This window comes from Idiotropiscis lumnitzeri, chromosome 2, assembly GCF_059441095.1.
Source record: "Idiotropiscis lumnitzeri isolate Australia: NSW breed Sydney's pygmy pipehorse chromosome 2, RoL_Ilum_1.0, whole genome shotgun sequence".
Lineage (NCBI taxonomy): Eukaryota > Metazoa > Chordata > Actinopteri > Syngnathiformes > Syngnathidae > Idiotropiscis > Idiotropiscis lumnitzeri.
Window position 1 is genome coordinate 28,207,752 of NC_142392.1, and position 72,089 is coordinate 28,279,840.

The 72,089-nt window shown below is 41.2% G+C and overlaps 4 protein-coding genes across 4 annotated transcripts; all 4 read right to left on the bottom strand.

The window, feature by feature from the left end:
• Positions 1-14,611: 14,611 nt before the first annotated feature.
• LOC148342196 (uncharacterized) lies at positions 14,612-24,467 on the bottom strand. Its single transcript, XM_088288090.1, has 3 exons — positions 24,418-24,467; positions 24,292-24,374; positions 14,612-16,098 (listed from the first exon to the last, which is right to left on the bottom strand). Exons 1-3 carry the CDS (start codon positions 24,465-24,467, stop codon positions 14,612-14,614), a joined length of 1,620 nt encoding a protein of 539 aa, XP_088144216.1.
• Positions 23,374-29,435, bottom strand: LOC148342197 (uncharacterized). Its single transcript, XM_088287590.1, has 2 exons — positions 29,299-29,435; positions 23,374-27,556 (listed from the first exon to the last, which is right to left on the bottom strand). Exons 1-2 carry the CDS (start codon positions 29,420-29,422, stop codon positions 26,745-26,747), a joined length of 936 nt encoding a protein of 311 aa, XP_088143716.1. The 5' UTR covers positions 29,423-29,435; the 3' UTR covers positions 23,374-26,744.
• Positions 29,436-33,753: 4,318 nt separating this feature from the next.
• Positions 33,754-38,514, bottom strand: LOC148342198 (uncharacterized). Its single transcript, XM_088288091.1, has 2 exons — positions 38,505-38,514; positions 33,754-35,219 (listed from the first exon to the last, which is right to left on the bottom strand). Exons 1-2 carry the CDS (start codon positions 38,512-38,514, stop codon positions 33,844-33,846), a joined length of 1,386 nt encoding a protein of 461 aa, XP_088144217.1. The 3' UTR covers positions 33,754-33,843.
• A 1,420-nt stretch (positions 38,515-39,934) lies between these two features.
• On the bottom strand, positions 39,935-46,121 carry LOC148342199 (uncharacterized). Its single transcript, XM_088288093.1, has 3 exons — positions 45,773-46,121; positions 40,585-41,706; positions 39,935-40,500 (listed from the first exon to the last, which is right to left on the bottom strand). The coding sequence occupies exons 1-3, from the start codon at positions 46,119-46,121 to the stop codon at positions 40,157-40,159; spliced, it is 1,815 nt and encodes a 604-aa protein (XP_088144219.1). The 3' UTR covers positions 39,935-40,156.
• Positions 46,122-72,089: the final 25,968 nt, after the last annotated feature.

Here is a 72,089-nt window from a genome sequence, read left to right on the forward strand (position 1 = left end):
CCTCCCACACAGTTGTGTTGAAACAGTCCTTCAAGGCCTCCTCGGCTTCTCCGGACCATCTCTGAACTGTGCCTGTCACAGCTGGCTGCCTGCGGACGAGAGGTTTGTACACAGGCAGGAGAGCCACCAAGTTGTGATCATCTGTGCCCAGCGAGGGGAGGGGCAGTGACGTGTACGCCTCCTTGGTGTTGGCATAGAAAAGGTCCAATATTTTATTGTCTCTGGTGTGGCAGGTTACATATTGTGTGAATGAAGGCAGAGAAGAGGAAGGAGAAGCATGATTGAAGTCACCAGAGATAAGGAGCAAGGCATTTGGGTGCTGTGTTTGTAGCCTGCTCACAGCTGCAGTCAGTACGTTACAGGCTGTCTCACCGTTAGCGGAGGGTGGCACGAACGCCGCCACCGCGATCACATGACTGAACTCTCGCGGTAAGTAGACCGGACGCATGCTAACAGCTATCAGCTCAATGTCCCGACTGCAAAGTTGATCCTTAACAGTTATGTGCCCAGGGTTACACCATCTATATCATTAACAAACACAGCCAGCCCTCCCCCTTTCCTCTTACCGCTCTCCAGTGTCCTGTCCGCGCGTAGTATTTGGAAGCCGTCCAATTCCATGACGGCGTCCGGCGTTAGCTCTGTTAGCCACGACTCCGTGAACACCAGCAAGCTAGCCTCCCGGAAAATCCTCTCGTGCCGGGTTCGCGCTGTTAGCTCGTCCATTTTGTTGGGGAGGGATCGAACATTCCCCATGATAACGGACGGGAGGACGGGGTGGTATCGTCTCCTCCTTGCCTGGCGTTTAGCCCCCGCACGACATCTCTTCCTCCTCAGCTCGCGGGGGATATCGGGTCTCGCTCCGGGAGCCGACGTGGGGTTAGCACGGAGTGCTAACAGCTGATCTCTTGTGTACACGATCGATCCGTAGCTCCGAGTTTTGTCTCCGGACACGATCGCGCAAGAAATAGCCCCCAACAGCAGCAAAACCACCACAAGTTGTAGGTCCATTGCTGAGATGAGGTAAAAATAAAATAAAACAGGGTAAAGGGAAAAAACACACAAAAAAGGCTCAATAGTGAGCGACGCTGCTGTAAACAGGCAGCCACTCGCGCGGCGCCGGAACCGGAAAATGATAGAAGATCATGTGACAATTAGTTACACTTAGTAACACTTGATACTTATACTGCTCACTCAGGTGGGTGTGGTTGTTGAGTAGACTGTCCAGTGCCATCTTCAGCAGAGCAAAGTCACTCTCACGACCGCTCTCAAACACTGGTAGCGTTGGCTTTGGAATGCCAAAGGCAGAAGCGATCAGCATATCTGCTCCGAGTTGTGGCTGTAGACCAGAATAGGGGGCAGGTGCTGATGTAGGAGCCTGGAAGGGAATGGAAGAAGCTCGAGGATGCTCCCATTCTTGTCCTGTCTGCTGGAATGACGGGCCGTGAGTCGTATTAAGTTGCTCACTTTGTAGTGGAGCAGCCGCTCCATCATGGATCGTTGTTGGCGCTGCCGTAGGCAACGGTTGTGCTGCAGCAGCTGTTTGGACTAAATTAGGGGATTGTTGTTTGCCCATTGTTGGATATGAGTTGGCGTGAGGAGGTGCAAGGTTGCCTGGTGCAGGACTAGCTGGTGGGATCGGCTGATAGGTGCTCGATGTGGGGCTGTTCGTGCTGAGCATTGACGTGACCAGTTTAGCTAGTTCCACATCCGCTCTTAATTGTTGTAGTCTGCGGCTTTGTTCGAAGCGTTTGCTAATGGCCTCCTTTGCTTGTATGGCTTCTTCTTGTGCCTGTTGCGCTGCCTTGGCTTGAGCTTGCAGTTGTTTGAGTTCGCGCTCAGCTTCCTCATCTTCGGCCAGCTGTCTTTGAAGATTAACCATCTGAAGTTGTTTAGCATTCTCATCTTGCGGATAGTGGCCAACGGAATAGGTTGTGTGCCTCCCTGAGTAAGAACTGGAGTTGGTTACAGAGCGATGGGATCTCCTCGAAGTACTTCTGAGTCTGCCGCTGGAGCGGGATGAAGTGATTGGAGGATGTGATCCGGGGACTGAATAGCCAACTTCATAGTCCATTAGATGAGGGGGCAGACGGGATTCTCTGCTGGGCCGACTTGATGTCTCTTCCGTAGTTGCTGCAGGGTCCATAGTGCTTTAGCTTTGCTCCAATCCGGCTCGAAGGACCACTTGTTGTAATGCAGTGTTGTCCACATTAGCTGAGAAATTACACTGGCTGAAGCGGGCAGTATGGGCCGTTGATTCCGGTTAGAGAATCAGGAAACTGGAATAATTTGAATGTTTTAATCAGTAGACGCACACCAACGGGTGCCGCGAGAGGAGCGGAAGTGTCACCTTGTTATGAAACCCGTCCTAGTATTGCGTCGATGCGGAACGAAACTTTGGTTCCCCCCCAAGTCTTTCTGACAGCCGGTTTTGTTATCTGCCACCATGTTGTCTTTTGGACTGCATTGCAAATCTATTTTCCTATTATTCACAGTTGACGTGATAAAGTGCTTCTTAATGTCAACATGTTTGCACCTTTGCCTTTTTACAGGCTTTTTCGCCAGTGCTGTGGTGCCTTTTATTGTCCTCAAAAACAATAGGTCGCTCTTTATTTTTTGCATGAGATATTATTTTTCTCCCAATGGGATATTTCACATGGAATGAACTGTTGAGTAACTAAAAAAGGAAAAGAGAAAAAAAACTAAGATTATTTAAGAATATGCAAAAAAGAACGTTGTGGTTTGACAAATGTTGATAAATTATATTTTCCATGTTGTATTTGTTGTTTATTCATTTAATTGTATACTCACTCCAATATTTAAGTATTTTTTCCTTAACAATTTTTTACCTCAGTATTCAGTATTTAATTCGATTTTCATGTAAATATTTAAACTTGCTTATGTATGACTACAATATGTATTCAAAATTTTTAATATGTAAGAATTCTATAAATATTTTTAAATACTTTCTATTGCAATCTTGAATATTTAGCAACATATTTGTTCATTTAAATATGAGTGCAATTATTTTAATTATTTATTTAATTAATTAATACTTAAAATTTGATTCATTATTTTTTATCTTTGAAAATTTGGACTATTCAATTTGTTGAATATTTAGTAAATGTTTCTATATTTATTATTAATTTAATTCCTCCTCGTGCCTGCGTGGGTTTCCTCCGGGTACTCCGGTTTCCTCCCACATTCCAAAAAACATGCATGGCAGGTCGATTGAACACACTAAATTGCCCCTAGGTATGAGTGTGAGCGCGGATGGTTGTTCGTCTCTGTGTGCCCTGCAATTGGCTGGCAACCAGTTCAGGGTGTCCCCGCCTACTGCCCAAAGATAGCTGGGATAGGCTCCAGCACCCCCCGCGACCCTCGTGAGGAGAAGCGGTATAGATAATGGATGGATGGACGTATATTGTTGCGAATTTTAAATTGAAAATTTTCACTATTATTTAAATGTTAAATTGTCAAAAATATTTCAATGTTTATTTTATTACTTAAATATTTCATTATTCATTTCAATATTCATTAAACTACAGTACTTTTCCAATTCAGACAGCAGCAGCAACAAACTACGTGATGCGGATCATCCCCTCCGTGGTGACAAATAAACGCTGACTCCAGTCGCCATCAGATTGCCAACTCCTAACATTCCAAAACCTAAGAGAGAAACTGAGACTACTTGCGTTTCTCTTTCTGGCTCTTTTTATAGTTCAACTTCTAGTTCAGTTTTTCACCTTTTCACACAGCGTAATGAAGGCCAGTTGAGCAAGTGGAACAAGTCATTTTATTGATGACCGTGTAAGGCACCGATTTCATAAGCACAGTTTCTTCTCACACCTTTTCCATTAAGTACGATTAAAAAGACAACTGAAAAGTATAATATTAACAAATGTTGTTCCAGGCAAAGGCAATTAATTTCCTTTCCAAATTTGATGTAAACACACAAAAAAATTAATTATCACTCAGACATAATGGTTATTCTGAAACTGATCACATTGGCTAAATGTCAATAAAAAAGCTTTGCAAAATTCAATATATCATATTTTATTCTAAATCACATTTACATCTTACTACAAAGAGTCAGTTCCTTCAGTTTTTGTTTTGGTCGTTTTTTTAAGCTTCAAGGATCGTTGCTTTTCTCACCAGCACAATTGTGTCTCTCAGCACCCGTTTTAGAAAAGAATTTTTTAGCACAAACGCTGCAACTGAATGGCTTGTCTCCTCTGTGTGTTCTTGTGTGGCTCGTTAAAAGCGACTTACGAGAGAAACTCTTTCCACAAACTGAGCAGGAAAAGGGTTTTTCGCCACCGTGTGTTCTTTTATGATTGGTTAAAGTTGATTTTTGAGTGAAACTTTTCCTACAAACTGAGCAGGAAAAAGGTTTTTCTCCACTATGTGTTCTTGCGTGGCTTGTTAAATTAGACTTTAGAGAGAAACATTTGCTACAAACTGAGCAAGAAAAAGGTTTTTCTCTACTATGTATTGTTGTGTGTTTTATTAAATGCGACTTACGATAGAAACTCTTTCCACAAACTGAGCAGGAAAAAGGTTTTTCTCCACTGTGTGTTCTTGCGTGACTTGTTAAATGTGCCTTTTGAGTGAAACTTTTCCTACAAACTGAGCAGGAAAAATGTTTTTTCTCCACTATGTGTTCTTGTGTGCGGTTTTAAAGTCAACTTTGAAGTTAATGAGTCAGCATCACATGCCCTTTCATCTTTAGTTTGCCCATTATCATCATCATCATTAGTATCATCATCGTCATGAGCGTCTGATAATGTGTCCTCATTATGTGCTTGTGATGGCCCCCAGTGGTCTTCATCACCTTCTGTTGTCACGTGATGACTTGAGCTGTTGTTTGGAGGCTCCGCCCCTCCCTTGTCCTCACTCTCATCCTTGTTTTCATCTTCAGTCTTTATAGGGACAAAGTTCAGTGGTGACTTGTTAATATCCTCCTCCTCCTCCTCCTCCTTTTTGATGTGAGTCAAGTCTGGCTCCTCTTTCACAGAACGGAGATCGTTTTCATTGACGTCTGCAGGACACAAAAAGACAAACACACATTTGGTTTGGTCAAGTCAAACCTCATGCGGCGACTTTGACTTATATTGTTTCTACCGTGCTACCTTGACTTGTGCCTGCCTCACACGGAGCAATGCGTGCGACCCCAACTTGGACCGGACCATGGGGGCATTTCACAAAATTACGTCCGACGATGTAAACCTCCCTTTAGCAGCACAACTCTGATAAACGAGCATTTAAAAAGGAAGCACGTTGCGGCTGATGCCCGATTTCATTCCTGACATAGTCACAGACGTTTCTGGAAGCGAGCTGAAGTTAGCACACACAGGCTATTGTGTGCGTCTGATGGAACACCTGTTGCTGGACCCTAACTTATTGATGGGGGCCATCGCAGCATAATGTCATTGATAAAATAGGAATCGTTCAAGTGAAATATGTTTACAAGTATTTCTTTTTGCATTAAGAGATAGAACTAAATGTTCCGGGGCTTGTTGGTGGAAAAGGGCATTGTGACGGTCTCCCTTTTTAAGCCCATAGTAAGCCAAAGATGCAGATGCATTCCTTGCAGCATGCGCTTCGTCACTGATGAGATCCGTGCAACCTTGGATGGATGCATTAAATGTATTTTAAATGTTTGGATGAAGTGAAACTATGCGCACGTGCACAAAACAGTGCAGGGCCACCTGAGGTTCATTGACCGAGCTGTTTCGTTCTGTTCTGTCATATGACTATACAGAATGGACGGTTAGAGCTCTTTCATTTGCTCACTGAATCTTTATTGTAACATAAACTGGACGGCTCTCATACACTCCACTTCCGCCTTGCTGGCGCAGTGTGCGTCTACTAAAACAGTCCCCCTGGGAACACCCAACCACCAACTAACAATCCCATTGTTACATCTTTTCTTTTTTTTCTTTTAAGACACCTTCTTTAATTGACAGCAACATATTACAGCATTGAAGACTATGAATTTAAATGTAATCACAACTAAAGAATACACGTTACTCTCATTATGAATTTAAATGTAATCACAACTAAAGAATACACGTTACTCTCATTAACTCTCACATTTTTTTCCCTTCTTTTTTATTCTCTGTCCTTAACTGACAAGCAACCCTAGACTCATGCAAAGTTCCAAAACAAACATCACTCCGTGAAGTCCTCCAGATATCGAGGTCTAATGACCCGACGGCCAGACCCGGTCGTCACAGCCGCTTGGTCACCAGCACGGCACAGTTCCGACCCCACCTCAGCCGTACTCTCCACAGTCTCAGCTTTTTTAGGCGAGGCCGGTGGGCAAAGGTCACGCCTGAGGTGACGTCGATTCCTCCGTAACACACCACCCGACTCCATCTCCACTTCATACGACCTGTGGCTCGCAGGTTTCAGCACCGTCGCCTTACGCCAGACTCCATGTCGCTGAAACGGCTGAACTCTCACGGTGTCTCCTTTCTCAAGGATGTCCAGGTCTTTCGCAGTGCGGTTGTAGTATCTCTCCTGTCTCTGACTGTTCTTCCACAGGCCTTCTGCATTTTTGATCAACTCCGGCTCCAAAAGAGCGTCCCTGATTGGAAGAAGCGTCCGAGTCCGCCTACTCAGAAGTCTCTGTGCTGGGCTTGTACCCAAGCCTTGGGTCGGTGTATTTCGGTGGTCCAATATAGCCAAGTATGCATCCTGGTTCGCAGCCGCCGCTTTCATCATCAGTCGCTTGGCAGTTTTCACTGCTGACTCGGCCTTCCCGTTGCTCTGGGCATATCCTGGCGACGACGTCCTATGCTCAAACTCCCACTTTTCACTAAACAGACGAAACTCTTTGGAGGAGAATTGTGGTCCGTTATCTGACACTACCACGTCCGGTATGCCCTGCCTTGCAAAATGTGCTTTCACCTTCCTAATCACAGCGCTGCTTGTCGTATCGGGCAAGTAATCCACTTCCCAAAAGTTGGAGTAGTAGTCCACTGTAATCAGGTAGTTTCTATCATGAAAGGAAAACAAGTCCATCCCTAACTTGGCCCAGGGTCTACACACCATATCATGTGGACATAGTGTCTCTTTCTGTTGCTTGGGGTCCATGGACCTACAGATGTCACACTTGGAGACAAAGGTCTTAATGTGCTCATTCATCCCTTGCCAGTACACGCACTCCCTTGCTCTCCTTAGACAACCTTCCACTCCTAAATGAGAAGAGTGTACACGGCGTGTAATGTCAGTCCTGAGTGAATCTGGTATCACAGCTCTCTCTCCTTTGAATACGATACCATCTTGGAAGCTAAGTTCCTCCTGGAATGAGTAATAGTGTTGAATGTCCGTGGGTATATCCTTTTTGCATTTTGGCCACCCTGACAGAATCATGCCAATTACTCTCTGCAGCCTCCAATCCACTGACGTAGCCTTCCTAATTGAGCTCAGTCTCTCCAGCGAAATAGGTAGGTAGTCTACCATGTTTACGGTTTCTATCTCTGACTCCATGTCCCCTTTAGTGTCCTCTGGCAAGTATGCCCTACTGAGTGTGTCAGCCAGCAACATATGACGGCCTGGTACATAGGTCACTTCCATGTTATATTTCTGTAATCGGAGTAACATCCTCTGTAGTCTCTTTGGTGCACTCAAAAGTGGCTTCTTGTGAATATTTTCCAACGGTTTGTGGTCACTCTGTACGTCACCTGCCTGCCATACGTGTATTGGTGAAACTTCTCCATCCCATAGACTATAGCCAAGCATTCCTTCTCTATCTGGGCATAGCCCCTTTCTGTCTGTGTCAAGGCCCGGCTCCCATATGCTACAGGCTTACCTCCTTGTGTCAGAGCAGCCCCCAGCCCAGTCTCTGATGCATCACATTGAAGTGTCAACTCCTCGTCTCGATTGTAATACTTCAAAATGGGTGCACTGGCAATTTTGTGTTTCAGTCTATTAAACGCTTCCTCCTGTGTGTCAGTCCACTCCCACACATTCTCTTTGTGTGTAAGTTGGCGTAATATTTCACAATCATCAGACAAGTGGTCTTAAAACTTGGACAAGTAATTTATCATCCCAACCAGTCTCTGTACTGCCTTGACATCCGTCGGCCTCGGCATCTCTTGGATTGCACGCACCTTCTCCGGGTCTATCTGCAGTCCCTCAGCTGTCAACAAATGTCCAATATACGGCACGGCCTGTCGCCGTAGTTTTATCTTCTCAAAGTTCAATTTGATGTTTTGCATTCTACATCTGTTTAGGAAGCACCTGAGTTTGTTGTCGTGGTCTCTACTTGCTTCTTCCAGCGATGTCCCTTCACCCGTGATCAACACATCATCAGCGATGATGTATATTCCCGGTATTCCTTCTAGCGCTTGTATGAGTCTTCTTTGGAATACTTCCGGCGCTGGACTTATTCCCATCGGCATTCTCAGCCAACGGTACCGACCAAAAGGAGTGGCAAACGTGGTGAGGTAGCTTGACTCCTCCCCCAATTTAACATGCCAGAAGCCATGCTTCACATCACACACTGTGAACATTTTCGCCTTTGCCATTTCCAGAAGTATATCCTCAATCGTCGGAAGAGGGAAGTGGCTTCTTTTCAGTGCTCGATTGAGTGGTTTTGGGTCTATGCAGATTCTCGGTTTTCCATTGCGTTTCATCACTGTCACCATGCTACTTATCCAGTCAGTGCTACACTCAACCGTTGCGATAATACCTCTTCTCTCAAGATCTTTTAATTCCTCTTTCAGTGGAGACATCAGTGAAACGGGTACTCTGCGTTTCGGCAGTTTAACAGGCGGCACTTCACTGTTTATTTCAATGTTATACTCGCCCTCCAAACAGCCATCACCAGTGAACACATCGCCAAACTCAGTCTTTATTTTCTCCAACGTTATGCAATCCTGTTGTCCTTCTTCTTTGACCTGTTCCAATTCTTTTTTCACAATGTCATCAATGGTAAGGATGTTCTCGTAGTGTACTTTAATTAGTTTCATGGCCTCACTGGCCTTCCGGCCCAATATGGGGATTTTGTCCACTTGGTCCACCACGAGAAACTCCAACCTGTACAATTTGTTGTTTCGAGGGTTTCTCACTTTAACCCTACATTTCCCCAACGGACACAACCTGGATTTATTATACATGACCAGCACTTTCTCTGTGTGCTCCAGTTGTGTGTCTGAGTTTAGGAGGTTTATTGGGATTATGTTACAGGTCGCCCCACAATCAATCTGAAAGTTCACATGTGTACCGTTTACCAGCATCCTTGCAAAGAGTTGCTGTCCCTTGTTGAGTCGCTCATTCACTTGGTGAACTATTTCATTTTTCCCCTTGCCATTTATCACAGCAATTGTCATTATATCCTCATATGTTTCTCCATCCTCTTCCGTGACAGCATTCACTGGTTTACATTTCCCTCCTTGTCCTATTTTCGATTTGCACTTCACAGCGAAATGATTTTCTTTCCCACACTTTTTACATTTCCTTCCAAAAGCTGGGCATTTTGTCTTACTTCGCTCATGCTTTCGTCCACAAAACCTACAATCGACTACATCACCGTTGCTTTTCCTTGCATCTTGTTTCACTGTATGTATTTCCTCCACAGTGTGTCCTTCCAGTGTCCTGCTGTTTTCTTTTGACAGTTCAGCAGCTCTACATATTAGTAGGCATTTCTCCAGTGTCAGTCTATCTTCCCTGAGGAGCCTCTCTCTCATGGCTGAGCTATTGGTGCCACACACAATGCGATCTCTAATTAGCGAGTCTTTTATGTCTCCAAAGTTGCATCCATTGGCTAGCACTCTCAGGTCCGTAAAATATTTGTCAATGGTTTCATCCGTGCCTTGGTTACGCACAAAAAACTTGTATCTCTCGACAGTCTCATTCACTTTCGGTGTGCAATGTTCATCCAGCAACCTTATCATTGCACTCACTGACCTCCTTGCCGACGAGTCGTCACCCGCCAGTGTGGCCAAAAGCTACCTCCCACTCGCGCCGACGAGGTAATAGAAAAGCTTTGCTTTCGCTCCTTCCTCTGCGCCGGGCATGGTGAGGTCCGTGTAGAGTGTAAATTCCTCCTTCCAGCATTTCCATGTCTTGGCTAGGTCGCCGGAGTCCAACAACAACATCGACGGAGGTTTCAGTCCTTCCATCGCGACGTCCTCTGTCCGTTTAGTTCACCTGCTGCCGCGCCGTTCCGTTCACTCAGCTCGTCGGCAGCACGTACACACGGTTGTTGTCAATCCTCTCCCGCGTCCCCACTAGCGACTAGACCGCTGCCACCATGTTTCTTTCTGTTCTGTCATATGACTATACAGAATGGACGGTTAGAGCTCTTTCATTTGCTCACTGAATCTTTATTGTAACATAAACTGCACGGCTCTCATACACTCCACTTCCGCCTTGCTGGCGCGGTGTGCGTCTACTAAAACAGTCCCCCTGGGAACACCCAACCACCAACTAACAATCCCATTGTTACAACGGTGTGCCCTACTGTGTCACATTTAAAGCTGATGCAGTTTTATTTACAGAAAGGTGATGCAAAAAAAACATTGAAACACTGAAGAAATTGTGCAAAGAAAATGGGATCTCTTTTGTGTAGTAAGTTTTATAACGTCAGGAGGACATTGAGGAAGAAAAAAAAAGATGTGAGTACCCCACACTATCTCCTGGTACTCATGTGAGTAACCCATGAAAAATATTATGTGCACCCCTGTTTATATCGCTGTTTTCTTAGTTCTGACGGCATTGTTGGGGTGTTGTTTTAACATGTAAAAAGACTTGTCGAAAACATTAAATGTCTGTTGAAACCGAAGAACGAAGTTGAGCCTTGATTGAACTCGAAAGGAGTAACACCGAGTGCCTGTTGAAGTAACTATTCCAGACCACGCCCATAATGGCATAAAAATGATGTATGAGGTAGTGAAGGAAGTGTTTGTTGAAAAATAGTTATATTTGGAAGCAGATATTAATAAAGGAAAAACAACTGGTTATTTGATTTTCATTTTAAAAAATAAATTCCCAAATTGAAATACAGCTTGTTTGTTTTCTGAAACACGGAAGGAAACGTCTCAAAACAGTTTGAATTTAAAATTTTGTTTCGACTACAAAAATAGAATATAACACGAGCAAAAATGGAAAAACGGCTTTTCTATTTATTTGAGATTCCTGGAAGTGGTTGGAGATGGACAAATTGAAAGACTGCAAATTGCGTTTTCTCGCCCGCAGGTGGCAATATTTTCCACAGTTTTGAATGAGTGAAGACGGGTTTTATCGCCATCTACTGTTTAATAGACAACGACTTTTAACCTTTGTGGTATATTATTGTTGTAGATGTGCGGGTCTGGCCCAGCTTCCCTCCGGACAGGTCGACAAGCAAGGCTGGAGTGGTGATATAAAAAAACTTCTGAGACACTCTGGTGGTTGGAAAAAGATTGTATTGGTGTCAAATTGGCTGATGCCAGAAGTTCCCCCAAGAAAGGGTGTGTCCCCCCCCTCTCGAGCTTTCCCCTCTTATAGGGAAAGCAAACAAAAGATATAAATATGCAGTTCTCCCCTGTTACATATGCATTCTCATCCTACTTGCCCTTACATGGCCATCCAAAACCCTCAAGGACGAGAACAGATGTGGACTCCCCTTATGTTGCTCCTCGGCGCCATCTCGTCTAAACCGGGACCCATTCCTGTATATCCATCCCTTGATAAGTCGGGGACCCCTGTCGAAATCCCTGACCTGACATAAACTATGTTGAGGCCCACTGCAGTTCAGAATCGTAACTCATTGTAGTGGCGGCTCAACGCAAGATTATACATTCACCAGACCAACAGTTGCGCTATGTTAGAAGTAGAAATGAAGAATTATTCCCGTCCATAAGTTACAACGTATGGAAATACAAACGTAAAATGTTGTTGGGTTTCTCACCTGTTTCACACGCTTCACATTGCCAGCTTTCTTGTTTGTCACCTTTTCCTGTGTGCTTGTGTTTTGGGTTGCGATTTTTGATTGGCTCTCTTCATCACTGAGGTCAGCGTCGATCTGGAGGAACTCAATGTCGGTGTAATGTGTGCAAAAATATACTTTATTTCTAAAGCGCATTTCACGTATATGGGTTTAAACTTGAATTGCTGTCTGTTTTGTTTTTTCAGCGTTACCCGTTTACATTAAGTACACTAAAGTCCATCAAAGGCTATTAATTACATAAATCCTACAATAAAGCATAACTTTAACTCTATTGATGAAAGTAAAGTTTAATTTAGGCTATTAAGTAACTCAGTGGTGGGCCTTCAAGGCCTTCTCTGTTGGCCGAACAAAATCAATAAAAAAAATGATCATAATCATCGCATTGATGTCATATTATAGCTGAGCGTTGTATTTTTAGGTGAGAGTTTTGAATCCAATAAGAATTCTGCTCGCTCGTGTTGCCGGGCAGGTTTCACAATACGGGGAGCGGGCATTATGCGTTCCGAGGCCTGAAGATGCAATTGTGCGAGCATCTCTTCTGTCAAAGTCAATGAGCTTTCAAATTTGTTAGACGGTTGCGATAGCCAATCAGATCACGAGTTGGTTACAGTGAGCCTTCTCGCTGGCCTTATGCTGAGGGTGATGAACGCGTTTTGTGATTGGATACTCACTCGTGAGGGGGCGGCGCTATGCCGAATCAACACACCCGAAAGTCGTAATTGGCGGCCCTTCGAAAATCTAAAATATATTCTTGCTTTTTTTAAACCACAATGGCCGAAGGAGGGAAAAGTATGGATTTAATTTCAGATCCACTTGCAAGGACATTTTCAAGTCGGACCTTTCAAGAGAAGCTATATCGTCCAACACTCACTCAGTGGTGCGTAAGTGTGTTTCTGGATATTATTTGTCCAGCCGTGGTGTCATAAATTATGGTATTTTGATGGGGATTTATTCAAGTAGAACTTAACTTAACTTAAAAAGTAAAAGTAAAAAAAATTACGATTGTTGAAGAATGTGCAAGAAAGAACTCAATCTGATCGAAATGTTGTGCTTTGAGAAATGTTGATAATAAGGATATTTTCCAGGAGGTATTTATTTCTTTGTGGTTTATTCATTCAATTCTATACTTATTTCAATATTTGAGTATTATTTTTCTTTCAATATGTAGTATATTTTGCCTTTGAAGTGTGGGTCCTTGCTGCCTTCCGGAGAGGCAGCCGAGCAAGGCTGGATTGGTGATGGAAAAGAACAAAAGAAAGAAGAAAGATTTTATTCTCGTTACATGCTGATGTCAAAAGAAGTCTCCCCAAAAACGTGCACGCCCCCTCTCAGACATTCCCTTCTTATAGGGAATGCCCAAATAGGACATGAATATCTAATTTTCCCTTGTTGCATATGCATTCCCATCCCGCTAGTCTTCGGGATTTCCGTCCAAAAGTCCCCCAGAGGGAGAGCAGATGCGTCTCCCCGTTGATACGACCAGTCTACTCGTGACCACCTTAAATTACTTTCACACCCTGGAAGGTCACCGACCTGGCGAGAGAATTGCCCCCACCATAAACAATGCTCAGGCCTATTTTCTCTAAGGGCAGTATCTGGTTACATCGGAACTTCAGAACCAAGACTGGTCACTTCTTTGAACTTCCCATATCTATATAAGGCCATTTAAAAATACATGACTTTTTAAAAATTTATTTCAATGTATATTTAAGCTTGCTTATATAATACTACAATATTTATTCAATTATTTTAATGTTAAATTATATCAATATTAATTTAAACCTTATTTCACTCTTGAATATTTCTGAACATATTTGTTCATTTGAATATGTATGCAATTTAAATTATTCCATCCATCCAGCCATTTTCTGCCGCTCATCCGGGGTCGGGTTATTGAATTAATTTAAAGTATTTTTTATATTTCAATATTTATTTCAAGAATAGGACTCTTCTCAATGAGTTCAATATTTATAAAATGTTTCTATATTTCTTATTAATTGCATTAAGTCTGTATGTCGTTGCTAATTTTACATTTCAATATTTCCCGATTGCATTATATAAGCAATCCAAAGTATAAAAAATATAATATAAAAAGTATTTTGTATATTTGACAAAATTATAGTTTTTCTGAAGTGAGATTCTGCTTAGCAACAAACCCCAAACACTTGATAGAGCTCAACCTAGAAAGAGAAACCGAGACTATTCGTGTTTCTCTTTCTGGTTCTTTTTATAGTTCAACTTCGAGTTCTGTTTTTCACCTTTTCACAGCGTAATGAAGGCGAGTTGAGCAAGTGGAACAAGTGATTTTATTGATGATTGTGGAAGGCACCGATTTCATAAGCACTGTTTCTTCTCACACCTTTTCCATTAAATGCGATTAAAAAGACAACTGAAAAGCATAATGTTAAAAAATGTTGTACCAGGCAAAAGCAATAAATTTTATTTACATGTTTGAAGTAAACACACAAAAAAATCATCACCACTCAGACAGTGGTTCTTCTGGCACTGATCTCAATAAAAGAGCTTTGCAAAATTCAATTTCATCATATTTTATTGAAAATCACATTTACATCTTACCACAAAGAGTCGGGTCTTTAATTTTTTTTTTCTTTTTTTAATCTTTAAGGATCGCTGCAATTCTCGCCAGCACAATCGTGTCTCTCAGCTCCCTTTTTAGTGACAATTTTTTTTAGAACGAACGCTGCAACTGAATGGCTTGTCTCCACTGTGTGTTCTTGTGTGGCTTTGTAAATACGACTTTCGAGAGAACCTCTTGGCACAAACTGAGCAGGAAAAAGTTTTTTCTCCACTGTGTGTTCTTGTGTGGCGTCGTAAATGCCCCTTTTGAGAGAAACTCTTGGCACAAACTGAGCAGGAAAAAGGTTTTTCACCACTGTGTGTTCTTGTGTGTTCTGTTAAATATGTCTTTTTTGAGAAGCATTTTCCACAAACTGAGCAGGAAAAAGGTTTTTCTCCAGTGTGTGATCTTTTGTGGATTGTTAAATGCGACTTATGCAGGAAGCTTTTGCCACAAACCGAGCAAGAAAAAGGTTTTTCACCACTGTGTGTTCTTGTGTGCCTTGTTAAAATAGACTTGTCAGAGAAACTTTTGCCACAAACCGAGCATGAAAAAGGTTTTTCTCCACTGTGCTTTCTTGAGTGATATGTTAAACCTGCCTTTTGAGAGAAGCATTTTCCACAAACAGAGCAAGAAAAAGGTTTTTCACCACTGTGTGTTCTTGTGTGGCTTGTTAAATTAGACTTGTCAGAGTAACTCTTGCCACAAACTGAGCATGAAAAAGGTTTTTCTCCACTGTGCTTTCTTGTGTGATATGTTAAACCTGCCTTTTGAGAGAAGCATTTTCCACAAACAGAGCAGGAAAAAGATTTTTCACCACTGTGTGTTCTTGAGTGAATTATTAATTGAGACCTTCGAGAGAAACTCTTGCCACAAACTGAGCAGGAAAAAGGTTTTTCTCCACTGTGTGTTCTTGTATGTTGTGTTAAATTTGCCTTTCGATAGAAACTCTTGCCACAAACTGAGCAGGAAAAAGGTTTTTCTCCACTGTGTGTTCTTGTATGTTGTGTTAAATTTGCCTTTCGAGAGAAGCATTTTCCACAAACTGAGCAGGAAAAAGGTTTTTCTCCACTGTGCGTTCTTGTGTGCCTTACTAAATTTGCCTTTCGAGAGAAGCATTTTCCACAAACTGAGCAGGAAAAAGATGTTTCTCCACTATGTGTTCTTGTGTGGATTGTTAAATGAAACTTTCGAGAGAAGCTTTTGCCACAAACCGAGCAAGAAAATGTTTTTTCTCCACTGTGTGTTCTCGTGTGCGGTTTTAAAGACGGCTTTGAAGTGAATGAGTCAGTGTGACATACCCTTTCACCTTTAGCTTGCCCATTATCATCATCATTAGTGTCACCATCGTCATGAGCGTCTAATGTGTCCTCATTATGTGCTTGTGATGGCCCCCAGTGGTCTTCATCACCTTCTGTTGTCACGTGATGACTTGAGCTGCTGCTTGGAGGCTCCGCCCCTCTGTTGTCCTCACTCTCATCCTTGTTTTCATTTTCAGTCTTTATATGGACAACGTTCAGTGGTGACTTGTTGATCTCCTCCTCTTCCTCCTCCTTTTTGATGTGAGTCAAGTCTGGCTCCTCTTTCACAGAACGGATATCGTTTTCACTGACGTCTGTCGGACACAAAAAGACAAATTTGGTTTGGTCAAGTCAAACCTTGTGCGTCGACTTTGTCTTATATTGTTTCTACCGTACTACCTTGACTGGTGCCTGCCGCACACGGAACAATGCGTGCGACCCCGACTTGGACCAAACCATGGGGGCATTTCAATAAATTACGTCCTACGATGTAAACCTCCCGTTAGCAGCACAACAACAGTGATAAACGAGCATTTAAAACGGAAGCACGTTGCGGCCGATGCCCTATTTCATTCCTGACATCGTCCCAGACGTTTCTGGAAGCGAGCTGAAGTCAGCACACACAGGCTATTGTGTGCGTCTGATGGAACACCTGTTGTGGGACCCTAACTTATTAATGGGGGGCCACTGGGGGCCATCGCAACCTAATGTCATTGATAAAATAGGAATCCTTCAAGCGAAATACGTTTTCAAGTATTTCTTTTTGCATTTATAGATAGTTTCATCGTGGGTACTTTTTGCTTTCATGATAACCTGCATCCCTAAAAGAATTAAAGGGGCCCTGGAATCAGAGTCGCTATTTATTGCATGAGTAACGTTTGTTTTTTTACCCAAAATGACATTTATCCTGCTAGTACGTTCTGACATTACCCTTTTTATTTTTATAAAATTTCTGTTTCTAAATAAATTTTAAAACAAGATTACGTTTGAAGAGTAAAAGTTCTTACACATAAGCATTAAGCAAAAACACTTTCACTCTGACTTTCGTGTTGACATATTTGAATAATGACTGTATATATTAAAGTTATCCAATATGTATTCAAATTCGACTAAGATACACCAAAATATTATGAGTTCACTGAATTATTTTGTAACCGCAATGATGTATAACAGCCAGAGGGTGTCAGTAATGAGTAACAAAGTAACAAGACCTCCCACTGATACATCATCATTGTCATTTGGATAAATTACCAGGAACTATGAGTTGTGGGGGAGATGCAAACCACCTGGGCTAGAGGAACTTTATTACCAGGAACGAAATGTTCCTGGACTTGTAGGTAGAAAAGGGGGTTGTGACGTTCTCCCTTTTTAAGCCCATAGTAAGCCAAAGATGCAGATGCATTCCTTGCAGCATGCGCTTGTTCACTGATGAGATCCGTGCAACCCTGGATGGATGCATTCAATGTATTTTAAATGTTTGGATGGGGTGAAACTATGCACATGTGCACAAAACAGTGCAGAGCCACCGGAGGTTCATTGACAGAGCCAGTAAAAATTTCATAAATAAGACCAATACGTACTTGATTTATTCAAAAAAACTTAATCCTTTGTGCTTTATCCACTAAAATTCATCAACCGCCATTGATCTTTTTGCCGCAGTGTGCACAGTTTTTAGAGTCAGGTTGACTCATTCCATAAGGAATTGCTTGAACAAGATATGTCAGAGTTTTTGTCAAAAACGAGACAAGCCAAGATTGTCTTTGTCACTTGCGAGGAGCAGTCCGCCAGGTTGTACCGGCATTAACTCTGTCAAATGGGGGAGGCTCAGATATAGCAAAAACAAATTGGAGAAGCTGTGGAGCAGAGCACAACATCAGTCAGACCCCGGGTCCACAACCCCCTCTGGCAGAGACGCAAACAGAGCTTTCGCTTCAGAGTGACCCATTCACTGTCTACCATAGTGTCGAGAAATTCGGAAAATGTTCCATAACAGAGGAATTCGTAATGGGTGCTGAAACACCACACCCTGCTAGTGACATGGAGTATTCTACATCTGAAATTAACTCTGCCAACCGACTTCACCAATGGGCCGAAATCTTTAGTATGATGATGCGCACCGATAGTTTATGTGATTTGTGGCTCAGCGAACATGGACAATTCATACCGTTTCCTATGCTCTGGGGCAAGGCACACATGCGAGGCAGCACCGGTAGACATCACAAATACATAATCCTAATGCAAGATGCACTTCTGACCCTCGAAATTGGGTGAATGCATCCTGACTAACCAAATCATCAGAACTGAGTGTTCAATGCAAAGGACCAATTGGTGGTTTGAAGGGGTGGAGGCGGCTACACTACGCAGACCAGAGCAGGAACAGGATGTACCACCCGCGGGAGGATGGAGACCCTGGTCTCAGAGCTGCCCAGTCGACTGGAACGGAGGACAACATATGCTTCCCCGCCGGATGTTCACAATTCAGTCCCTTCTGGAAATTCAGTCCCACTCGAATTCCAGTGTTTGTTTCACAGGTGCGGGTTCGGTCCAGGGCAGTGACTCGGCCAATCTCAAGAGTCCCACAAACGTGACAGTGTTGTTGCTCATTGGGATATGCAGAAGGAACTTGCAAAGCGTAGAATATCTTGTTCCACCATCAAAAACTGTTGTCCATCAATCGTCACCGGAATGCCAAGACCTGTCGGTCCCTGAATGCTGAGGCTCCGCGGGCACCCCTATCGTGGAATGGGGTCCCAATCGGGTTGAGGCGTCAAGTGTGCGTTTGGAAGCCATCGAAGCGTTGTCGGAGGAGGGGGTAGCGATGGCGCCCTGGTGCTAGTGGACCTCTTTGTGACCGGCATGGCGCTGGACCACAGGATGGTACATTTCTGGAAGTGGCTCGGTTTGGACCGCTCATCACCCAGTGACCCCACAGCAAAAGCACGTCCCACTCACAACCCATGTCTATAACCACCCCTACTTCTGTTACGTGACCTTGTTAACCGGCAGGTGCGGACAACAAGCCTGCTGTGGCACTGCGCCACCAGAACCTGGCCCAGGAGCAGCGGAAACGGAAAGAGCAGACGCAATGGGAGCTGCATGCGTCGGCTGCTGGATTAACTGCTTCCCCCGGTTGTCATGACCCGTGCCGGTCACGCCTGTTTTGTTGTCGTTTTCGTCACCTCCCTGCCATGTGCACTTTTGTTTATGTTTCTCAGCTGAGCAGGGGCGTCTCCTCCTCCGACCGACTCCGCCCGCGTCATCACGAGCGGGAGACCAGCCCACCGGCGCCGCACCTGACATCCATCCACTGACTAATTACACACACTATTTAAGCCACCTACACTGACTGCCCGGCGTCGGATAATTTTCCTGCACTGCTCACGTTCATGACCCTGGTATCGATTGTTCTCTTGTTCATGCATTTTTGCTCTTGCGATCTCTTTGTGTTCCACATTTTGTAAGCTATTGCCCTGTCTCTTTTTGTTCCTCGTTTTCTCCAATTGGTTTTCCCTCTTGCCCTTTTGGCAAGCTATTTATGTTGATCGTTTTTCCTTTTCCTTGCCTGTGCAAGCGCTTTTCGTTCCGTCGTTTATCTCCTTCCTGGTGTGAGCTTTTCTCCGCCAGAGCTTTGTGTTTTCTCCTGATTTATCGACGGATGTAATGCTAAGATAGATATATTTGCCTTAATTGATGATTGGACTTCCACTATTGTGAATCAATAAACACTCTTTGTTAAACTGATTTTCCTGTGTCCGCGTTTGGAGAGTCCTGCCACCTTCTTCCCAGCGTTTCGCTGGCAAGACCCTGACAGAATTATCCGACCAGAACACAAGTAATCACAGGGTACGTATCTGAACAGCTCTCCACACAACGGTACGCCTCGATCCTTACTGTGTTCCATGCCACAAAGTGCCCAATACGATACGTGGAAGCGCGCTTCTCTTCATTATTTCTATTTCCAGCTAATAATTTTCCCGCTAAAATTTACACCCTGGCCGGGGTCTGTGCTCAAACTGAGCTTATTCACAACTATGTTGTTGATAGCTATAATTTTACACTTCTTAGTTCTCATCTCTTTAACCACTAGACCTTTCTTTTCTTTACCTTCTGCACATTTCTCCCGCGCTAGTCCCCATTTACATAGTTCCTATCATTATTTTTTTTCATTTATTTATTTATTTTTTTATACATTTCCGTATGTTCTTTCACAGTGCGGTTACTTTGACATCTTTTAATGTCTTAATCAATCATTATAGAGGCCTCTTGTTAAAACAATAATTGAAACTAACACAGGGACATTTTCCATGACCAATCAGCCAGCAGACCCACGCACAAGCTCTCTTTAACGACCCCAAAAGCCCCGACCGCTTGGACACAGGCGCACAACACCCATTGTGAGTAAAAGCATCTCACCTAAAGTTCAGCCGGCCGGCTGTTGAACGCCTGCGCCCCAGCACCCTGAGACCCTCAATGGAGCAAAATGCCAAAAATGAGGTATATTTTGTTGTTGATGTGTGGGTCTGGCTCAGCTTCCCTCCAGACAGGTCGCCGAGCATGGCAGAATTGGTGATGGAAAAAAATTCTCTGACACAGCCATTTTGGTTATTTTTGTCACGTGCTGATGTCAAAAGAAGTCTCCCCAAAAAGCAAAAAGGGAAAGGTGTCCCCTCTCTCCGGCCTTCCCTTCTTATCGGGATTGGCCACACCTGACATGAATATTGAAGGATTGTATTATGATTGCTGGCATTATTTTAAACACTTACGGGACAGAAGGTCAATTATTTAATTGAGCAGCTTCATATTTATTGAATATGTTCAACATTGATTAAACAAAAAGCATTTATCAAATGAAAGTAGAAGTGCAGTGCATAGATGAGATTGACTGGGATTGTAGTCATGGTGTTTACTGATGCATTCATATGCTAAATTTATATGACTAAGTTTAAATGTAAGACCTCAAAATTGCACACATAGTATTTTCATGACCCACACTCTCATTCAGAACAAACAGATTCAGTCTGCTCAGGTCAAACTGATGACAAACCAGATAGCACTTCATGGACAAATACAATAAAACACATTCTCCACATAGGCCATAGAAGATACAAACATATCAAGTTGGGCAGGGGAGGACGTCACAGGGACGCGATCAAGAACACCCAAAACATAATCTGATCTGGGAAAAAATACACCACACAATCTGTACACTGACGAGATTACAGGGGAATGTGAGCAGGAGAGACGGAGAGACTGCCGCCTGCCTGAGAAGGTCAGCCTTGGACGTGGAAGGAGCAAGGATGACCGATTCAACCTACATGACCCTTGACATAGAAAACCTCCTATAAAATCTGAGGCTGGGCTGAGATCAGAGCGCCATTTTTCGATTGTACTCGTCTGAGTAGTTTCTCGTCAGATTAAGAAAAAGCCGCTCAGATACTATTTCCTGAACTCCAGAAATCGAAGAAACTAAAATATCGCAACCCTAATCAGCTGTTGTTGAGTCTTTATTTGACCCTATTCTTCTTGAGTACAAAAACGAACAGGCATTGGAGTAATTTGGCTTTGAAGATTCATTTACTAAATGTTTCTCATTTTCTCGGTGGCTCAACTCCAACAGTGGACAAACTTAATTTGTTTCACACCATTTAAAAACCGGAATATGTAAAATGTTAAATAATCAGTTCAAATTTTAAACTGGGAAAAAAACATGGAGTTCACCCCCCACTATTGTTTTTTCTTTGGCATTTATTTTCTGCACTGATTTCATTTGGCATAAACAAATGTTCAGCCAACTGGCAAATAAAAGGCAACATTTAAAAATATAACGGCAATAACCTTGAACACATTTCCCCAAACAACTTAATGTTGGGATGCATATTTCTAACGATAGAAAGTCGTTCTTTACAAAGCAAATGAGAGTAAAACGTGTACAAACCTGCTTTGTGTGGCACAACACGAGGCTGGTTGCAAACTTCGCCCAGCAGTTGAAGATGTTGCTCGTTCTCTTCTTTTATTCCACAAAGTTCTTCTTTGCACTTGGATGTCGTTCTAGCACACATTTTCAAATGATAATTCCAAAAAATCCGCACTTGGTCTTTGCTTGGCGATAACTCGTGTGCTTCTCTTTGTTCGACGAGATGAAAGAAAGTCCCACTGAAAGGATTTCCTGTTCCTCACGAAAGCGGAAGATCAGGACACACCCCGCTGTGATATGATTGGCTGCTGGCTGTGTGGAGCACTGTCACCAACTCACCGACAGATGTCGCCATTTGCGATGCAAATCATTGTTATCTTCTAAACATAGAGAAAAACCTAAGATGCACATGAACAAACATTTTAGTTCCCAAATATGAACTTGAGACATGTATTGAATTTTACTTTTGTTGCTGGTGTGGCGGACATTAGGACCATGCCTCTCACCCAGCAGGCATCCCGTTTGGGGGCGTCTTCATGTGAATGTTTGTTGGCGCGAATTTGTGATTGTGCGTTATTCTGTTGTTGGCAGTCTTGGAATAAAGACGTGTTCACAGTCAGTCGTGTGTGCTCATTTCAACTGCCACACTGGTTTTGTTTTCACATCTGACACCATGTTGTTGGTTGGACAGTATTCCAAATGTATTTCTCTATTATTAACAGTTGACATGATAAAGTGAAACTTTATATCAACATATTTGCCTTTTTACAGGGTTTTTCGCCAGCGACGTGGTTGCGAATTTTAAATTAAAATACATCACAGTTTTATTCTCTAAATGTTAGAGTCTTAAAAAATGATTTCAGTGTTTATAACTTAACTTAAATATTTCATTATTCGTTTCAGTATTCATTAAACTACGGTGATTCATTATTTATTTCAAGATTCATTGAACTGTTTTAGTAATAATTTAGTATTCAATGTTTAATCGTGACATTATTTACTTTTTCAATATTTGTGTCACTACTTTGTTCAATTTTAATATTATGGACAATTATTTTGCAAGTAAGGTTTTTGTTATTTATTGTGGCCACCTGCTTTTGAAGGAAGTGCCTTTCGCTTCTTGTACTCGAGGATTCTTTGTGAAGCCAAAACAACACGACCTTGACTGATAAGTAGGCTCAACGCAGAAAAAGTATCTTTTTGTTTTAAGATTACGCAGTTCCTGTCAAATAAATCTTCTTCTTCCTGTGTGCGTCAGTATCTTCCCACGCACTTTTCTCACTGAGATCACTCTGCAGACTGACTCAAAAGACAATTATCCCTTACTGCTGAAAATTCCACAACAATCTGGGGTCAGACGTGGGCTAGCTGAATATCCGCCGGTGAAATTCTCGGACGCTGGCAGGTGACCTCCAGGGTTTAATTAAGACAGCAGCAGCAACGAACAGCGTGATGCGAATCATCTCGTCCGTGGTGACAAATAAACGCTGACTCCAGTCGCCATCAAGTTGCCAACTCCTGACATACTAAAGCCATTGAGAGAAACTGAGACTACTTGCGTTTCTCTGTCTGGTTCTTTTTATCGTTCAACTTCTAGTTCAGTTTTTCACCTTTTCACACAGCGTAATGAAGGCCAGTTGAGCAAGTGGAACAAGTGATTTTATTGATGATTGTGGAAGATACCGATTTCATAAGCACCGTTTCTTCTCACACCTTTTCCATTAGGTACGATTTAAAAGACAACTGAAAAGCATAACGTTAACAAATGTTGTTCCAGGCAAAGGCAATTAATTTCATTTAAATGTTTGATGTAAACACAAAAAAAAATCATCACTCAGACACGTTGGTTCTTCTGGCACTGATCACATTGGCTTAGTGTCAATAAAAGAGCTTTGCAAAATTCAATACATCAGATTTTCTAAATCACATTTACATCTTACCACGAAGAGTCAGTTCCTTCAGGTTTTTTTTTTTTGTCTTTTTAAGCTTCAAGGATCGCTGCTATTCTCGTAGGGCTGGGCAATAAAACGAAAATTTACCGTCATCGAAATTTAATAAATTTAATTCGGTGTTAAAAAAAAAAAAGAAGTCCTTTCTGTCTGCAGCTATGTTCATGCCCCTGTAAGACGGCTTGAGCGGCTGTAGTCACGTGACTCCACCCAGCTGAACAAGAAAGAAAACTGACGACGTGGTCGTAGCTGTCGATTCAAATCCAGAAGCAGCTGACACAGCTGAAGACGACGTAATGTTCGTTGAAATTGTTCCTGACTCGCTTGTCCGGAAAAGAAATTCCGACATCTGTCGTTAAGAAATGTTTTGGGTTCCAAAAAGACGATGTTTGAGCAAAAGAACACAAACTACAAAGTGTGTCGTAAGCACCTGAAACACATACCTGTCAACTTATACGGTTTCCCCGTATTTTATACGTTTTTTTTGACAATTTCTAATCACATACGGCGTATAACGACTTTTATACGGGAAACCACAAAAAAGTTAAACAAAAAAAAATCCCAATGACGTTTCAGTCCAGACCGATATCGACTCGCCATTCGGATCCAACCGGTATCGACTGACGCTTTTCGGATAAAAAATGTCTCGTCTCGTCTCGTCTCGCTGGTCCCTGACGACGATTGGCGCAGCGAACTAGCGAAAGTTATGCTCAGCCGCGCGTTTATTTTTTCGATACGTTTCCCCCTCATCCGACAGCTCTACCAAGTGCTCCTGTGCCTGCCTCATAGCAATGCTGACAGTGAGCGAGTGTTCAGCAACGTCAGAAAGATTCACACCGAATATAGAAAGACAATGGGCACTGACACTCTTACAGCTCTACTCCAGGTGAAGTTAAACTGTGATGACCTATGCTTCAAAGTTAAACCATCTCGGGAGCAGATTATGTCAGCAAAATCATGCACATCGGAATATAATAAAAAACATTAAACGTTAACACTGACTATGAAAATAAAGGTGAAATTGTTTATTTGAATACATGCTGGGCCTGGAAGTACAATGCAAGAATGTTATGCATACTGCCTTTGTTATTTTCCATTACATTGTCTTTCTTGCTAAATACTTAATAGTGATAATAAAATATAATTAAAAAACGCCGCGATTGTGTTTATAAGGTTTTTTATCCATTTATAAGGGGAACTACACTGGTTCATAAGGGGAGTCACTGTCCGAGGTTGACAGGTATGGAAACAGCGCGTCCAACCTTTTCTTTTTCACCACCCACAACACAACCATGCTGTTGACTTGGAGCTTGTGCTAAAAGTTCAAAGTGAGAAGCAAGGTTGGACCAGTGACAACAGCCCATAACGGAGGCGACACCATACGAGAGAACGTCTAAGAGGTGGACGCGATAGCCTAGTACGGTGTTTTTCAACCACTGTGCCGCGGCACACCAGTGTGCCGTGAGATATTGTCAGGTGTGCCGTGGGAAATTATTCCATTTGTGTACCTGTGCGGTCTAGCGCCTGCAGAGTTGAGTAGTAAAATGTAGTACTCTTCCAAACCAGTAGGTGGCGGCAGCAGCAGCAGGTAGTGAATTGCCTTGTGCTTGGAGACAAGCGAGAAGTGGATAGCAGAATAAAAAAAGTGGATAACAGAACGACGGCGAAAGTAATGGATATGTTTTTGAAGAGAAAAAAATGATGACTCTGAACTGGACCCTGGACAAAACCCAGACCTAGATGAAGGCCCTAGTATGAGTGGAGGTTAAAAAAAAAAAAAAGCAAAGATGACCTGCAAAGTTTCTGCCGTGAGGCAATACAGCGAAAGCTATCTTTCATCTGGATTTACTTTTACCGGAGATGCAACGACACCGACTCCGTTGTGCTTGGTATGTGGTGAAAAGCTCTCCAACGGCGCTCTGGTCCCAAGCACGCTTAAACGCCATCTCCAAACGAAACGCCCTTTACTTCAAAACAAAAATGTGCCGTATTTTGTTCGCCTGAGTGAACACACGGAGAAACAAGCAACTTTCATGAGAAAAACCGCAAAGGTAAGCGAGAGAGCCCTTAAAGGTAGCTACCACGTCGCTGAACTTGTGGCTAAATCAAAAAAAAGTCTCACTCGTGGCAGAGGAATTAATACTTTGATTCCTGCCAATATATCAGCTCTGTGTTCATCCAAACAGGCACAGGTTTCACACTGAGTATAAATGTGAAAGATTTTACGATACTTTATTCTTTGTTTATTTGATTCATATTCAAGACTTTTAATAGGTCATTTTTCAATGTTAAAAAAACACTTTTTTTCACATTTTCAGCTGGTAGTGTGCCGCGGGATTTTTTCAATGAAAAAAATGTGCCTTGGCTCAAAAAAGGTTGAAAAACACTGGCCTAGCACATTGCTAAAGATGTAGCTCCTCGAGCTACAGTGGAGCGCACAAGATTTAAACGCCTCATAAAAGTAGTCGACAAGAGGTACGAAAATATTTGTTGCAAACCGTACTTCCCGATATGGACAACATCGGGACGGGAGCGGAGACATGTCAAGCGTTTTGCATCCACATCCGACTTGTGGTTGAGACGCGACATGGACCCCTGTTTGAGCCCGACCATGCATGACATTAACGACCAGTGGCAACTGCGCACCAGAGTACTCGAGACGGCGCATGTTCCTGATGAAGTACACTTGTTTATTTGGCATTGGCATTTCATTGACATTTTTTTTCATTTTATTTAGCATTTTGTTGACAGGCGACTAGCGCCTTTGCACATGGCATTACAGCATCTTGGCACAATCTATTTGCAGAGAAGATTTTGCGAGAAGTACCCTTTTTCTCCTGTTCTTTGTGACATTGTTCAAGTCATGCAAAGTAAGATTTTTGGAAGGCTTCTACACATGATTTTTGTACTTTTATTTTCCATTGAAAGTAATGTGTACCACTTGGTCAATCAAGAAAACAGTTATGCATTTCCTGCATTTATTTTGATTTTGGTCCACGGGCGGAAATTTATCGTGATTCATCGTTATCGAGGTAAAATTGCTCATTTTATTGCGATATTGATTTTAGGTCATATTGCCCAGCCCTATATTCTCTCCATCACAATCGTGTCTCTCAGCATTTCGTTTAGTGGCAAATTTTTTAGCACAAACGCTGCAACTGAATGGCTTATCTCCACTGTGTGTTTTTGTGTGGCTTGTTAACGTTGACTTGACAGAGAAGCATTTTCCACAAACTGAGCAGGAAAAAGGTTTTTCTCCACTGTGAGTTCTTGTGTGTCTTGTTAAATGTGACTTATGGGAGAAGATTTTACCACAAAATGAGCAAGAAAGAGGTTCTTCAGTGTGTGTTCTTGCATGCTCTGTTAATCGGAACTTTAGAGAAAAGCTTTTGCCACAAACTGAGCAGGAAAAAGGTTTTTCTCCACTGTGCATTCTTGTGTGGATTGTTAAATCAAACTTTCGAGAGGAGCATTTCCCACAAACTGAACAAGAAAAAGGTTTTTCACCACTGTGTGTTTCTCTGTGCCCTTTTAAAGACAGCTTTGAAGTGAATGAGTCAGTGTGACATGCCCTTTTACTTTTAGCTTGCCCATTATCATCATCGTCGTCATGAGCGTCTGATAATGTGTCCTCATGATGTGCTTGTGATGGCCCCCAGTGGTCTTCATCACCTTCTGTTGCCACGTGACGACTTGAACTGCTGCTTGTAGGCTCCGCCCCTCTGTTGTCCTCACTCTCATCCTTGTTTTCATCTTCAGTCTTTATAGGGACAAAGTTCAGTGGTGACTTGTTGATCTCCTCCTCCTCCTCCTCCTTTTTGATGTGAGTCCAGTCTGGCTCCTCTTTCACAGAACGGAGATTGTTTTCACAGACGTCTGTATGACACAAAAAGACAAATACACATTTGGTTTGGTCAAGTCAAATCTCAGGGGGCGACTTCGACTTATATTGTTTTTACCGTGCTACCTTGACTTGTGCCTGCCGCACACGGAGCAATGCGTGCGACCCCAACTTGGACCGGACCATCGGGGACATTTCACAAAATTACGTCCTACGATGTAAGCCTCCCGTTAGCCGCACAACAGTGATAAACGAGCATTTAAAAAGGAAGCACGTTGCGGCTGATGCCCGATTTAATTCCTGAATTAGTCACAGACGTTTCTGGAAGCGAGCTGAAGTTAGCACACACAGGCTATTGTGTGCGTCTGATGGAACGCCTGTTGTGGGACCCGAACATCTTGATGGGGGCCATCGCAACAAAATGACATCGATAAAATAGGAATCCTTCAAGTGAAATATGTTTACAATTATTTCATTTTGCATTTAGAGATAGTTTCATCGTGGGTACTTTTTGCTTCCATTATAATCTGGATCCCTAAAAGAATTAAAGGGGCCCAGGAATCAGAGTGGCTATTTATTGCATGATTTACGTTTGTTTTTTGTTTTTTTTACCCAAAATGACATTTATCCTGCTCGTACATTCCGACATTCCCCTTTTTCCTTTTTTTAAAATAAAATTTCTGTTTCTAAATCAAATTTAAAACAAAATTATGTTTGAAGAGACAAAATCCCTACACATAAGCATTAAGCAATAACACTTTCACTCTGACTTACATGTTGACATATTTGAATAATGACTGTTTATATTAAAGTTATCCAATACATATTCAAATTAGACTAAGATACACCATAATATTATAAGAGTTCCCTGAATTATTTTGTAACTGCAATGATGCTTAACAGCCATAAGGTGTCAGTAATGAGTAACAAAGTAACACAAGACCTCCCACTTTGACAGTGCAAGCTGCATAAGAGCAGAACATCACATGGACAAAATTAGACATCATCATTGTCATTTGCATAAATTATCAAGAACTATGAGTTGCGGGGGAGATGCAAACCACCTGGGCCACAGGAACTTTATGACCAGGAACTAAATGTTCCTGGCCTTGTTGGTAGAAAAGGGGGTTGTGGCGTACTCCCTTTTTAAGCCCATAGTAAGCCAAAGATGCAGATGCATTCCTTGCAGCATGCGCTTGTTCACTGATGAGATCCGTGCAACCCTGGATGGATGCATTAAATGTATTTTAAATGTTTGGATGAGGTGAATCTACGCACATGTGCACAAAACTTGAATTACACCCGACGAAGCCAGTACAAAGTTAATAAATAAATAAATAAAACCAATACGTACTTGATTAAAAAAAAAAAAACTTAATATTTTGTGTTTTATCCACTAAAATTGATCATCCGCCATTGATGTTTTCGCCGCAGTGTGCACATTTTTTAGAGTCGAGCAGAATTCCTTCCGTCAGGACTTGCTTGAACAAGATATAAAACCCAGAAAATGTAAAATGTTAAACGAGTTCAAATTTTATACTGGGAAAAACATGGAGTTCACCCCCCACTATTGGTTATTCTTTGGCATTTATTTTCTGCACTGATTTCGTTTGGCATAAACAAATGTTCAGCAAACCGACAAGTAAAAGGCAACATTTAAAAATAAAATGGCAATAACCGTGAACGATTTCCCCAAACAACTTAATGTTGTGATGCATATTTCTAACGATAGAAAGTCGTTCTATACAAAGCAAATGAGAGTAAGACGTGTACAAACCTGCTTTGTGTGGCACAACACGAAGCTGCTTGCAACCTTCGCCCAGCAGTTGAAGATGTTGCTCGTTCTCTTCTTTTATTCCACAAAGTTCCTCTTCGTACTTGGGTGTCGTTTTTGCACACATTTTCAAATGATAATTCCAAAAAATCCACACTTGATCTCTGCTTGGCGATGAGTCATGTGCCTCTTTTCGTTAGCGGCTAGCTAGCTAACAAGCTAAGCTAACTACGCCGAAAAGCATCAACGCGCGAAGATGAGGTTATCGGGACACAAAGACTTAATGAATTATGTCGTAGTCCTTTAGAGTAGCACTGGACATCCGATGAGAAAATTACAGTCAGTTCCACACTAAATCAGAAGAATTTTGCGGTGGCTGTTTTTATTTCGGTGTAGACGGGTCGGTGGATGTGGTCGAGGTCCTTCGGAAGCTGCGCGCTTGCTAATGACGTCATGCTTTAAGCACGTATTTTTCAAATATATTTCTTTGCCTCTGTGTTTGTTTTTACACCTGGCTGTTCGGTTTTAATATATATTTTATATAATATTTTGATTCAGTTGATAAAAAAATCTTACAAAATAACTAAATTAACGCCACATTGGCGAGTCTGCTCTTACGTCACATCCTGCCTTTGCCCCGAGAAGCCGCCGCTGCTCCAGCAGTTGGACGTTTACGTTTCTCCGACCGAACTTGCAACAATGCTGTGGTTCACTCGGGTTGCAAGATTGTATGAATATAATGTCTGCATATACTCGCAGTTGCTCTCAATTATTTCACGCCCGCCCCTCCCAAGAAGAAAAAGATTCGCGCCCCCCACCACCATTTTTTTCTGTCTTTGTATATTGATGTTAGATTGTCAATAAAATATCTCTGAACTAACCTAAATTGATAACAAATATAATTTTGAGAACTATTATAGTGATGATCTAGAAACTCAGTACTCTGTTGTGCAAATATTGATGAGATGACAAATATTTGTCATGTCATTATCCACACGGCTTAACCTGAACAGGGTCGCGGGAGGGTGCTGGAGCCTATCCCAGCTGACTTCGGGCGAAAGGCACACTACACCCTGAACTGGTCCCCAGCCAGTCACAGGGCAGACATAGACAGCGTCACTGAGAGGGAACTGAACCCACGTTGCCTGCACACTACTCAGGCGAGTGTACCACTCCACCATCAGTGACATGATAAATATTTACGAATACGTGAAAAAAAATTTTTTTATTAACATAAACAAACATTTCTGATTTTGTTAACACATCTGCCACCATGTTGTCGGTTGGGCATTATTTCTTACCGATTATCCTGGAAAGCAGGGGTGGGCAAACCACGGTCTGGGGGCCACATGCAGCCTGTTAAATGTTTTAATCCGGCCTGCCGAACTTTAAAAAAATTAAATGAATAAACCTTGTTCATGTTTTATTTTCTGAATACTGTGGTTGTTCAAAGACATATACTGTTTTAATGCTTTTTTTCCACTTTCATTTAAAATTAAATGTATTTTTTTTTCTCAGATGACGTGAGGGTACCAAAACACTTTATCCATCTGCTCCTGGTCCGGCCCGTCTGTCAAATTTTAGAACCCATTGTGGCCCGCCAATCAAAATGTTTTCCCATCCCTGCTGTAAAGGATCACGGGAGCCTATCCCAGCTGTCTATGGGCGAAGGGCGCACAACTCCCTGAACTGGTCGCCAGCCAGGAACAAGGCAGACATAGACACTGTCACTGAGTGAGAACCGAACCCATGCTGCCCGCACACAAATCAGGCGATTGTACCACTACACCATCAGTGACGATCCCAAATCGATTTTCCCATTATTAACAGTTGATGTGAGAAAGTGATACTTTGTCAAGTTTGCACCTTTGCCTTTTTACAGGCTTTTTCGACAGTGCTATGGTGCCTTGATTGTCCGAAAAAACAATAGGTTGCTCTTTATTTTTTGCATGTGATGTTTTCTTTCTCACAAGGGGACATTTCACATGGATTGAGCTGTTAAGTCACTAAAAAAGTAAAAGAAAAACAATAATGAAGATTCTTTAAGAATATGCAAGAAAGAAATCTTTCAGATCAAAATTTCACATTGTGGTTTGACAAATGTTGATACATTATATTTTCCATGAGGTGTTTGTTGTTTATTCATTTAATTGTATACTCACTTCAACATTTAAGTTTTTTTTTCTTTCACGTTTTTTTACCTCTTTCAGTATTTAAATCGATTTTCATGTAATTATTTTAGCTTGCTTCTGTATTACTCCAATATGTATTGAAAAATTTCAAAATGTAAAAATTCTATTAATATTTTTAAATACTTTTTATTTCAATCTTGAATATTTGTCAATTTAAATATGTGTGGAATTATTTTAATTATTTATTGAATTAATTCATACTTAAAATTTCATTTATTATTTTTTATCTTTCAAAATTTGGACCCTTCAATTTGTCCAATATTTAGTAAATAATTCTATTTTTATTATGAATTTAATTAACTCTGTATCCATCCATCCATTATCTATACCGCTTCTCCTCACTCGGGTCGCGGGGGGTGCTGGAGCCTTTCCCAGCTATTTTCGGGCAGTAGGCGGGGGACACCCTGAACTGGTTGCCAGCCAATTGCAGGGCACACAGACACGAACAACCATCCGCGCTCACACCTAGGAGCAATTTAGAGTGTTCAATCGGCCTACCATGCATGTTTTTGGAATGTGGGAGGAAACCGGAGTACCCGGAGGAAACCCACGCAAGCACGAGGAGAACATGCAAACTCCACACAGGATGGCCGGAGCCGGGATCGAACCCACGCCCGATGATGTCTCTCACTGTGAGGCCATCGTGCTAACCAGTCGGTCTGTATATGGTTGCGAATTTTAAATTTGTCACTATTTTATTGAAATGTTAGAGTGTTAAAAATTATTTCAGTGTTTATTTAATTACTTAAATATTTCATTATTGCTTTCAGTATTCATTAAACTACGGCAATTCACCTTTCCAATTCAGACAGCCGCAGCAACGAACTGCGTGATGGGGATCATCTCCGTGGTGACAAATAAACGTTGACTCCAGTCGCCATCAGATTGCCAACTCCTGACATTCCAAAACCTTTGAGAGAAACTGAGCCGATTTCCGTTTCTCTTTCTGGTTCTTTTTCTAGTTCAACTTCTAGTTCAGTTTTTTACCTTTTCACACAGCATAATGAAAGCCAGTTGAGCAAGTGGAACAAGTGATTTTATTGATGACTGTGGAAGGCACCGATTTCATAAGCACAGTTTCTTCTCACACCTTTTCCATTAGGTACAATTAAAAAGACAACTGAAAAGCATAACGCAAACAAATGTTGTTCCACACAAAGGCCATTAATTTTATTTTCATGTTTGATGTAAACACAAAAAAAATCATCATCACTCAGACACAATGGTTCTTCTGGCACAGATCACATTGGCTTAATGTCAATAAAAAAAGCTTTTCAAAATTCAATATCTCATATTTTATTCAAAATCAAAATTTACATTGTAGGATTGTATTACGATTACTGGCATTATTTTGAACACATACGGGACAGTATGTCGATAATTAAAGTTAGCAGGAGCATATTTACTGAATATGTATCCAATGAAACTAGAAGCACGGGTCACAAGAATGACTGGGATTGTAGTCATGATGTTTTCTGATTTATTATATTATTCTCATATGCTAAATTTAGAGTACTTTGTTGAAATGTGTGAACTTTATTGAAATTCTCAGTAGTGAAAATAGATTTGCGCACATAGCATTTCCATGACTTGCATTCACAGCACTTCATGGTCTAATACGACGCTCATTCTCCACATTGGCTGTAGAGATGCAAACATACCAAATTGGGCACTGGAGGACTCACACAGACGCTATCGCAAAAACACATTCCGAAAGACAGAACAACTGGAGATCGGAGCACACGCACATACACACTTGCACATACACGTATACCTGCACACACATGCACTCCGACAAGATTCCAGAGGAATTCCAGCGAGGCGAGCGACGGAGAGACTGCCCGCCAGGGAAGGCCAGCCTTGGCGTGCCAGTCTTCGGAACCAGACGGGAATCAACTTATCCAGACGATGACTAACCTGGGGAGGACCTTCCCTTGGACGTGGACCCGTGCCGTGGGAGCGAGCGAGGACGACCGATTCAACCTACATTACCCTTGACATAAAAAACTCCTATAAAAACTGAAGCTGGGATGAAAGATGGCGCGCATTTTTCGACTGTGCTCGCCCGAGTGCAGTTTTCTCGTGAGATTAAGAAAAAGCCCCCCAGATATCTGTCTTTGTACTATTTCCTGAACTCCAGAAATTGAAGAAAATAAATATCGGAACTCTAATCAGTTGTTGAGTCTTTATTTGACCCTTTTCTTCTTGAGTACAAAAAAACGAACACGCATTGGAGTAAGTTTGGCTTTTAAAGGTTGATTTACGAAACTACTTCTCATTTCCATGGTGACTGAACTCCAACATCATCTTTCCACAAAGAGTCAGTTCCTTCAGTATTTTTGTCTTTTTTTAAGCTTCAAGGATCGCTGCTATTGTCACCAGCACAATTGTGTCTCTCAGCTTGCTGTTTAGTGGCGAATTTTTTAGCACAAACGCTGCAACTGAATGGCTTGTCTCCACTGTGTGTTCTTGTGTGGCTTGTTAAATTCGCCTTTTGAGAGAAACATTTTCCACAAACTAAGCATGAAAAAGATTTTTCACCACTGTGTGTTCTCATGTGCCTTACCAAATGAGACTTTTGAGAGAAACCTTTTCCGCAAACTGAACAGGAAAAGGGGTTTTCACCACTGTGTGTTCTTGTGTGGATTGTTAAACTTGAATTTTGAGAGAAGCTTTTTCCACAAATTGAGCAGGAAAAAGGTTTTTCTCCACTATGTATTCTTGTGTGACTTGTTAAATTTGCCTTTTGAGAGAAACTCTTGCCGCAAACTGAGCAAGAAAAAGTTTTTTCTCCACCGTGTGTTCTTGTATGTCTTTGTAAATGTGACTTTCGAGAGAAACTCTTGGCACAAACTGAGCAGGCAAAAGGTTTTTCCACACTGTGTGTTCTTCGATGTTGTGTTAAAGTTGACTTAACAGAGAAGCTTTTGCCACAAACCGAGCAGGAAAAAGGTTTTTCTCCAGTGTGTGTTCTTGTGTGGCTTCGTAAATTTGACTTTACAGAAAAGCTTTTGCCACAAACTGAGCAGGAAAAAGGTTTTTCTCCACTGTGTGTTCTTCTATGTTTTGTTAAAGTTGACCTATCAGAGAAGCTTCTGCCACAAACTGAGCAGGAAAAAGGTTTTTCACCACTGTGTGTTGTTGTGTGTTTTGTTAAACTTATCTTATGAGAGAAACTCTTGCCACAAACTGAGCAAGAAAAAGGTTTTTCACCACTGTGTGTTCTTGTGTGTTCTGTTAAATATGTCTTTTCCGAGAAGCATTTTCCACAAACTGAGCAGGAAAATGTTTTTTCTCCAGTGTGTGTTCTTGTGTGTCTTGTTAACGTTGCATTTTGAGAGCTTTTACCATGAACTGAGCAAGAAAAAGGGTTTTTACCACTGTGTGTTTTTTTGTGCCCTTTTAAACACAAAGTTAATGAGTCAGTGTGACGTGCCCTTTCACCTTTAGCTTGCCCATTATCATCATCATGATGAGCATCTGATAATGTGTCCTCATTTTGTGCTTGTGATGGCCCCCAGTGGTCTTCATCACCTTCTGTTGTCACGTGATGACTTGAACTGCTACTTGGAGGCTCCGCCCCTCTCTTGTCCTCACTCTCATCCTTGTTTTCATCTTCACTCTTTGTAGGGACAACGTCCACTGGTGACTTGTTAATCTCCTCCTCCTCCTTCTTGATGTGAGTCAAGTTTGGCTCCTCTTTCACAGAACGGAGATCGTTTGCACTGACGTCTGGAGGACACAAAAAGACAAATTTGGTTTGGTCAAGTCAAACCTCATGCGGCGACTTTGTCTTATATTGTTTCTAGTACATTCCAACATTCCCCTTTTTAATTTTTTTTATAAAATTTCTGTTTCTAAATAAATTTGAAAACAAAATTACGTGTGAAGAGTTAAAATCCCTGCACATAAATTAAGCAACAACACTTTCACTCTGACATATATGAATAAGGTGTATTTTAAAGTTATCCAATATGTATTAAAATTAGACTAAGATACACCATAATATTATTAGAGTTCACTGAATTATTTTGTAACTGCAATGATGCTTAACAGCCATAGGGTGTCAGTAATGAGTAACAAAGTAACACAAGACCTCCCTCTGATACATCATAATTGCCATTTGCATAAATTATCAAGAACTTTGAGTTGCGGGGGAGATGCAAACCACCTGGGCCACAGGAACTTTATGACCAGGAACTAAATGTTCCTGGACTTGTTGGTGGAAAAGGGGGTTGTGACGTTCTCCCCTTTTAAGCCCATAGTAAGCCAAAGATGCAGATGCATTCCTTGCAGCATGCGCTTGTTCACTGATGAGATCCGTGCAACCCTGGATGGATGCATTAAATGTATTTTAAATGTTTGAATGAGGTGAAACTACGCACACGTGCACAAAACTGTGCAGGACCACCCGAGGTTCATTGGCCGAGCCAGTAAAAATTTCATAAATAAATAAGACCAATTCATACTTGATTTTTTCAAAAACTTAATCCATTGTGTTATAGCCACTAAAATTCATCAACGCCATTGATCTTTTTGCCACAGTGTGCACAGTTTTTAGAGTCAGGTTCAATCATTCCATAAGGAATTGCTTGAACAAGATATGTCAGAGTTTTTGTCAAAAACGAGACAAGCCTTGATAAATGAATCACCCAGCCAAGATTGTCTTTGTCACTTGCAAGGAGCAGTCCGCCAAAGAGAAAAGCGTTCCCGCTCCTGTGCGGCGTTTTATTGAAGCACAGCAAAGCAAATTGTAAATGCAAACTCATAAAGAATGGAAAAACATGAACACTTTGACATTGTCATATGTCAAATGTTAAATAATCAGTTAACATTTTATACTGAAAAAAAACATGGAGTTTACCCCCCCACTAATGGTTTTTCTTTGGCATTTATTTCCTGCACTGATTTAATTTGGCATCAACAAATGTTCAGCAGACCGGCAAGTTAAAAGCAAAAAATAAAACGGCAATAACCTTGAACGCATTTCCCCAAATAACTTAATGTTGTGATGCATATTTTTAACGATAGAAAGTCGTTGTTTACAAAGCAAATGAGCGTAAGACGTGTACAAACCTGCTTTGTGTAGCACAACACGAGGTTGCTTGCAACCTTCGCCCAGCAGTTGAAGATTTTGCTCGTTCTCTTCTTTTATTCCACAAAGTTCCTCTTTGTACTTGGGTGTCGTTCTTGCACACATTTTCAAATGATAATTCCAAAAAATCCACACTTGATCTCTGCTTGGCGATGAGTCATGTGCCTCTTTTTGTTAGCGGCTAGCTAGCTAACAAGCTAAGCTAACTACGCCGAAAAGCATCAACGCGCGAAGATGAGGTTATCGGGACACAAAGACTTAATGAATTATGTCGACGTCCTTTAGATGAGCACTGGACATCCTGTAAAAAAAATTACAGTCAGTTCTACACTAAATCAGAAGAATTTAGCGGTGGACTGTTTTTGTTCCGGTGTGGACGGGTCGGTGGATGTGGTCGAGGTCCTTCGGAAGCTGCGCGCTTGCTAATGACGTCATGCTTCAGACACGTATTTTTCAAATATATTTCTTTGCCTCTGTTTCTGTTTTTACACCTTGCTGTTCTATTTTAATATATATTTTATATAATATTTGAATTCGGTTGATAAAAAAAAAAAAAATTAACGCCACATTGGCGATTCAGCTCTTACGTCACTTCCGCCTTTGTCCGGAGAATCCGCTGCTGCAACTGCAGTGGGAGTTTACGTTTCTCCGACCGAACTTGCAACAATGCTGTGGTTCACTCGTAGGCTTCGAAGTTAACTTTAAAAACTGCTAGCCCATAGGGCAAGTGCCACTAAAATTTGCCTTGCCCGAGTGGCCAAATTACTTGCCCAACTTGGGCAAGTGACAATTTTTTTTCTCTTGCCCAAAGATTAAATTACCTTGCCCTGAGTGACTTTTTGGATGACAAAGTGTCTGATTACAAATTGCATGAATTTTTTACAACAGAATTACAATTACACAGTCTTGTTTTCATAGCATAAACAGAACACAGTCACTGACACTATGTCAGGTCACATCATGGAGCTAATGAATTAACAGCCAATAATCAAATATTACTCCCTTCCTTACTCGCAACTGAATTGTCTACTTAAAAATATTCGAGCTACTTTAGTCATGTCAGAATCCGAAATGTTCGGATTTGAACGAACTTGTCGCCACTTGTAAACATGCGCAGAAGGTAAGAAAACTTCCGACTGTCAATTTTCGGAAGAAATATCGTAGGTTTTTGTTGTGTTTTTCAAACTTCAAATGAAGATGCAACTCCAGTGAGTTCCAATACTGCGGGGCATGCGGCGCTATGCCGAACCAACACACCAAAAAGTCGTAACTGGCGACCGTTCTAAAATCTGAAATATATTCTTTCTTTTTTTAAAACACAATGGCCGAAGGAGGGAAAAGTGTGATTTTTTATTGCAGATACACTTGCAAGGACATTTTCAAGTCGGACCTTTCAAGAGAAGCTATATCGTCCAACACTCACTCAGTGGTGCGTAAGTGTGTTTCTGGATATTATTTGTCCAGCCGTGGTGTCATCAATGATGGTATTTTGATGGGGATTTATTCAAGTAGAACAAAGTAGGAATTCCCCGAAGGCACAGGTGTGAAATGCACTGAAGTAACTTAAAAAGTAAAAGTAAAAAAAAAAAAAATTACGACTGTTTAAGAATGTGCAAGAAAGAAAAATGTTGACAAATGTTGCAAATAATGATATTTTCCAGGAGGTATTTATTTCTTTGTTGTTTATTCATTCAATTCTATACTTATTTCAATATTTGAGTATTATTTTTCTTTCAATATGTAGTATATTTTGTCTTTGAAGTGTGGGTCCTTGCTGCCTTCCGGACAGGCAGCCGAGCAAGGCTGGATTGGTGATGGAAAAGAACTGGTTCAAAAAAGATTTTATTCTCGTCACATGCTGATGTCAAAAGAAGTCTCCCCAAAAACGTGTGCGTGTGCGCTCCGCACACGTGCGAGCCCACTCTCAGACATTACCTTCTTACAGGGAATGCCCAAATAGGACATGAATATCTAATTTTCCTTTGTTACATATGCATTCCCATCACGCTAATCTTTGGGATTTCCCTCCAAAAGTCCCCCAGAGGGGGAGCAGATGCGTCTCCCCGTTGATACGACCAGTCTACTCGTGACCACCTTAAATTACTCTCATACCCTGGAAGGTCACTGACCTGGCGAGAGAATTGCCCCCACCATTAACAATGCTCAGGCCTATTTTCTCTCAGGGCAGTATCTGGTTACATCGGAACTTCAGAACCAAGACTGGTCACTTCTGTGAGCTCCAGTCCCTTCATAGTTTCAGAAAGAGAATTACTTCCCATATCTAAATTAGGCCATTTAAAAATACACAACTTTTTTTTTATTTATTTCAATGTATATTTAAGCTTGCTTATGTAATAATAGAATATTTATTCAATTATTTTAATATGTGAAATTATATCAATATTAATTTAAACCTTTTTATTTCACACTTGAATATTTCTTAACATATTTGTTCATTTGAATATGTATGCAATTTAAATTATTCCATCCATCCAGCCATTTTCTGCCGCTCATCCGGGGTCGGGTTATTGAATTAATTTTTTCGTATTTTTTGATAATTCAATATTTATTTCAAGATCAGGACTTTTCTCAATGAGTTCAATATTTATAAAATGTTTCTATATTTGTTATTAATTGAATTAAGTCTGTATGTGATTTCCAATTTTACATTTTAATATTTCCCTATTTCACTATATAAATAATCCAATCTATAAAAAATATAATAAAGCATGAAAAAAAATATTTGGTATATTTTTCCGAAGTGAGATTCTGCTTAGCAACAAATGCCAAACGCTTGATGGAGCTCAACCTAGAAAGTGTATTTAGCCAGTCAGAAATTTATTCAGAAAGCGAAATATTAAATGTATGTGAGGGGATATTTGAAGAGTTTGAGTTATGTTCAATGGACCATTCATATACGAGCCAGCCTAACACAGCGAGAAAACCAGCGCTGACTCCAGTCGCCATCAGGTTGCCAACTCCTGACATTCCAAAACCTTTGAGAGAAACTGAGACTATTTGCGTTTCTCTTTCTTGTTCTTTTTATAGTTCAACTTCTAGTTACGTTTTTCACCTTTTCACAGCATAATGAAAGCCAGTTGAGCAAGTGGAACACGTGATTTTATTGATGACTGTGGAAGGCAACGATTTCATAAGCACAGTTTCTTCTCACACCTTTTCCATTAAGTACGTTTAAAAAGACAACTGAAAAGCATAATGTTAACAAATGTTCCAGGCAAAGGCAATTAATTTCATTAATAATGTTTTATATGAAAACAAAAAAAAGATCATCATCACTCAGGGACAACGGATGCAAATTAGCCATTGGCTATAATTTGGCATATTTACAGGAAACTGTTTGATTAATATGCACTGTCCCTGTATACTTTCAAAAATAAAAACAAATACAAATACAAATACTCAGACACAATGGTTCTTCTGGCACGGATCACACGCTTAATGTCAATAAAAAAGCTTTGCAAAATTCAATATATCGTATTTTATTCAAAATCACATTTACATCTTACCACAAAGAGTCAGTTACTTCAGTTTTTTGTTTTCTTTTTTTTAAGCTTCAAGGATCGCTGCTTTTCTCACCAGCACAATTGTGACTCTCCGCATGCTGTTTAGTGGAGAATTTTTTAGCACAAACGCTGCAACTGAATGTCTTGTCTTCACTGTGTGTTCTTGTGTGGCGTCGTAAATACGACTTTTGAGAGAAACTCTTGGCACAAACTGAGCAGGAAAAATGTTTTTCTCCAGTGTGTGTTCTTGTGTGATCTGTTAAACTTGACTTTACAGAGAAGCTTTTGCCACAAACTGAGCAGGAAAATGGTTTTTCACCACTGTGTGTTCTTGTATGTTGTGTTAAATGTGCCTTTTGAGAGAAGCATTTTCCACAAACGGAGCAGGAAAAGGGTTTTTCTCCACTGTGTATTCTTCTATGTTTAGTTAAATCTTGCTTTTGAGAGAAACTCTTGGCACAAACTGAGCAGGAAAAATGTTTTTCTCCAGTGTGTGTTCTTGTGTGATCTGTTAAACTTGACTTTACAGAGAAGCTTTTGCCACAAACTGAGCAGGAAAATGGTTTTTCACCATTGTGTGTTCTTGTATGTTGTGTTAAATGTGCCTTTTGAGAGAAGCATTTTCCACAAACTGAGCAGGAAAAAGGTTTTTCTCCACTGTGCATTCTTGTGTGTTCTGTTAAATGTGCCTTTTGAGAGAAGCATTTTCCACAAACTGAGCAAGAAAAAGGTTTTTCTCCACTGTGTGTTCTTGTGTGTTCTGTTAAACTTGACTTTTGAGAGAAGCTTTTGCCACAAACTGAGCAGGAAAAAGGTTTTTCGCCACTGTGCTTTCTTGTGTGACTTGTTAAATTTGATTTTAGAGAAAAGCTTTTACCACAAACCAAGCAGGAAAATTGTTTTTCTCCAGTGTGTGTTCTTGTGTGATTTATCAAATGAGACTTTTGAGAGAAGCTTTTCCCACAAACTGAGCAGGAAAAAGGGTTTTCTCCAGTGTGTGTTCTTGTGTGCCTTTTTAAATTTGACTTATAAGAAAAGCTTTTGCCACAAACTGAGCAGGAAAAGGGTTTTTCTCCACTGTGAGTTCTTGTGTGGCTTGTTAAATTTGCCTTATGAAAGAAACATTTTCCACAAACTGAGCAGGAAAAAGGGTTTTCTCCACTGTGTGTTCTTGTGTGGCTTGTTAAATTTGCCTTATGAAAGAAGCATTTTCCACAAACTGAGCAGGAAAAAGATTTTTCACCACTGTGTGTTCTTGTGTGACTTGTTAAATTTGATTTTTGAGAAAAGCTTTTACCACAAACCAAGCAGGAAAATGGTTTTTCTCCAGTGTGTGTTCTTGTGTGACAAGTTAAATTTGGCTTATAAGCAAAGCTTTTGCCACAAACTGAGCAGGAAAAAGGTTTATCTCCACTGTGTTTTCTTGTGTGAATTATTAAATGCGACTTTTGAGAGAAACTCTTGCCACAAACTGAGCAGGAAAAAGGTTTTTCTCCACTGTGCGTTCTTGTGTGCCTTACAAAATGAGACTTTCGAGAGAAGCTTTTGCCACAAACCGAGCAGGAAAAAGGTTTTTCACCACTGTGTGTTTTTCTGTGCCCTTTTAAAGACAGTTTTGAAGTGAATGAGTCAGAGTGACATGCCCTTTCACCTTTGGCTTGCCCATCATCATCATCATCATTGTCATGAGCATCTGATAATGTGTCCTCATTATGTGCTTGTGATGGCCCCCGGTGGTCTTCATCACCTTCTGTTGTCACGTGATGTCTTGAGCTGCTGCTTGTAGGCTCCGCCCCTCTGTTGTCCTCACTCACATCCTTGTTTTCATCTTCAGTCTTTATAGGGACAACGTTCACTGGTGACTTGTTGATCTCTGCCTCCTCCTCCTCCTCCTTTTTGATGTGAGTCAAATCTGGCTCCCCTTTCACAGAACAGAGATCATTTTGTCTGACGTCTGCAGGACACAAAAAGACAAATTTGGTTTGGTCAAGTCAAACCTCAGGCGGCGACTTCGACTTATATTGTTTCTACCATGCTACCTTGACTTGTGCTCGCCGCACACGGAGCAATGCGTGCGACCCCGATTTGGACCGGACCATGGGGGCATTTCACAAAATTACGTCCTACGATGTAAACCTCCCTTTCGCAGCACAACTGTGATAAACGAGCATTTAAAAAGGAAGCACGTTGCGGCTGATGCCAGATTTAATTCCTGACAGAGTCACAGACGTTTCTGGAAGCGAGCTGAAGTTAGCACACACAGGCTATTGTGTGCGTCTGATGGAACGCCTGTTGTGGGACCCTAACATATAATTGGGGGCCACTGGGGGCCATCGCAACATAATGTCATTGATAAAATAGGAATCCTTCAAGTGAAATATGTTTACAAGTATTTCTGTTAGGTTCGCCGGTCGGCGAGGAGGGGGTGGACCCAAAATGCGAGGAAGCCGGGATTAGGGTAACCTAAAGGGAATTTATTCAACAAAACGAAACCAAAAGGCAACAAGGTACTAGGGACAAAATAACAAAACAATGAGAACGAACAAGGGCGCAACAGGACAGAACTGAACTAGACTGTAAAACGGGGACAATAACAAGTGACTACGAGCTATGATCAGGAATGACAGCAAAGAGTAACGGTGGCATGAGGAAAGGGCAAAGCAATGGCAGTGCTGTCCGCAAATGGGGCAATGCGCCGACGCTGAGCTGTCGGCACGGGGTGGTTAAGTAGTCCATTGATTAGGGGAGCAGATGGGAGTCAGGTGTGCGGGGCTAAGGGGGAACAGGTGCGTGGCTGGTGGGAACGGAGAGCTGAGGGGAAACGCCCCTACTCAGCCTACCGGGGTAAACAAAAACAAGGACAAGGCATGGGACGTGAAAAATGACAACAAAGCCCTGCCATGACCGACACGGATCATGACAATTTCTTTTTGCATTTAGAGATAGAACTAAATGTTCCTGGGCTTGTTGGTAGAAAAGGGGGTTGTGGCGTACTCCCTTTTTAAGCCCATAGTAAGCCAAAGATGCAGATGCATTCCTTGCAGCATGCGCTTGTTCACTGATCGAGATCCGTGCAACCCTGGATGAATGCATTAAATGTATTTTAAATGTTTGGATGAGATGAAACTATGCACACGTGCACAAAACTGTGCAGGGCCACCCGAGGTTCATTGACCGAGCCAGTAAAAGTTTCATAAATAAGACCAATACGTACTTGATTTATTAAAAAACGTAATCATTTGTGTTTTATTCACGAACATTGATCAACCTCCATTGATCTTATTGCCGCAGTGTGCACAGTTTTTAGAGTCAGGTTGAATCATTCCATAAGGAATTGCTTGAACAAGATGTCAGAGAAGTTATTGTCAAAAACGAGACAAGCCTTCATAAATGAATCACCCAGCCAAGATTGTCTTTGTCACTTGCGAGGAGCAGTCCGCCATAGAGAAAAGCTTTCCCGCTCCTGTGCAGCCTTTTATTGAAGCACAGCAAAGCAATTTGTATATGCAAACTCATAAAGAATGGAAAAACATGAACACTTTGACTTTATCACACTCGTCCACACGCTTCCTGTTGTTCGAACGGTTTCAGCTTACAAGACATGTTTGGGTCACACATCTGCTAAACGGTTTCCTGTCAAACACGGTTCAAGACGCGCATCTGTTTTTTGTGGCTTCCTGCTAAACTGCCAGCATAGACACAACCCTGTTACCACTGAACTCACGTTTTCCTGTTTAAGAGGTCCATGTTTTTGTGACCTTCTATTAACCTGTAAGCATAGTTTTGAAACATGATGACATGACAAACTTAATTTCTTTCACAATAATATAAAAACTTTCGAAGATATAGCAAAAACAAATTGGAGAAGCTGTGGAGCAGAGCACAACATCAGTCAGACCCCGGGTCCACCATAGTGTCGAAATTCGGAAAATGTTCCATAACAGAGGAATTCGTAATGGGTGCTGAAACACCACACCCTGCAAGTCACATGGAGTATTCTACATCTGAAATTAATTCTGCCAACCGTCTTCACCAATGGGCCTAAATCTTTAGTATGATGATGCGCACCGATAGTGAATGTGATTTGTGGCTCAGCGAACAGAGACAATTCAGAGACCAGAGCAGGAACAGGACGTACCACCCGCGGGAGGATGGAGACCCTGGTCTCAGAGCTGCCCAGTCTACTGTAACGGAGGACAACATATGCTTCCCCCGGCGGAAGCGCACAGTCATATTCAGTCCCTTCTGGAAATTCAGTCCCACTCGAATTCCACTGTTTGTTTCACAGGTGCGGGTTCGGTCCATGGCAGTGACTCGGCCAATCTCAAGAGTCCCACAAGCGTGACAGTGTTGTTGCTCATTGGGATATGCAGAAGGAGCTTGCAAAGCGTGGAATATCTTGTTCCACCATCAAAAACTGTTGTCCATCAATTGTCACCGGAATGCCAAGACTTGCCGGTCCTTGAATGCTGAGGCTCCGCGGGCACCCCTATCGTGGAATGTGGTCCCAATCGGGTTGAGGCGTCAAGTGTGCGTTTGGAAGCCATAGAAGCGTTGTCGGAGGAGGGGGTAGCGATGGCGCCCCAGTGCTAGTGGAGCTCTTTGTGACTGGCGTGGCGCTGGACCACAGGATGGCACATTTCAGGAAGTGGCTCGGTTTGGACCACTCATCACCCAGTGACCCCACAGCAAAAGAACGTCCCACTCACAACCCATGTCTATAACCACCCCTACTTCTGTTACGTGACCTTGTTGACCGGCCGGTGCGGACAACAAGCCTGCGGTAGCAGCGGAAACGGAAAGAGCAGACGCAATGGGAGCTGCATGCGTCGGCTGCTGCATTAACTGCTTCCCCCTGTTTTATTTTATTTATTTTTCCCATATTCTTTTTTCCTTTCCCAGTGAATTAGCACTCTTGGCCCTCTGAACCCGCAGGTGTAACAATTCTTTTTCTCCATCCAATCCAATATTTTCTTTCATCGATGCAAAAACGGGGGTTCTACTCATACTGATGAGCAGTTTCTCATTGACGGACTGTTTCGCATGATGTCAGTAACTGGGAGGCGCACGCCCTCGAGGACGGCCACCCGGCACAGCTGAGTGGTGGTGACACTATTGGACGGGTCAGTCACTGGCGGAAGCTTCAATCCATTCGCGTCTCGCCCCGTCTCCCATAAGAGCTCACTAACTTAATCCCTCATCATATTTTACAAATGCCAATTGGTTTTGTCTTCTGTTTATGATTCATATTCAATCCCCATGAACACGTCAACTATTCGTTTAGCTATAGGACTTGTTGTTATAATCCCCCCCAAAAAAATCAGCACTTCTGGTGTTTTAGAGTGGGGGAAAAAGAAGCAACTCAATTTGACCTGCATGAGGACCAGAGGCTTCACTGGGGTCATCAGGTGGGTCCCCTCCTTCATCGGTGTTTCGTTGATAAACCCACAACACCTCAGGATGGGTTCAACAGCGACATCTGTGCGCCTCAGGTGTGCCCCCCTCTGCCTCTGCTCCTCCTGCCTATTGTCAAAATTGGGAAGGGAGAAGAGTCCTTTACTAGGTCTTTGAAGTCTTATGAGGGTGTTCCTCCTCCACTTTTCCTCACATTTGGCATCGAACAGCCCAAGTGGGGTCCTTCCTCTTCATCCAGAGCCAATTGCTGCCTCTCTCCGCAGCCTCCGACAGCAATTTCACAGCTTGTCGTTGGGCCTGGCCTCGGATCCCCATGCTTCTCAGGAGCCTTGTTGTTGATGTGGCTACAAATCCTCTACACCCGACCTCCACAGGGAGCACCTGTGTACGCCAGCCACGCTGCTCTGCCTCTGCTGCGATGTCCATGTATTTCAGGCTTTTGCGATTATAGGCTTCATCCACTGCAGACTCCCATGGGACTGTTAGTTCCACGATGTACAGGAGTTTCTGTGAGGTTGACCACAAGATCAGGTCTGGCCTGAGATTAGTTGTAATGATCTCCGGTGGAAAGATGATTTTCTGATCCAGGTCAACTTTCATTTTCCAGTCTCGGGCTGTGTCCAGGAGGGTTGTTTCCACTCTTACAGATGGTCTCCCTGGAAGTTGTCCTGCTTTCACAAAGGCGATTGTGCTTGGGAGTCCAGGCGCGTGGGGAGGGAGGGCATTGTTGGTCGTTCTCCTTTTCTCCAGTATGATCGCCAGTTGCCGTAGGACCTGATTGTGCCTCCAGGTAGTGGGGGGGCGCACATTTATTTTCTTCTTGGTAGGGGGGGCGTGACAGGAAATAATTGAGAACCACTGAACTAATATAACCCCGTTTTCCTCAACCAATGAGTCAGTATTCTTTGAAGTGGATTATGTGCAGACTAAAAAATTGTAATTTAATTTAAATCAATTTACTGTATTTCAAAAGTCCCCCATAACATGATAATTCATATTCCTGTCATTTCCATTTCAAAATGTCAATCCATGAATAGAATTACCGTCGTACATCCGTCGCCAAACTGAAGTATGGAACATTAGATGGTTTTTTTTTTTCGTTTTACATAACCTTTAACCTTGCATGTCCTGTTTCAACAAAATTGTATCTCTTATCAGTGTTAACGATTTCATCACTCAGGGCTTTTCCGTGTTGACAAATCACATTCCACGGAACATGCATTCATCCTTTTATGATCTTATATTTCTCTATTTAAATCACCCCTTCTTGCAATGAAGATTAATTTCACCCCAATGATTATGTAGCCAATTATCTTTCTCATTCTAATTTTGCTTTAGTTATTATCCAAATTTTTAAACATTTTTTATGCTGCAAATTTCAATGTATACTAGGACGCACACGCGTTAGTTGAACTGATAAAACTGAATATTAATGCAATAACATTTGGGTTTTAGAAGGGGCAATTCTTTCTACAAAGGAGGGACTGGCACTGGTTGATAACTATAACCACTTATCTCCTGCGTGGGGGCTGCCTGACTTCCTGGTCCCACAGTAGATGGTAGCCAGGTTTTTGATTTTGCGTGGCCTTGACCAGAACACGAGTAATCACAGGGTACGTATCTGAACAGCGGAGTCGAACCGGCCCAGACTTAATGCATTATTCTTGCTACGTACCAGTGAAACCGTCGGCTCAGCCCCAGGCCCTCCACACAACGGTACGCCTCGATCCTTACTGTGTTCCATGCCACAAAGTGCCCATTACGATACGTGGAAGCGCGCTGCTCTTCATTATTTCTATTTTTAGCTCATAATTTTCCTGCTAAAATTTACACCCTGGCCAGGGTCTGTGCTCAAACTGAGCTTATTCACGACTATGTTGTCTATAGCTATAGTTTTACACTTATTTCTCATCTCTTTAAGCACGAGACCTTTCTTTCCTTTATCTTCTGCACATTTCTCCCACACTCGTCCCCATTTACTTAGTTCCTATCATAATTTTTTTAATTAAATTTTTTTTTTAATACTTTTTCTAATGTTCTTTCAAAGTGCGGTTACTTTCACATCTTTTATGTCTTAATCATTATAGAGGCCTCTTGTTTAAACGATAATTGAAACTAACACAGGGACATTTTCCATGACCAACCAGCCAGCAGACCCACACGCACAAGCTTTCTTTCACGACCCCAAAAGCCCCGACCGCTTGGACACAGGCGCACAACACCCATTGTGAGTAAAAGCATCTCACTTGAAGTTCAGCCGGCCGGCTGTTGAACGCCTGCGCCCCAGCACCCTGAGGCCCTCAATGGAGCAAAATGCCAAAAATGTGGTATATTTTGTTGTTGATGTGTGGGTCTGGCTCTGCTTCCCTCCCGACAGGTCGCCGAGCATGACAGAATTGGTGATGGAAAAAAATTCTCTGACACAGCCATTTTGGTTAGAAAGAGATTTTATTCTCGTCACATGCTGATGTCAAAAGAAGTCTCCCCAAAAAGAAAAAAGGGAAAGGTGTCCCCTCTCTCCGGCCTTCCCTTCTTATAGGGAATGGCCACACCGGACATGAATATTGAAGGATTGTATTACGATTGCTGGCATTATTTTAAACACTTACGGGACAGAAGGTCAATTATTTAATTTAGCAGGTTCATATTTACTGAACATGTTAAACATTGATTGAACAAAAAGCATTTATCAAATGAAAGTAGATGTACAGTGCATCGATAAGATTGACTGGGATTGTAGTCATGGTGTTTACTGATGCATTCATATGCTAAATTTATATGACTTAGTTGAAATGTAAGACCTCAAACTTGCACACATAGTATTTTCACGACCCACACTCTCATTCAGAACAGATTCAGTCGGCTCAGGTCAAACTGATGACAAACCAGATAGCACTACATGGACAAATACGACTAAACACATTCTCCACATAGGCCATCGAAGATTCAAACATATCAAGTTGGGCCGGGGAGGACGACACAGGGACGCGATCAGGAACACCAAAAATACATAATTTGATCTGTGAAAACATACACCACACAATCTGTACACTGACGAGATTACAGGGGAATGTGAGCAGGAGAGACGGAGAGACTGCCGCCTGCCTGAGAGGGTCAGCCTTGGACCTGGAACGTGGGCCGGGCCGGGGGAAGGAGCAAGGACGACCGATTCAACCTACATGACCCTTGACATAGAAAACCTATAAAATGTGAGGCTGGGCTGAGATCAGGGCGCCATTTTTCGATTGTACTCAAGATGAGTACAGTTTCTCGTCAGATTAAGAAAAAGCCGCCAAGATATCTGTATTTGTACTATTTCCTGAACTCCAGAAATCGAAGAAACTAAAATATCGCAACTGTAATCAGTTGTTGTTGAGTCTTTATTTGACCCTATTGTTCTTGAGTACAAAAAACGAACACGCATTGGAGTAAGTTTGGCTTTTAAGATTCATTTACTAAATGTTTCTCATTTTCTCGGTGGCTAAACTCCAACAGTGGATATAAAAATACACTACATCTGTCAGCATAGTTTTGAAACATGATGACATGACAAACTTAATTTCTTTCACACCATTTAAAAACCGGAATATGTAAAATGTTAAATAATCAGTTCAAATTTTATACTAGGGAAAAAACACGGAGTTTACCCCCACTATTGTTTTTTCTTTGGCATTTATTTTCTGCACTGATTTCATTTAGCATAAACAAATGTTCAGCAAACCGGCAAGTAAAAGGCAAGAATTAAAAATAAAACGGCAATACCCTCGAACGCATTTCCCCAAACAACTTGATGTTGTGATGCATATTTTTAACGATAGAAAGTCGTTCTTTACAAAGCAAATGAGAGTAAAACGTGTACAAACCTGCTTCGTTCTCTTCTTTTATTCCACAAAGTTCCACTTTGTACTTGGGTGTCGTTCTTGCACACATTTTCAAACGCCAATCTCAACAAATCCGCACTTGATCTCTGCTTGGCGATAACTCGCGTGCTTCTCTTTGTTCGACGTGACGAATGAAAGATGGCGTCGTTTTTTTCCTTCGAGAAAGGATTTCCTGTTCGTCACGAAAGCGGAAGAACAGGACACACCCCGCTGTGATATGATTGGCTGCTGGCTGTGTGGCGCACTGTCACCAACTCACCGACAGATGTCGCCATTTGCGATGCAAATCATCCTTATCTTCTTTTAAACATAGAGAAAAACCTAAGATGCACATGACCAAACATTTTAGTTCCCAAATATGAACTTGAGAGATGTATTGAATTTTATTTTTGTTGCTGGTTTTGTTTTCACATCTGACACCATGTTGTTGGTTGGATAGTATTCCAAATGTATTTCTCTATTATTAACAGTTGACATGATAAAATGAAACTTTGTCAACATATTTGCCTTTTTACAGGGTTTTTCGCCAGCGACGTGGTTGCGAATTTTAAATTAAAATACGTCACTGTTTTATTCTCTAAATGTTAGAGTCTTAAAAAATGATTTCAGTGTTTATAACTTAACTAACTTAAATATTTCATTATTCATTTCAGTATTCATTAAACTACGGTGATTATTTATGTCAAGATTCATTGAACTGTTTTAGTAATAATTTAGTATTCAATGTTTAATCGTGACTAAATTTACTTTTTAAATATTTGTGTCACTATTTTGTTCAATTCTTATGTGATGCAAAATTATTTAGCAAGTAAGGTTTTTGTTATTTATTGTGGCCACCTGCTTTTGAAGGAAGTGCCTTTCGCTTCTTGTACTCGAGGATTCTTTGTGAAGCCAAAACAACACGACCTTGACTGATAAGTGGGCTCAATGCAGAAAAAATATATTTTTGTTTTAAGATTACACAGTTCCTGTCAAATAAATCTTCATCTTCCTGTGTGCGTCAGTATCTTCCCACGCACTTCTCCCACTAAGATCACTCTGCAGACTGACTCAAAAGACAATTTATTTTCCAGACTATCTCATTGATCTTCCCTTACTGCTGAAAATTCTACAACAATCTGGGGTCAGATTATCCGCTGAATATGAATAATATGAATTATGATGAATATCCGCCGGTGAAATTCAGGGATGCTGGCAGGTGACCTCCAGTGTTCAATTAAGACAGCAGCAGCAACGAACAGCGTGATGCGAATCATCTCGTCCGTGGTGACAACCAGCGTTGACTCCAGTCGCCATCAAGTTGCCAACTCCTGACATACTAAAGCCATTGAGAGAAACTGAGACTATTTGCGTTTCTCTTTCTGGTTCTTTTTATAGTTCAACTTTGAGTTCAGTTTTTCACCTTTTCACACAGCGTAATGAAGGCCAGTTGAGCAAGTGGAACAAGTGATTTTATTGATGATTGTGGAAGGCAGCAATTTCATAAGCACAGTTTCTTCTCACACCTTTTCCATTAAGTACGTTTAAAAAGACAACTGAAAAGCATAACGTTAACAAATGTTCTCGGCAAAGGCAATTAATTTTATTTACATCTTGATGTAAAATCACCAAAAAAATCATCATCACTCAGACACAATGGTTATTCTGGCACTGATCACATTGGCTTAATGTCAATAAAAAAGTTAGCAAAATTAAATTTATCATATTTTATTCAAAATCACATTTACATCTTACCACAAAGAGTCGGTTCCTTCAGGTATTTTTTGTCCTTTTTTTTAAGCTTCAAGGATCGCTGCTATTCTCGTAAGGCTGGACGATAAACCGAAAATTTACTGTTCCTGAAATTTTATACAATCATTTTGCCATGTCGGAAAATTCAGTGTTTAAAAAAAAAAAAAAAGTCTTTTTAGTCACGTGACTCCACCCAGCTGAACTAGAAAGAAAACTGACGACCCGGTTGGTCGTTGCTGGCGATTCAAATCCAGAAGCGGCTGACACGCGAAGTAACGTTAGTTGAAGTTGTTCCTGTCGCGCTTGTCCCGAAAAGAAATTGGACATCTGTCGTTTGGAAATGTTTTGGGTTCCACAAAGACGATGTTTGAGCAAAAGAACACAAACTACAAAGTGCGTCGTAAGCATCCGAAACAGCGCGTCCAACCTTTTCTTTTTCACCACCCACAACACAACCATGCTGTTGACTTGGAGCTTACGCTAAAAGTTCAAAGTGAGAAGCAAGGTTGGACAAGTGACAACAGCCCATAACGGAGGCGACACCATACGAGAGAACGTCTCAGTGGTGGACGCGATGGCCGAGCACATAGCTCGAAAGCTAAAGCTGCTCTAGTTACAGTGGAGCGCACAGGATTTAAACGCCTCATGAAAGTTGACGACAAGAGGTACGAAAATATTTGTCGCAAACCGCACTTCCCAATATGGACAACATCGGGACAGGAGCGCAGACATGACAAGCATTTTGCATCCTCATCCGACTTGTGGTCGAGACGCGACATGGACCCCTGTTTGAGCCCGACTGTGCATGACATTGACGACAAGTGGCAACTGCGCACCAGAGTACTCGAGACGGCGCATTTTCCTGATGAAGTACACTTTTTTTATTTGGCATTGGCATTCCATTGACATTTTTTTTTTCATTTTATTTAGCATTTTGTTGACAGGCGACTAGCGCCTTTGCACATGGCATTACAGCATCTTGGCACAATCTATTTGCAGAAAAAGATTTTGTGAGAAGTACCCTTTTTCACCTGTTCTTTGTGACATTGTTCAAATCATGCAAAGCAAGCTATTTGGAATGTTTATACACATGATTTTTGTACTTTTATTTTCCATTGAAAGTAATGTGTACCACTTGGTCAATAAAGAAAACAGTTATTATGTATTTCCTGCATTTATTTTGATTTTGGTCCACGGGCGGAAATTTGTCGTGATTCATCGTTATTGAGGTAAAATTGATCATTTTATTGCAATATTGATTTTAGGTCATATTGCCCAGCCCTATATTCTCGCCATCACAATCGTGTCTCTCAGCCTGCTGTTTAGTGGTGAATTTTTTAGCACAAACGCTGCAACTGAATGGCTTATCTCCACTGTGTGTTCTTGTGTGACTTCGTAAATGTGACTTTTCAGAGAAGCATTTTCCACATACTGAGCAGGAAAAAGGTTTTTCTCCACTGTGTGTTCTTGTGTGTCTTGTGAACGTTGACTTTTCAGAGAAGCATTTTCCACAAACTGAGCAGGAAAAAGGTTTTTCTCCACTGTGAGTTCTTGTGTGTCTTGTTAAACTTGCCTTTTGAGAGAAACTTTTTCCGCAAACTGAGCAGGAAAAAGGACTTTCACCACTGTGTGTTCTTGTGTGTTCTGTTAAATGTGACTTATGGGGGAAGATTTTACCATAAAATGAGCAAGAAAGAGGTTCTTCAGTGTGTGTTCTTGCATGCTCTGTTAATCGGAACTTGAGAGAAAAGCTTTTGCCACAAACTGAGCAGGAAAAAGGCTTTTCTCCAGTGTGTGTTCTTGTGTGGATTGTAAACGTTGACTTATGCAGGAAGCTTTTGCCACAAACCGAGCAAGAAAATGGTTTTCCTCCACTGTGTATTCTTTTGTGTGCTATGAACCTTGCCTTTTGAGAGAAGCATTTTCCACAAACTGAGCAGGAAAAAGGTTTTTCTCCAGTGTGTGTTCTTGCGTGGATTGTTAAATGCGACTTACGCAGGAAGCTTTTGCCACAAACCGAGCAAGTAAAAGGTTTTTCACCAGTGTGTGTTCTTGCGTGGATTGTTAAATGCGACTTACGCAGGAAGCTTTTGCCACAAACCGAGCAAGTAAAAGGTTTTTCACCACTGTGTGTTCTTCTGTGGCTTGTGAAATTAGACTTGTCAGAGAAACCTTTTCCGCAAACTGAGCAGGAAAAATGTTTTTCTCCACTGTGCGTTCTTGTGTGCCTTGTTAAATGTGACTTTACAGAGAAGCTTTTGCCACAAACCGAGCAGGAAAAAGGTTTTTCTCCACTGTGCATTCTTGTGTGGATTGTGAAATCAAACTTTCGAGAGAAGCATTTTCCACAAACTGAGCAGGAAAAAGGTTTTTCTCCACTGTGAATTCTTGTGTGGATTGTTAAATCAAACTTTCGAGAGAAGCATTTCCCACAAACTGAGCAAGAAAAAGGTTTTTCTCCACTGTGCGTTCTTGTGTGCCTAACTAAATGAGACTTCCGAGAGAAGCTTTTGCCACAAACCGAGCAGGAAAAAGGTTTTTCACCACAGTGTGTTTTTCTGTGCCCTTTTAAAGACAGCTTTGAAGTTAATGAGTCAGTGTGACATGCCCTTTCACCTTTAGCTTGCCCATTATCATCATCATCGTCGTCATGAGCGTCTGATAATGTGTCCTCATGATGTGCTTGTGATGGCCCCCAGTGGTCTTCATCAACTTCTTTTGTCACGTGACGACTTGAACTGCTGCTTGTAGGCTCCGCCCCTCTGTTGTCCTCACTCTCATCCTCGTTTTCATCTTCAGTCTTTATAGGGACAACGTTCACTGGTGACTTGTTGATCTCCTCCTCCTCCTTTTTGATGTGAGTCAAGTCTGGCTCCTCTTTCAAAGAACAGAGATCATTTTGTCTGACGTCTGCAGGACACAAAAAGACAAACACACATTTGGTTTTGACAAGTCAAAGCTCATGCGGCGACTTTGTCTTATATTATTTCTACCGTGATACCTTGACTTGTGCCTGCCACACACGGAGCAATGCGTGCGACCCCAACTTTGACCGGACCATGGGGACATTTCACAAAATTACGTCCTACGATGTAAGCCTCCCGTTAGCCGCACAACAGTGATAAACGGGCATTTAAAAAGGAAGCACGTTGCGGCTGATGCCGGATTTCATTCCGGACATAGTCACAGACGTTTCTGGAAGCGAGCTGAAGTTAGCACACACAGGCTATCGTGTGCGTCTGATGGAACACCTGTTGTGGGACCCTAACATATTGATGCAGACCACTGGGGGCCATCGCAACATAATGTCATTGATAAAATAGGAATCCTTCAAGTGAAATATGTTTACAATAATTTCATTTTGCATTTAGAGATAGTCTCATCGTGGGTACTTTTTGCTTACATTATAATCTGGATCCCGAAAAGAATTAAAGGGGCCCTGGAATCAGAGTGGCTATTTATTGCATGATTTACGTTTGTTTGTTTTTTTAAATGATGCTTAACAGCCATAAGGTGTCAGTAATGAGTAACAAAGTAACACAAGACCTCCCACTAATACATCATAATTGTCATTTGGATAAATTACCAGGAACTACGAGTTGTGGGGGAGATGCAAACCACCTGAGCCACAGGAACTTTATTACCAGGAACTAAATGTTCCTGGACTTGTTGGTAGAAAAGGGGGTTGTGAGTTTCAGCCTTTTTGAGACCATAGTAAGACAAAGATGCAGCTGCATTCCTTGCAGCATGTGCTTGTTCACTGATGAGAACCGTGCAACCCTGGATGGATGGATTCAATGTATTTTAAATGATTGGATGGGGTGAAACTACGCACATATGCACAAAACAGTGCAGAGCCACCGGAGGTTCATTGACTCTCACCCGACGAAGCCAGTACAAAGTTAATAAATACATAAATAAGACCAATACGTACTTGATTTTTTTTTTTAAAAACTTAATATTTTGTGTTTTATCCACTAAAATTGATCAACCGCCATTGATGTTATCGCCGCAGTGTGCACATTTTTTAGAGTCGGGCAGAATTCCTTCCGTAAGGAATTGCTTGAACAAGATATAAAAACCAGAAAATGTAAAATGTTAAATGAGTTCAAATTTTATACTGGGGAAAAACATGGAGTTCACCCCCCAATATTACTTATTCTTTGGCATTTATTTCCTGCACTGATTTCATTGGGCATAAACAAATGTTCAGCAAACCGACAAGTAAAAGGCAACATTTAAAAATAAAATGGCAATAACCGTGAACGCATGTCCCCAAACAACTTAATGTTGTGATGCACATTTCTAACGATAGAAAGTCGTTCTTGACAAAGCAAATGAGAGTAAGATGTGTACAAACCTGCTTCGTGTAGCACAACACGAGGCTGGTTGCAAACTTCGCCCAGCAGTTGAAGATGTTGCTCGTTCTCTTCTTTTATTCCACAAAGTTCCTCTTTGTACTTGGGTGTAGATTTTTCACACATTTTCAAATGATAATTCCCAAAAATCCGCACTTGACCTCTGCTTGGCGATGAGTCATGTGCCTCTTTTCGTTAGCGGCTAGCTAGCTAACAAGCTAAGCTAACTACGCCGAAAAGGATCAACGAGCGAAGATGAGGTTATTGGGACACAAAGACTTAATGAATTATGTCGTAGTCCTTTAGAATATCAACGGACATCCTGTGAGAAAATTACAGTCAGTTCCACACTAAACCAGAAGAATTTAGCGGTGGACTGTTTTTGTTACGGTGTGGACGGGTCGGTGGATGTGGTCGGTGTCTTGCGGAAGCTGCGCGCTTGCAAATGACGTCATGCTTTAAGCGCGTATTTTTCAAATATATTTCTTTGCTTCTGTGTTTGTTTTTACACCTGGCTGTTCTATTTTAATATATATATTTTTTTAAATAATATTTTATTTCGGTTGATTAAAAAAATTAACAAAATAACTAAATTCACGCCACATTGGTGAGTCATCTCTCGCGTCACTTCCGCCTATGCCCCGAGAAGCCGCTGCTGCTCCTGCAGTGGGACGTTTACGATTCTCTGACCGATGCTGCGGTTCACTCGGGCTGCAAGATTGTATGGATATAATGTCTGCATATACTAGCAGTGCCTCTCAATTATTTCACGCCGGCCCCTACCAAGAAGAAAAAGATTCGCTCCCCCCCACCACCAATTTTTTTTCTGTCTTTGTATCGTGATGTTAGATTGTCAATAAAATATCCCTTAACTAAGCTAAATTGATAAGAAATATAATTTTGAGAATTACTATTGTGAGGATCTCGAAACTCAGTACTCTGTTGTGCAAATATTGATGAGATGATAAATATTTACTCATACGTTTTTTGTAAAATCTTTATTCACAAAAGCAAACCAAACACATTTATGAATACCGAAATCCATGCGATGCATCTAATTTGAAGTACTTAGCACCTGCCATGTCACTCAGGATTTTTTCACGCTTGGGAATCTGATAATGTTCTCTTATATGAAACAAATCAGTGCCTACCTTCTGCCAGGGAGTTGTGGGAAGGTCAGCTACCAGTATTGGCTCTTTGACTTGTTTGTGTTGATGTTTTTGGCAAACTTGGCATTTTTGAATCATTTCTTCTATGTCTTTGTTAATGCCCGGCCAGTAGATGGCTTCTCGTGCTCTTCTCTTACATTTCTCCACTCCCAGGTGTCCTTTGTGAAGACGCTGAAGCATGTCCTTGTGCATAGTTTGTGGAACTACAATCCTGTCCTTCCTCAGCAGGAGGCCGTCCGCCATGCACAACTCCGCCCTCATAGGGTAAAACTGAGGGCAGTTTCCGTTTGACCAACCATTGTTCATACATGGTGACACTTTGTTCAAGACTGGGTCCATAGCCGTCTCTGCAACAATTTGTTGCAGCATAGCGTCAGTAGCAGGAAGTGCGGCTGTGACCATCTTGATGTGAGCCTCCTCCGCCGTAACGCAGTCCTTGATGTCACTGTTAGGGTGTGGCGCTCGGGATAACGCATCAGCAAGCACTATGTATTTTCCAGGCGTGTATATTAGCTCAAAATCATAGCGCTGCAATGTCATCATCATGCGTTGAATTCTGGGCGTCATGTCATTGAGATTTTTCTTCCTCATTGAAATCAGTGGCTTATGATCAGTCTCTGCGATGAACGTGGGCAGTCCATAAACATACGTGTGAAATTTGCCAAATCCAAACACTAAACCCAGTGACTCCTTTTCGATCTGAGCAGAGCGTTTTTCAGTCTCTGACATTGACCTGGATGCATAGGTACAGGTTGCCATGTGTCTCTCGCCTTTTGCAGCAGTACGGCACCTAGCCCATCTTTTGACGCATCCGTGGAAATTTTAGTTGGTTTTGATGGATCAAAGTAGGCAAGGACTGGCTCAGCTGTCACAGTTCTCTTTAGATCTTGCCATTCTTCGTCATGTTTTGTTGTCCACTCAAAGACTACGTTGTGATGCAGCAGCAAACTTAGGGACTTTGACTTGAAGAGAGGTTTGGAATGAACTTGCCCCGGAAGTTTATCATCCCCATTGCTCGCAGAAGTCCTTTTTTCTCAGTTGGAGCTGGCATGTCCAGTATTGCTTGCACTTTGGTCCCGTCAGGCACCACTCCATCTGCTGTGTCAATTCTGTAACTCCAAACAGACATTTCAGAAATCAGACATCCCTTTATTGACATTGTACTCAAGTGTGCAACGAGATTAGAGATTTCTCTCGTTTTAGTTTAAGTCCATTCATTTTAACTCTTTGTAGCAGTTCCTCGAGTCTCTCATTGTGTTCTTGTTCCGTGTTTCCCCAAACAACCAAATCATCAATGTACACACGGGTTCCTTCCAGACCTTCTATGATTGACTCCGTAGCTCTGTGAAAGATCTCAGGCACAGACTTTATGCCAAATGGCAGTCTCAGAAAACAGAAACGCCCAAATGGTGTTTTGAAGGTGGTGTACCTGCTGCTTTCGGTGTCCAGCTTGAGCTGCCAAAATCCATGCGATGCATCTAATTTGCTGAAGTACTTAGCACCTGCCATGTCACTCAGGATTTCTTCACGCATGGGAATCTGATAATGTTCTCTTATCATGTTTTCATTCAGATCTTTGGGGTTGAGGCAAACACGTAACTCTGGGAAGTTCCTCTTTTTAACACACGTGATGGAATTTACCCAGTCGGTGGGTTCTTCCACTTTCTCTCTGACTCTTATTGGTGTCATTCTGCTCAGTTCCTTTTTTAATCTCTCTTTGAGAGGGGCTGGAACTCTTCTCGGGGCATGTACTACAGGTTCAGCATCTTCCTTGAGCTGTATTTTGTAAGTGTAAGGTAGCGTCCCTTGTCCTTTGAAGACAGAAAAGTATTTGTTCACTATACTCTTACTACCTTCACTCTGCAACACTTTGTTGTTCTTATTGACATCCTTGCTGTTGATTTGGTAAATTATTTTTACCAATCCAAGCTCTTCAGACGCCTTGTCTCCAAGGATTGACTCCAGTCCACTTGGCACAATTGTGAACGTTAATTTGTGTTGTCTTCCCTTTGCTGTCACTTTTAGCCTACAACATCCCTTTGTTTTTATTGGCAGATTGTTGTAAGTTTTCAATTTCACTGCCTTTTCTGTGACTCTTTCCGGTTTCTCTTCAAGTGATTTCAAGTCTTTTTCGTTAATTATGTTTGCTTTTGATCCTGTGTCAATTTTAAAAGTAACTTCAGTCCCATTGACAAGCAGTGGTGCAATCCATTTATCTTCTTTTACTGCATTAACAGCACGTTCTGGGTCTCCTCTAGTTTGTTGTTGCACATCGCTTTCGTCATATGACACGATTTTGATGAAAAAAAGTGTCACTTAGGTCATCACGATCACTGTGTCTTCCTGCACGGCGTGCACTTTCTTCTTGGTGTTGCACATCTTAGCATAGTGATTTTGCTTTTTACACTTAGCACATGTTCTCCCAAATGCAGGACACCGTTTTGGCTCGTGCATTTCTCCACACTTTTTACAGCTGAATGGAGCTTGATCATTTTCATTGTTTTTGGTCTTTTTCTTGAATCGCAGTTTACCTTTGCTCGTCACTGCCTTCACGGACTCTGTTTTTTCATAAGATGGCGCTGCTTGGAAAGTTAGCACGTGCTGCTTTGCTAGCTCGTTAGGTTGGCAAGTCTTTATTGCATTTTCCAATGTTAGGTCCGCCTCCCTCAACAGCCTCTCTCTTAGTTTCTTTTCGTTCGTCCCGAACACAATCTGATCCCTTATCATTGAGTTTTTCAGATCACCAAAGTTACAAGACTTAGCTTTAATTTTGAGATCCGTGGGGAAATTGTCAAAGGACTCACCGGGCTGTTGGAGTCTTGAACGAAACACGTATCTCTCATAAGTTCCGTTTTTCTTAGCTAGACAGTGTTCATCAAATTTTTGTAGGACCTTTTCAAACTTGTCTTTATCTTCGGGTTCATTGAATACCTCGATGGCCTCGGCTCCGGCATTGGTTCGCAAAAGGGCTAGTTTTCTTTCGTCCGTTCTGTTTCCGACTCCCACGGCAGCAAGGGAGAGCTGGAATTGTTGCTTGAAAGCCGTACATAATTTCAACAGGAGGTGCTACTGTCAGACCCAAAGTGTATCCTCAACCTGAGCTTCATTCTGTCTTAACTGGGGCCGGTCTGTCATCACTACCAGCAGGTGTACAACGTGAAACTATTCCAACAATACAGAGTGACCAAGCTTCACCAACAACCTGATCGTTTGCTTACAGCACTGGAGAAGCAAAATGAAATTACATCTTCACTTTTCAAACAACAATCACTTTTGCTGTTACCCAAACGAGATTTGCAAGTTTTTGATGGAGATCCATTACAATACCTAAGTTTCATAAGAGCCTTTGAACACAACATCGAAGAAAGAACTCCTAATCACAAGAACTGTTTGTACTACCTCGAGCAATATACCAGAGGCCAGTCCCTGGATCTGGTCCGAAGCTGTCAACATCTGCCACCTTCTCGTGGATTAATTTAAACGAAGGCTTTGCTACAAGAACATTTTGGAGATCCGTTTAAAGTAGCTTCTGCATACATGGACAAGGTACTTTCATGGCCTTTGATAAAGGGAGAAAATCTCAAGGCATTGCAGGCCTACAGTTTATTGCTTCGTGAATGCTGTAATTCAACGGGAGATTCTGTAGGTGACCTAAACGTGCCCACCAATATGCAAATTATGGTTAAAAAACTGCCTTACGAGCTTAGAGATAAGTGGAGAAGTGTGGTCTGCCATCTGCAAGAAACGTACCATCGCAGAGCCACATTTCATGACATTGTGGAGTTTGTGGAGAAGCAAGTTAAGATTGCAAGTGATCCTCTCTTTGGAGATATACAAGACAACAGGAAAAAGAGTTTAAACCTGTGACATTTCGGACTGGTACGAAAGCTAAAGGGAGTAGCTTTGCCACTATAATAGCACCTGTGGAAAGGAAAATGGAGCCTGTAAATAAAATGGAGAAGAACTTACCTGTAAAGGCATGCTTGTTTTGTGGAGCTGGACATTCTTTGGATGTTTGCCTTCTATTGGATAAAAAGACGCAAGTTGAAAAGATGTCTTTTTTGAAGGAAAAAGGAATGTGCTTTGGTTGTTTGTGCATTGGGCACAGAAGCAGAGAATGCAAAGGACGTTTGGTGTGTAGAGTATGCAATAAGAAGCACCCTACCTTGTTGCATATTTATTCCCAAACGAAGCAAATAAGTTCAACACTGGCCGATGTTGATTTAGAAAGTGTCAGAGACGGACGGTGCTGTGGTGTCAATTCAGTCCAGTGGCTTGACTGGGACCAGTAAACAGGACTGTGTGTTATCAATACTACCTGTCCAGGTGAAATCCAAAAGAGGTAACAAAACTTTGTCTTCTGTTGGGTACAGAGGCGCGCAGAACTGTGTTGAGAGGGCTTTTGTACTAGATCTCCTGTGAGGAATAAATCGGCTCCTGTGTGAAGTTGCCGGCTTCCTGGTCGTCTTTCTCTCAAAACGAGCGTGCATAATTGTTGGATGAATGTCGGTCATGTTTGGTTAATCATTAATGGAATCAGATAATTAATTCGAATAATTTGGTAAAAGTTATGCTACAGCCTTAGAGTTAAATTCCAACGGCACCAAGAGAACAAAAATAATATACTTGCTTAGGAGGAAAGGTGAACAAATTCAAAATCTTTGACTTAAACAAACTTGTGAAACATTAATGTCTATTCAAGACATGAGAGAGGCAATTAACCTTGAACGCATTTCCCCAAACAACTTAATGTTGTGATGCATATTTCTAACGATAGAAAGTCGTTCTTTACAAAGCAAATGAGAGTAAAACGTGTACAAACCTGCCTTGTGTAGCACAACACGAGGCTGCTTGCAAACTTCATCCAGCAGTTGAAGATGTTGCTCGTTCTCTTCTTTTATTCCACAAAGTTCCTCTTTGTACTTGGGTGTCGTTCTTTCACACATTTTCAAATGATGATTCCAAAAAATCCGCACTTGATCTCTGCTTGGCGAAAACTCGTGTGCCTCTTTTCGTTAGCGGCTAGCTAGCTAACAAGCTAAGCTAACAAGCTAAGCTAACTACGCCGAAAAGCATCAACGCGCGAAGATGAGGTTCTCGGGACACAAAGACTTAATGAATTATGTCGTCGTCCTTTAGAGTAGCACTGGAAATCCTGCGAGAAAATTACAGTCAGTTCCACACAAAATCCGAAGAATTTAGCGGTGATTGTTTTTGTTTCTGTGTAGACGGGTCGGTGGAGGTGGTCCAGGTCCTTCGGAAGCGCCGCGCTTGCTAATGACGTCATGCTTTAAGCGCGTATTTTTCAAATATCTTTCTTTGCCTCTGTATTTGTTTTTACCCCCGGCTGTTCAGCTTTAATATATATTTTATATAATATTTTAATTCGTTTGATAAAAAAAAATAACAAAATAAATAAATTCACGCCACATTGGTGAGTCATCCCCACGCGTCACTTCCGCCTATGCCCCGAGAGGCTGCTGCTGCTCCAGCAGTGGGACGTTTACGTTTCTCCGACCGAACTTGCAACAATGCTGTGGTTCACTCGGGCTGCAAGATTGTATGAATATAATGTCTGCATATACTCGCAGTGCTTCTCAGTTATTTCACGCCCGCCCCTACCAAGAAGAAAAAGATTCGCGCCACCCCACCACCAATTTTTTTTCTGTCTTTGTATATTGAGATTAGATTGTCAATAAAATATCCCTTAACTAAGCCAAATTGCTAAGAAATATAATTTTGATAAATATTATAGTGAGGATCTCGAAACTCAGTACTCTGTTGTGCAAATATTGATGATGACAAATATTTACTTATACGTTTTTTTGTAAAATCTTTATTCACAAAAGCAAACCAAACACATTTATTAATACCAAAATCCATGCGATGCATCTAGTTTGCTAAAGTACTTCGCACCTGCCATGTCACTCAGGATTTCTTCACGCTTGGGAATCTGATAATCTTCTCTTTTAATGTTCTCATTCAGATCTTTGGGGTCGAGGCAAACACGTAACTCTGGGGAGTTTCTCTTTTTAACACACGTGATGGAATTTTCTTCCACTTTCTCTATGACTCCGATCCGTGTCATTCTGTTCAGTTCCTTTTTTAATCTCTCTTTGAGAGGGGCTGGAACTCTTCTGGGGGCATGTACTACAGGTTTAGCATCTTCCTTGAGCTGTATTTTGTAAGGACAAGGTAGCGTCCCTTGTCCTTTGAAGACAGAAAAGTATTTGTTCACTATACTCTTATTACCTTCACTCTGCAACACTTTGTTGTTCTTATTGACATCCTTGCTGTTGATTTAGTAAATTCTTTTTATCAATCCAAGCTCTTCAGACGCCTTGTCTCTCAGGATTGACTCCAGTCCACTTGGCACAATTTTGAACGTTAATTTGTGTTGTCTTCTCTTTGCTGTCACTTTTAGCCTACAACATCCCTTTGTTTTTATTGGCTGATTGTTGTCGGTTTTCAATTTCACAGCCTTGTTAGACGGTTGCGATAGCCAATCAGATCACGAGTTGGTTACAGTGAGCCTTCTCGCTGGCCTTATGCTGAGGGTGATGAACGCGTTTTGTGATTGGATACTCACTCGTGAGGGGGCAGCGCTATGCCGAATCAACACACTCGAAAGTCGTAATTGGCGGCCGTTCGAAAATCTAAAATATATTCTTGCTTTTTTTGAACCACAATGGCCAAAGGAGGGAAAAGTGTGGATTTAATTTTAGATACACTTGCAAGGACATTTTCAAGTCGGACCTTTCAAGAGAAGCTATATCGTCCAACACTCACTCAGTGGTGCGTAAGTGTGTTTCTGGATATTATTTGTCCAGCCGTGGTGTCATAAATGATGGTATTTTGATGGGGATTTATTCAAGTAGGACGAAGTAGGACTTCACTGAAGGCTCAGGTGTGAAATGCACTGAAGTAACTAAAAAGTAAAAGTAAAAAAAATAAAAAATACGATTAAGAATGTGCAAGAAAGAAAAATGTTGACAAATGTTGAAAATAATGATATTTTCCAGGAGGTATTTATTTCTTTGTTGTTTATTCATTCAATTCTATACTTATTTCAATATTTGAGTATTATTTTTCTTTCAATATGTCGTATATTTTGTCTTTGAAGTGTGGGTCCTTGCTGCCTTCCGGAGAGGCAGCCGAGCAAGGCTGGATTGGTGATGGAAAAGAACTGGTTCGAAAAAGATTTTACTCTCGTCACATGCTGATGTCAAAAGAAGTCTCCCCAAAAACGTGCAAGCCCACTCTCAGACATTCCCTTCTTTTAGGGAATGCCCAAATAGGACATGAATATCTCATTTTCCCTTGTTGCATATGCATTCCCATCACGCTAGTCTTCGGGATTTCCCTCCAAAAGTCCCCCAGAGGGAGAGCAGGTGCGTCTCCCCGTTGATACGACCAGTCTACTCGTGACCACCTTAAATTACTTCCATACCCTGGAAGGTCACTGACCTGGCGAGAGAATTGCCCCCACCATAAACAATGCTCAGGCCTATTTTCTCTCAGGGCAGTATCTGGTTACATCGGAACTTCAGCACCAAGACTGGTCACTTCTGTGAGCTTCAGTCCCTTCATAGTTTCATAAAGAGAATTACATCCCATATCTAAATTAGGCCATTTAAAAATACACAACTTTTTTTTTATTTATTTCAATGTATATTTAAGCTTGCTTATGTAATAATAGAATATTTATTCAATTGTTTTAGTATGTAAAATTATCAACAATTTGAACATTTTTATTTCACACTTGAATATTTCTGAACATATTTGTTCATTTGAATATGTATGCAATTTAAATTATTCCATCCAGCCATTTTCTGCCGCTCATCCAGGGTCGGGTTATTGAATTAATTTTTTAAGTATTTTTTATAATTCAATATTTATTTCAAGATCAGGACTCTTCTCAATTAGTTCAATATTTATAAAATGTTTCTATATTTGTTAATTGAATTAAGTCTGTATGTGGTTTCCAATTTTACATTTTAATATTTTCCTATTTCACTATATAAATAATCCAATGTATAAAAAATATAATACAGCATGAAAAAAAATATTTGGTATATTTGACAAAAGTTTTTTTCCAAAGTGAGATTCTGATTAGTAACAAACCCCAAACACTTGATAGAGCTCAACCCATTAAGTGTATTTTGCAGAAATTTATTCAGAAAGCATAATATTAAATGTATGTGAGGGGATATTTGAAGAGTTTGAGTTATGTTCAATAGACCATTCATACCCGAGCCACCCAAACACAGCAAGAAAACCAGCGCTGACTCCAGTCACCATCAAGTGACCAACTCCTGACATACCAAAACCTTTGAGAGAAACTGAGCCGATTTGCGTTTCTCTTTCTGGTTCTTTTTATCGTTCAACTTCTAGTTTAGTTTTTCACCTTTTCACGGCGCAATGAAGGCCAGTTGAGCAAGTGGAACAAGTGATTTTATTGATGATTGTGGAAGGCACCGATTTCATAAGCAGTTTCTTCTCACACCTTTTCCATTAAGTACGATTAAAATGACAACTGAAAAGCAGAACATTAACAAATGTTATTCCAGGCAAAGGCAATTAATTTATTTTACATGTTTGATGTAAACACACACAAAAAAAAATCATCATCACTCAGACACAATGGTTCTTCTGGCAATGATCACATTGGCTTAATGTCAATAAAAGAGCTTTGCAAAATTCAATATTTCATATTTTATTCAAAATCACATTTACATCTTACCACAAAGACTCAGTTCCTTCAGTTTTTTTGTCTTTTTTTAAGCTTCAAGTATCGCTGCTTATCTCACCAGCACAATTGTGACTCTCCGCATGCTGTTTAGTGGAGAATTTTTTAGCACAAACGCTGCAACTGAATGGCTTGTCTCCTCTGTGTGTTCTTGTGTGGCGTTGTAAATGTGACTTTACAGAGAACCCCTTGGCACAAACTGAGCATGAAAATGGTTTTTCTCCAGTGTGTAATCGTGTATGTGTTTTTAAATTTGGCTTAAAAGAAAAGCTTTTGCCACAAACTGAGCAAGAAAAAGGTTTTTCTCCAGTGTGTGTTCTTGTGTGACTTATTAAATCAGACTTTCGCGAGCAACTCTTGCCACAAACTGAGCAGGAAAAAGGGTTTTCTCCACTGTGTTTTCTTGTGTGTTCTGTTAAACTTTCCTTTCTCAAGAAGCATTTTCCACAAACTGAGCATGAAAAAGGGTTTTCTTCAGTGTGTAATTGTGTATGTCTTTTTAAATTTGACTTAAAAGAAAAGCTTGTGCCACAAACTGAGCAGGAAAAAGATTTTTCACCACTGTGTGTTCTTGAGTGATTTATTAAATGAGACCTTCGAGAGAAACTCTTGCCACAAACTGAGCAGGAAAAAGGTTTTTCTCCACTGTGTGTTCTTGCATGGCTTGTTAAATGTGCCTTTTGAGAGAAGCTTTTTCCACAAACTGAGCATGAAAATGGTTTTTCTCCAGTGTGTAATCGTGTATGTGTTTTTAAATTTGGCTTAAAAGAAAAGCTTTTGCCACAAACTGAGCAAGAAAAAGGTTTTTCTCCACGGTGTGTTCTTGCATGTTCTATTAAATTTGCCTTTTGAGAGAAGCATTTTCCACAAACTGAGCAGGAAAAAGATTTTTCAACACTGTGCGTTCTTGTGTGCCTTACTAAATGAGACTTCCGAGAGAAGCTTTTGCCACAAACCGAGCAGGAAAAAGGTTTTTCACCACTGTGTGTTTTTCTGTGCCCTTTTAAAGACAACTTTGAAGATAATGAGTCAGTGTGACATGCCCTTTCACCTTTAGTTTGCTCATTATCATCATCATCATCATCGTGATGAGCGTCTGATAATGTGTCCTCATTATGTGCTTGTGATGGTCCCCAGTGGTCTTCATCATCTTCTGTTGTCACGTGATGACTTGAGCTGCTGCTTGTAGGCTCCGGCCCTCTCTTGTCCTCACTCTCATCCTTGTTTTCATCTTCAGTCTTTATAGGGACAACGTTCACTGGTGACTTGTTGATCTCCTCCTCGTCCTCCTCCTTTTTGATGTGAGTCAAGTCTGGGTCCTCTTTCACAGAACAGAGATCATTTTGTCTGACGTCTGCAGGACACAAAAAGACAAATTTGGTTTGGTCAAGTCAAACCACATGCGGCGACTTTGTCTTATTTTCTACAGCGCTATCTTGACTTGTGCCTGCCGAACACCAATCAATGCGTGCGACCCCGATTTGGACCGGACCATGGGGGCATTTCACAAAATTACGTCCTACGATGTAAACCTCACTTTAGCAGCACAACAACAGTGATAAAAGAGCATTTAAAAAGGAAGCACGTTGCGGCTGATGCCCGATTTCATTCCGGACATGGTCACAGACGTTTCTGGAAGCGAGCTGAAGTTAGCACACACAGGCTCTTGTGTGCGTCTGATGGAACACCTGTTGTGGGACCCTAACTTATTAATGGGGGCCACCGCAACATAATGTCATTGATAGAATAGAAATCATTCAAGTGAAAAATGTTTACAAGTATTTCTTTTTGCATTTCGAGAAAGTTTCATCGTGGGTATTTTTTTGCTTCCATTATAATCTGGATGCCTAAAAGAATTAAAGGGGCCCTGGAATCAGAGTCACTATTTATTGTATGATTTACGTTTGGTTTTTTTTTTTTTACCCAAAATGACATTTATCCTGCGAGTAAGTTCCGACATTAGCCTTTTTATTTTGATAAAATTTCTGTTTTTAAATAAATTTTAAAACAACATTATGTTTGAAGAGTCAAAATCCCTACACATAAGCATTAAGCAACAACACTTTCACGTTGACATATTTGAATAATGACTGTATATTTTAAAGTTATCCAATATGTATTCAAATTCGACTAAGATCCACCATAATATTTGAAGAGTTCACTGAATTATTTTGGAACTGCAATGATGCTTAACAGCCATAGAGTGTCAGTAATGAGTAACAAAGTAACACAACATTGTCATTTGCATAAATTACCAGGAACCATGAGTTGCGGGGGAGATGCAAACCACCTGGGCCACAGGAACTTTATTACCAGGAACGAAATGTTCCTGGACTTGTTGGTAGAAAAGGGGGTTGTGGCGAACTCCCTTTTTAAGCCCATAGTAAGCAAAAGATGCAGATGCATTCCTTGCAGCATGCGCTTGTTCACTGATGAGATCCGTGCAACCCTGGATGGATGCATTAAATGTATTTTAAATGTTTGGATGGGGTGAAACTACACACATATGCACAAAACAGTGCAGGGCCACCGGAGGTTCATTGACTCTCACCCGACGAAGCCAGTACAAAAATAAATAAGACCATTACGTGCTTGATTTTTTTTAAAAACTTAATATTTTGTGTTTTATCCACTAAAATTGATCAACCGCCATTGATGTTTTCGCCGCAGTGTGCACATTTTTTAGAGTCCGGCATAATTCCTTCCGGAAGGAATTGCTTGAACAAGATATAAATACCAGAAAACGTAAAATGTTAAATAATCAGTTCAAATTTTATAAAAAAAAAAAACATGGAGTTCACCCCCCACTATTGGTTATTCTTTGGCATATATTTTCTGCACTGATTTCATTTGGCAAAAACAAATGTTCAGCAGACCTGCAAGTAAACGGCAATATTTAAAAATAAAGCGGCAATAACCTTGAACGCATTTCCCCAAACAACTTAATGTTGTGATGCATATTTTTAACGAAAGAAAGTCGTTCTTTACAACGCAAATGAGAGTAAGACGTGTACAAACCTGCTTTGAGTGGCACAACACGAGGCTGGTTGCAAACTTCGTCCAGCAGTTGAAGATGTTGCTCGTTCTCTTCTTTTATTCCACAAAGTTCCACTTTGTACTTGGGTGTCGTTCTTTCACACATTTTCAAACGCCAATCTCAACAAATCCGCACTTGATCTCTGCTTGGCGATAACTCGTGTGCTTCTCTTTGTTCGATGAGATGAAAGAAAGATGGCATCGTTTTTCAAAGTCCCACTGAAAGGATTTCCTGTTCGTCGCGAAAGTGGAAGAACAGGCCACACCCCGCTGTGATATGATTGGCTGTTGGCTCTGTGGAGCACTGTCACCAACTTACCGACAGATGTCGCCATTTGCGATGCAAATCATTGTTATCTTCTTCTAAACATAGAGAAAAACCTAAGATGCACATGACCAAACATTTTAGTTCCCAAATATGAACTTGCGAGATGTATTGAATTTTACTTTTGTTGCTGGTTTTGTTTATACATCTGACACCATGTTGTTGGTTGGATAGTATTCCAAATCTATTTCCCTATTATTAACAGTTGACATGATAAAGTGATACTTTATGTCAACATATTTGCACCCTTGCCTTTTTACAGGGTTTTTCACCAGGTTGTGATGTGGTTGCGAATTTTAAATTAAAATATGTCACTCTTTTATTACTTAACTGTTATTGTGTTCGAAAATGATTTCAATATTTATTTTAGTACTTTAATGTTTCATTATTTGTTTTAGTATTCATTAAACTATAATAATTCACTATTAATTTCAAGATTCATTGAACTGTTTTAGGAATAATTTAGTATTCAATGTTTAATCGTTACAGTATTTAATTTTTAAATTTTTGTTTCACCATTTTGTTCAATCTTAATCTTATGGAAAATTATTTAGCAAGCACCAACACAAGGTTTTTAAAGATAAAGATAAAGATGTCCTTCAATAGTCCCACAATGGGTAAATGTAAATTTGCAGTGTTACGACGGCAAAGATATGGGTCACACAGAGGCGGTGGTGCAATGTAGCCGTTAATGTATGACATTAGCAGCAGACATTCAGAAAAAGCATGCAAATATACACTGTATATACGTAAATACACAAATCCCCATGTGTATGTACACACTTACATCCCACAACATACACAAGTGGAAGGAAACACTCCGAATGTCTGTCTATGGTACAGAGGGAAAATTAATAAAATGCTGCAATGATAGAAAATACTGCAATGATAAAAGTGCTGTAATGGTAAATGAAGGATTGTATTATGATCGCTGGCATTATTTTAAACACTTACAGGACAGAAGGTCAATTATTTAATTTAGCAGGTTCATATTTACGGAATATGTTAAACATTGATTAAACAAAAAGCATTTATCAAATGAAAGTAGAAGCACGGGTCACAAGAATAACTGGGATTGTAGTCCTGATGTTTTCTGATTTATTATATTTTTCTTAGATGCTAAATTTATAGTACTTAGTTGAAATGTGTGAACTTTATTGAAATTTTGGGTAGTGAGAACAAATTTGCACACATAGCATTTCCATGAGCTGCCCTCACATTCACAGCACTTCATGGACAAATACGACAAAGCACATTCTCCACATTGGCTGTAGAGATGCAAACATACCAAATTTGGCACTGGAGGTGTCACATAGAAGCCATCGCAAAAAACACATCCTGAAAGACATAACAATTGGAGATCGGACCACATGCACATACGCATGCATACACACAGACACGGACTTACACTTGCACAAACACGTGCACATACACACGCACACGTGCACACCGACAAGATTACAGAGCAATGACAGCTGGAGAGACGGAGAGACTGCCCGCCGGAGAAGGCCAGCCTTGGCGTTCCAGTCTTGGGGACCAGACGGGAATCAACTATCCAGACGATGACTAACCTGGGGAGGACCTTCCCTTGGACGTGGACCCGTGCCGTGGGAGGGAGCAAGACCGACCGATTCAACCGATTCAACCTACATTACCCTTGACATAAAAAACTCCTATAAAAACTGAAGCTGGGCTGAAAGATGGCGCGCATTTTTCGACTGTGCTCGCCCGAGTGCAGTTTCTCGTGAGATTAAGAAAAAGCTGCCCAGATACCTGTCTTTGTAGTATTTCCTGAACTCCAGAAATTGAAGAAACTAAATATCGGACCTCTAATCAGTTGTTGAGTCTTTATTTGACCCTTTTCTTCTTGAGCACAAAAAAACGAACACGCATTGGAGGAAGTTTGGCTTTTAAAGGATGATTTAGTAACTAGTTCTCATTTCCACGGTGACCCAACTCCAACAATAACATGACAAATATTTGTCATCTCATCAATATTTGCACAACAGAATACAGTTTCGAGATCCTCACTGTAATAGTTCTCAAAATTATATTTCTTATCAATTTAGGTTAGTTAAGGGATATTTTATTGACAATCTAATATCAATCTACAAAGACAGAAAAAAAATGGTGGTGGGGGGCGCGAATCTTTTTCTTCTTGGTAGGGGCGGGCGTGAAATAATTGAGAAGCACTGCGAGTATATGCCGACATTATATTCATACAATCTTGCAGCCCGAGTGAACCACAGCATTGTTGCAAGTTCGGTAGGAGAAACGTAAACGTCCCACTGCTGGAGCAGCGGCGGCTTCTCGGGGCTTAGGCGGAAGTGACATAGGAGCTGACTCGCCAATGTGGCGTTTATTTAGTTATTTTGTTAACCGATTAAAATGTTATATACAATATATATTAAAATATAAACAAAACACAGAGGCAAAGAAATATACATAATATTATAAATATATTTGAAAAATACGCGCTTAAAGGATGACGTCATAAACAAGCGCGCAGCTTCCGAAGGACCTCGACCACATCCACCGACCCGTCCACACCGGAACAAAAACACTCACCGCTAAATTCTTCTGATTTAGTGTGGAACTGACTGTAATTTTCTCACATGATGTCCAGTGCTACTCTAAAGGACTACGACATAATTCATTAAGTCTTTGTGTCCCGAAAACCTCATCTTCGCGGATTGATGCTCTTCGGTGTAGTTAGCTTAGCTTGTTAGCTTAGCTGCTTGTTAGCTAGCTAGCTGCTAACGAAAAGAGGCACATGACTCATCGCCAAGCAGAGATCAAGTGCGGATTTGTTGAGATTGACGTTTGAAAATGTGTGAAAGAACGACACCCAAGTACAAAGAGGAACTTTGTGGAATAAAAGAAGAGAACGAGCAACATCTTCAACTGCTGGACGAAGTTTGCAACCAGCCTCGTGTTGTGCCACTCAAAGCAGGTTTGTACACGTCTTACTCTCATTTGCTTTGTATAGAACGACTTTCTGTAGTTAAAAATATGCATCACAACATTAAGTTGTTTGGGGAAATCGTTCAAGGTTATTTCCGGTTTATTTTTGAATATTGCCTTTTACTTGCTATTTTGCTGAACATTTGTTTATGCCAAATGAAATCAGTGCAGAACATGGATGCCAAAGAATAACCAATAGTGGGGGGTAAACTCCGTGTTTTTTTCCTAGTTTAAAATTTTAACTGATTATTTAACATTTCACATTTTCCAGTTTTTATATGTGTTTAAAGAAGTTTGTCATGTCATCATGTTTCAAAAATATGCTTACAGGTTTATAAAAAGTCACAAAAACATG

Excerpts from the sequence above, each read along its gene's own strand:
- LOC148342196 (XM_088288090.1), bottom strand. The coding sequence starts at position 24,467 with ATGAGGCAGGCACAGGAGCACTTGGTAGAGCTGTCGGATGAGGGGGAA. Across the intron at positions 24,375-24,417 it reads CTGTCGGATGAGGGGGAAAC|TTCGCTGCGCCAATCGTCGT; the intron begins GTATCGAAAAAA and ends AACTTTCGCTAG. Across the intron at positions 16,099-24,291 it reads AAAAGCGTCAGTCGATACCG|AGGAGCCAGACTTGACTCAC; the intron begins GTTGGATCCGAA and ends GTTCTGTGAAAG.
- LOC148342199 (XM_088288093.1), bottom strand. The coding sequence starts at position 46,121 with ATGAAAGTTGACCTGGATCAGAAAATCATCTTTCCACCGGAGATCATT. Across the intron at positions 41,707-45,772 it reads GTCGGAGGCTGCGGAGAGAG|GGCACAGAAAAACACACAGT; the intron begins GCAGCAATTGGC and ends TGTCTTTAAAAG. Across the intron at positions 40,501-40,584 it reads AACACACACTGGAGAAAAAC|CCTTTTCCTGCTCCGTTTGT; the intron begins ATTTTTCCTGCT and ends GTGGAGAAAAAC.
- LOC148342197 (XM_088287590.1), bottom strand. The coding sequence starts at position 29,422 with ATGTGTGCAAAAACGACACCCAAGTACGAAGAGGAACTTTGTGGAATA. Across the intron at positions 27,557-29,298 it reads TGTTGTGCCACACAAAGCAG|ACGTCTGTGAAAACAATCTC; the intron begins GTTTGTACACGT and ends TGTGTCATACAG.